Below are 72,089 nucleotides of genomic sequence, written 5' to 3' on the forward strand. Positions count from 1 at the left end.
GGTACCATATTTTCTAGTATGAATTTACCTTTCTCCAGAGGCCACACATGGCCTGGCTGCGGTCTGTTATTCTGGTATTTTTGCACCACAGCTTACCGGAGGGGCTTACAGCTACGGGAAAATAAGCATATTGTTCCTTAGCTGACCCTGCCACTAAAAATATGGGCCCTATTATTATCGGTATTATGGAACGTCCAATATTCAATAGTTTGTATCGGTGCCTAAACGTCTGTAGTTTGCAAATGGCTATTGTGAGTAGTGTGACAGAATTTCCTTGAAGACTAAACGAGCCATTTCCTCATCATTCAATCTCTGCCCATATGCGGAGGTGTCTATTTATCAGGTCTGTGCTAAGAGGGACTGTGTTTGTATGTTAATTGGGTCAGTAGCACCTTTTGTGCTGCATTTGTCTACAAGCTACTTCTGCTGTGTGTGTTAATTTACATAGACGCCACTGGCCAAAGTGTCAGTTCTTCTCTTTTAACAAATACTATAGGGAAGGGGGGATGAAGAGGGGTCTGGGAGGGAGAAATTCTTAATATTTTCTTAATATTTTTCTGACACAGACTTATCACCTTTGACTGGACAACCCCTTTAAGCCATTGTTCAAACAGCAACTAGGCCCATTGTGTAGATGGGAAAAGTAGATCCAGAGGAGCAGTCATCACAGGGAGTCACACATGCAGTCCCAGGTGATAAGTTCGGCCTGAGAAAAATACCTCCACTAATGCACACTTAGTTTTTAAGGGGCTAGTCCAGTGAAGGAGAATAAAAGCCACATGTTTAGTCAGCAGTTGTGTGGAATGTCGTCGAAGGGATAGGATCGAGACTGAGGTCTTCTAGCCCAGGGATGGATGGATGGTCTATGGAGTGTTGGAAATCAGAACCAACCGGGCTGGATAAATGTGCTACAGTTGTGGGGTCTGTCGTTTGGATTTAAGCTTTCGTAAAGGGCTGCTGCTACTTGATACCTGTGCTTCCATAATTTTATCTGTCGTCTGGAGGATCAGACTATACTGGCTGGAGATACAAAATCTGTGGACCAACCAAAAGTTGGGAGACAGTGAGTATCACCTGGTACAAAGGCCGTGGAACTGCAGTCCCGGGGAGGGGATCATGTGTACTGAGACAATTGTATTTTGGTCATTTACCTGGAGATGATGTAAAACCTTGATGTAAGGAATAAAATATTGTTGCATTGTGTAGCATCGGCATCTCTGCCCCCTGCCAGGCAGAGACGTCGTCCCCCTTACCACCGCGGTCCTGCTCTGGCGTCTTCCGGCCTCCCTGCTACTGCTGCTGGTGCACGCAGCTTCCCTGGCTCTGTGCTTAGGGCGCGCGCCCCCTCCCTCTTAAAGGGCCGTGCACGCCGTACTGAAAAGTCCCCGGCCAATGGCTAGAGGACTTTCCTCTATAAAAGGCACCTCCTCCAATATGGAGGTGCCCGTGCAAGGTTGTTTCTCTGTGATACTTACTTTGCTTCAGCCTTCAGGTCCTCTGCAAGTCAGCCCTGTCCGCCAGTCTGATCTTCGTTCCAGCCAGACAGTCTGTCTACAGTCCAGTCCGCCAGTCTGTCTATGTGCTCTGCCCGCCTGCTTACCTGGAAGCACCTGCCTGTTACCTGCCATGTCTGCCCGCCTGCTTACCTGGAAGCACCTGCCTGTTACCTGCCGTGTCTGCCCACCTGCTTACCTGGAAGCACCTGCCTGTTACCTGTTGTGCTCACCAGTCTGCTTACCTGAAGCACCTGCCTGTTACCTGCCGTGCCCGCCAGCCCACTTACCTGGAAGCACCTGCCTGTTACCTGCTGCGTCAGCCTGCCTGCTTACCTGGAAGCACATGCCTGTTACCTGTTGTGCTCACCAGCCTGCTTACCTGGAAGCACCTGCCTGTTACCTGCCGTGCCCGCCAGCCCGCTTACCTGGAAGCACCTGCCTGTTACCTGTTGTGCCCGCCTGCTTGTCTACCCGGACCACCCGTCAGCCTGCCGTGCTTATCCGCTGTATCGGTCAGTTCCTGCCTTCTGTCCCATGGGAGTCACCTGCTCTCATACAAGGTCGGTCCCAGAATGGCACCTGGTCCCTCTGCTCGGTTCCTCCCTGGTTCACGGAGTCGACTGAGCCGCCGTGCGACCTTGGTCGGGCCGAGTAGATAGTTAGTCATGCCCCTCTGGTCCCTCCTTGCACCGCAGCACAGAGGTTCCACCACCCGGATCCGTAACACATTGTTAACGTACCTAGGTGAATATTTACAACCTACAACCTCAGATCTTCGCTCCAACCAAAAACCACCAACACGGCTTCGATGACATCATCCTAATCACAGTTGCATCACCTACTTTTGGAAATGAGCTCTGTGTAAGGTATAGTTTTAGGATTTCTTAGCATATTGACATTGTGACGAAACAGCTTCTAATCTTAATCAGTCAGAGACATCTAGATTTGTTAAGCCCAGAGAAATGCACTATTGTGTTTGTGTTGACTTGTAAATGTACAGTACAGACCAAAAGTTTGGACACACCTTCTCATTTAAAGATTTTTCTGTATTTTCATGACTATGAAAATTGTACATTCACACTGAAGGCATCAAAACTATGAATTACCACATGTGGAATTATATACTTAACAAAAAAGTGTGAAACAACTGAAAATATGTCTTATATTCTAGGTTCTTCAAAGTAGCCACCTTTTGCTTTGATGACTGCTTTGCACACTCTTGGCATTCTCTTGATGAGCTTCAAGAGGTAGTCACCGGAAATGGTCTTCCAACAATCTTGAAAGAGTTCCCAGAGATGCTTAGCACTTGTTGGCCCTTTTGCCTTCACTCTGCGGTCCAGCTCACCCCAAACCATCTCGATTGGGTTCAGGTCTGGTGACTGTGGAGGCCAGGTGATCTGGCGTAGCACCCCATCACTCTCCGTCTTGGTCAAATAGCCCTTACACATCCTGAAGGCGTGTTTGGGGTCATTGTCCTGTTGAAAAATAATTGATGGTCCAACTTAACGCAAACCGGATGGAATAGCGTGCCGCTGCAAGATGCTGCGGTAGCCCTGCTGGTTCAGTATGCCTTCAATTATGAATAAATCCCCAACAGTGTCACCAGCAAAGCACCCCCACACCATCACACCTCCTCCTCCATGCTTCACGGTGGGAAGCAGGCATGTAGAGTCCATCCGTTCACCTTTTCTGCGTCGCAGAAAGACACGGTGCTTGGAACCAAAGATCTCAAATTTGTACTCATCAGACCGATTTCCACTGGTCTAATGTCCATTCCTTGTGTTCTTTAGCCCAAAGAAGTCTCTTCTGCTTGTTGCCTGTCCTTAGGAGTGGTTTTCTAGCTGCTATTTTACCATGAAGGCCTGCTGCACAAAGTCTCCTCTTAACAGTTGTTGAAGAGATGTGTCTTCTGCTAGAACTCTGTGTGGCATTGACCTGGTCTCTAATCTGAGCTGCTGTTAACCTGCGATTTCTGAGGCTGGTGACTCAGATAAACTTATCCTCAGAAGCAGAGGTGACTCTTGGTCTTCCTTTCCTGGGGCGGTCCTCATGTGAGCCAGTTTCTTTGTAGCGCTTGATGGTTTTTGCAACTGTACTTGGGGACACTTTCAAAGTTTTCCCAATTTTTCAGACTGACTGACCTTCATTTCTTAAAGTAATGATGGCCACTCGTTTTTCTTTACTTAGCTGCTTTTTTCTTGCCATAATACAAATTCTAACAGTCTATTCAGTAGGACTAACAGCTGCGTATCCACCTGACTTCTGCACAACACAACTGATGGTCCCAACCCCATTTATATGGCAAGAAATCCCACTTATTAAACCTGACAGGGCACACCTGTGAAGTGAAGACCATTTCCGGTGACTACCTCTTGAAGCTCATCAAGAGAATGTCAAGAGTGTGCAAAACAGTCATCAAAGCAAAAGGTGGCTACTTTGAAGAACCTAGAATATAAGACATATTTTCAGTTGTTTCACACTTTTTTGTTAAGTATATAATTCCACATGTGTTAATTCATAGTTTTGATGCCTTCAGTGTGAATGTACAATTTTCATAGTCAAGAAAATACAGAAAAATCTTTAAATGAGAAGGTGTGTCCAAACTTTTGGTCTGTACTGTATGTGTATTTCTGTGGCTGGTAAAGAAGAACAAACTATTTGTGTAACTCTGAGTGTTGTCTTCTCTTGGCTCTGAAACAATGCTATACAAAATATGTAAATCAATTAAAGGCTCATACAATGAGACCTGAGCCTTGTGGAATAATACCCCCAACCCTTGCCCTGTGGATGTGTACTTGAAAGAACAAATTAACTATTTAAGGAGCATATGCCTCTGTAGGAGGCTGATTTGAAACAGAGAATTGAAAGAGACTTTACAAGGAGAATCAAAGAGCAGACTCTCTTCAGACCCTCAGCTTGGTAGCATGGGTTTATCGAAAGAGACACAGATTTGTATTGTACATGATTCCAGCCTAAGGGTATATTGCCCTGACTGGAAAGATACGGATCTCCTCCATTGACCATCAGAGAGCCCATGGATACATTTGGGGAGACCAGGTTGGGACGATGAAGTCACCTGGCCCCATGGATATGTTGTTTGTGGTTATCAGGTGTGACCCTCCGGTTGCCTGGAACCCATGGAGACATTCGGAGAAGCCAGATTGGGACCAGCCGGTCATCTGGCCCCATGGAAACCCTTGGAGAGGCCAGGGTGGGACCCTCGGGTCTCCTGACCTTGTTCTTCAGTGGTCTGTCAGCTTCCTAAGCTTGCCGCTACCTCCTCTTGGTGAGGGACCACCAAAAACGGGGAGCCACTGGTTGAGGTAGTTAGCCCTGGAAGTCCCAAAGTCGCAGTTGTTCTATCCCAGGCGGGCGGAGCGTAAGGGTGAGACTGTTTAATATTGTACCATCTTCGGTATGTGTTGGGACTGTTCTATGTGTTTATTGTCCGCTTTGTGGTTCAATAAAGTATTGCCACACTGTTTTGCCCTCACCCTGTGTTGTCTGAGTAGTATTACGCCCATGGAAGACCCAGTGTCTTCACATTTTTCTGTAACTGTTAATAATTCGCAATAGTGTTTAGACAGGTTTTAGTTATTTGAATTATTGCAAAGTTTTTCATTGTTAGATTTGAATTAAAGAGGTAAAAATCATTGGGAAATGGCTCATTTCTTAACTGAACCTGACAACTTTTGAAAATATGTAGAACAGTGTATTCTGTAGAATGAAGTAATCTGAATAAAAAAAAATGCTACATACCATGACGTATGTATAATCGATTGCATTACTTGCCATGCTGGAAGTAATACCCGTTTTGACACGTTTTGAAGCTGCGTTTTATGTTCCTGAAGGCATTGACAAGCATATTGGGAGTATAGCAGTAATTTCACATTGGATATTTTCCTTCGAATCTTCCAAAGTGCAAGACTAGTTCTGATAAACTTTTCCTTTAAGCATACCCCCAAAGGAAGACGTCTGGTGGTGTTAGATCCAGCAACTGTGATTGTCAATTACCCTGTTGCCGAAAAAGGACTCAATTTCTGCCGTGTCCCTTGCCAATGGATGGAAGTCACAAATGGAGGTTAAATGTTGCAACTGCAGTCTACCTCAATGCATCCTGGCTTGTTCGAAGCTCCATATACTGAGGTGCACTTTGCACATTGTTTCGATCAGATTGCTTCGTCATAGTAAGAGTTGTTACAGAATATTCAGGGCCTCATTCAAGTGAATTTCCTTGTATTACACACTTTCCAGGAAGCTGCTGATGCCAATAGCTAACCAAGTTCATTGCATGAAGCCATTATTGTAGCATTATTGAAGCAGAAAAAGGATCCACTTCTACCTGATTCTTAAAAGCCAATATTTTTACTACCCACAGACATCAAAATATTGGCCAAGGTGTTGGCTCTGAGGTTGAGTAAATTTATTTTTACAGTAAGCCATGCTGATCAATCTGGGTTAATGCTTATGCTTATGAGGTCTACTGCTGTTAACATTTGTAGGTTCACTTGAATCTGTGGGCGGCTCAGTGGTTAGCACTGCAGCCTTGCAGCGCTGGGGTTCTGGGTTCAAATCCCACCAAGGACAACATCTGCAAGGAGTTTGTATGTTCTCCCCATGTTTTCCTGAGTTTCCTCCGGTTCTCTGGTCCTCCCACACTCCAAAGACATACTGATAGGGAATCTAGATTATGAGCCTCAATGAGGACAGTGATGATGATGTATGTAAAGCGCAGTGGAATACATTAGCGCTATATAAAAATAAAAATTATTATTGTAATCTTTAGATGCCACCTGACAATTCAGAAGACAGGGTCATCGGCTTGATGAATGCCACTAAGGCATTTAATAGAGTGGGTGTACCTCTGGTAGTGTTGGGAAGGTTCGGATTGGGACATAAATTGATCTCTTGGATTAAATTGCTGTACCTGTATCCAAGGGCAAGGTTAAGAATCAATGGATCTTCTCACAAAGTCTTTGGGCTGGGTCACGCGGAAGAGGTGTCTCTTGTTTCCCCTGCTCATTGTGATGGCCACAGAGCTACTGGCAGCAGATATTGAAGAGCATCCAGACATTGCTGATTTTCGTTTTTAAGATGTGGAGTTAATGGTTGCCCTTTAAGTTGATGACCCATTGTTATTTTTAGCACATGCTTCCTCTACGTTATTAGTGGTAATATCCGTAATTGAAAGATTTGGATATTTGTCTGATTTGACCATCGCCTGGTCTAAATCCGTTCTACTTCTCAGAGGGAAAATGTGTTGCTCTTTGATCGCTCCAGCTTCTGTTGCAGGTGGTTTCAGAGGTCCAATATTTCGGACTAAAGATAACGACCACAGTCATGGGTTACAAGACATCAATTATTACAAAATATAAAACAGAAGATAGAGGTTTGGTCCAGGTTCCCTCTGTCAGTAGTGGGACACACAAATCTTATTAAACTAGTATAGGTGCCGCAGCTATTATATATACTACACAATTATCCAGTGTAGATTCCACTATGGTATTTACCCCAAAATAACTCTAAGACATTTATATGGAATAAGCATCCGGCTCATAACTTAGAATCTCCAATGTGAAGAAAATATGATGGAGGTTTGTCAGTGCTGAATCTTTGGGTATATTTTTTGGCAGCACAGTTGGAGCATATCCGTGGTTGGGAGGAGGAAGGAAAGCTCAGTACTTACAGCTCCAATAACAATCTAGTCTCAATGAAGTTTTAGAGGCCTATAAATTTAGAATAAAGCTATATCAAATGCTCACCCTTACCTTGATCCATAGGGTTTAGTGGAAAGTTGAAACTTTTAGGGTATGTGGAGGATCTCGAAACTGAGGAGCAGGGAAAGTCTGTCTGCAGTGGAAGAATGGTTTACATGGTAATGAAGTTGTTAGCACAATATTGGATACAGGCGAAGGGTACGACTGTACAAGAATTTATTTCTAAGATAAACTGGCTTATAACTCTGGAGAAGGCAGTGTATACTAAATGAGATGTCATTGCAAAATTTGCGTGTGATATTAATACATCTGGAATGGCTTCCGTATAGTTAATCAGTTTCCATCTAGGTTTCTTGTAGCTTATTATCAGGGAGAGGTGAAACGTTAATAGAACAAGTTGATTTCTCAGTTGAGGTTTGGCAGATGGAAGGCAGTGCTTAATATCTAAAAAATTATGTAATGTCAAAATAGTAGATATGAGAGAATCGCTTTGCGCAACCCTGGTCCACGGTCCAAGTCCATGCTCTCTGGCCATGGACAGGAGCAATGTGAATTTCTTGAGCTTCCAGGTTCCCAGCCACAGCATTTGACTAACATCTAGCACCATCTGTGCGGCATGGTGCAAAGCTGATGATGCGCCAGCCCGGCAAAGAATAAGCTGAGCCTTAGATCCCAGAGGGTAAAGAAATTCTCGCAACTCCTGTCATCGGCTAGAGATCACTGACCTAATCCATGGACCAGGGTTGAGCGAAGCTATCTGCTCATTTCTACTAAATAGATAAAATTTCCAAATAACAAAATATATCCCAAGGACAAGAAATTACTTTTTAAAAGTTTTGTTGCTGACTTAATGTATTGTAGAAAATCTAACTGTTGCTAAGTAATTGCCCCCTTAGCTACAAATCAACCAGTTAACCAAATTCAGCTGTCACATGTTGACATGCCTAGCCATGATTACTATCAGACCAATGGAATCAAAACATAACTCAAGCAGAAGATTTCTAGCAATGTGAAGCAGAGTGGAAGGTCTCAAAAAAGCTGGATATGATGAAATACAGATTCTAAAGTCATTGAAATCTAGCCATCTGGAAAGGATTACAAAGCAACTGTTATGCTTCTGGGATTCTAGTGAATTAAAGTGAGAGTGAGATGGAAAAAAAATTTGGAACCATGTTGAATATTCCTTGGAGGATCCAACCTGCCAAAATTTCACCTACAACTTATCCAGGATGTCACAAAAGAACCAAGATGAATATCTAAAGAACTACAGGCCTCAATTCTCTCCTCAGTTAATGTCAATGTCCTTAATTTCACAATAAGAAAGATGATGGGAAGAAATTGCATGGGAGAGTTGCAAATTGTGGCTGACCAAAAAGAACATAAAGGTTTTGTGATGCTAGTCACTATTTATGGACAGACTGTGAGGCAGAGGAGTCAGACGTTGCGGGGTCAGTACCAAGAGAGAACATAGAAAACCAAGGGGATAGACAAAGACATAAGTCAGGTCACTGTTCTGGGTCAATATACCTGGAGATAGCGGATCAAGGCAAAAGGACAAGACGAAGGGATAGTCAGAACAAGGCCCAAAGGGTCAGGCAGCGGAAGATCAGAACTCAGCACAACAGAACCAGGCAAACACTCACCAGGAAGCACAAACTACATTTGGCAGGGATTAACGGCAGACAGCTCAGTTAAGTAGCTGGGCAATCTCCAGAACAGAGAACGCCTGGAGAAAGTTCCTTACCTCCCAGTCACAGATCGGACGGTAAAACTGTCAATCAAGGTACTGACAGCTCAGCACGCTCTTCACAAGATTGGATGACCGAGCTGTCAGTCAAAACAACAACAATTCAGCATGACCCATTTTCCATAGGGCAGCACAACAGTCACTCACTGAGTGGAGGAATCGTGACAGGCTTGACCCCCAGACTTTTATTATAATATTCTTTGAAATTATGATTCATAGGTGGAAATTTTTTTGAAGACATGGGTCCCATCATATCTGATTAACACAGAATTCCACCATAAGAACATCACACTAACAGACAAATGAGGTACTGTGATGGTGTGGAGCTGCTTCTACAAGAAGTGGCCGAGTTACCAGAATTGACAGAAACATGTATTCTGAACTTTAACACAAATTCACAGAAATAGGTGTTTCTCTCTGAATGACTAAAAAGAAACAAAACTAGGGTGTTGGAGTGGCTTAGTCAACGTCCTAACTTGAACTTCATTGAGATGCTGTGGCAAGACTTTCAACGAGTAGTTTATGCTTGAAAACCTTCCAATGTAGCCGAATAAAAACAATTCTGCAAAGACAAGTGGCCGAAATTCCTCCACAGTGATATAAAAAAACTCATCACAGGTTATTGCAAGTTAATGATTTGCAGCTGCTACTGTAGAGGATGGCACGACCAATTATTTGGTTTAGGGAAGCAATTATTCTTTGGTGGATTTATAGGGTTTGTATAAATCTTTGAACTTCAGTAAATGGAATGATCAATTAGGAGCTGCATTTTGTATTTACTTGTTTAAATTTTATTTTATGGTAAAAATAGTTGGATGATCACAAACATTTACATGTGACAAAAAAGGTAAAACTGAAAGAAACTACAAAAAGGCAAATACTTTTTTATATACATTTTTATAGGGGTTATCCCCTTTTAGAAAATCTTCGTCTCCAACTGAAGTTTGTTATAAAATAACCAACCACTCGTTACTCACCTTCCCAGGGTCTAGCGCTAAGTCTTTACCCATGCTCCTGGTGTCTGGTATTGGCTGCGGTGCTGACTCCACGTCGACAGCGCGGTGGCCAATCAGAGAACTCAACAACTCTGAATGGGGCAGGCTCAGTTAATATGGGTAGAGTCACTAAGCTCTCTGATTGGTTGCCACACTTTTGCCGTAAAGTCAACGCCGCATCCAATACTGGACACCTAAAGCAGCGCCAGAGACTCAGTGTTGGACCCGGAGAAAGTGAGTGAAGAGTGGTTGCTTATTTTATAACAAATGGCAGCAAGGGACGAGGATTTTTTGAAAGGACACAACCCCTTAATTTCTTGACCAATGTTTAGTGTTATAAATATCTTTTCCGATCTCATCAATGATTTATTTTGACTATAAATTGAATGTCTATTTTTAAGCTGATGTGATTTGTGTGTAAAACATTCAGAAATTGGAAATGTTTTTCCGGTGAAAGATTTCTGATGTGGAATTAGAGCTGGCTACGATTAAAACACTCTCCCAATACGGTACGTGAACATTTTTTCTGATATATTTGAGTTTTCAATAGTTAAGACTTGAGTTCCTGGTAAGATATTTCTGACATTATGGGCATGAAAATGGCTTCTCCCCTGTGTGAATTCTTTGATGTCTAACAACTTCTAACTTCTTACTAAAACATTTTCCACATTCTGAACATGAAAACGGCTTCACATCTTTGTGAACCCACTGATGTCTAACAAGACTTGATTTATTACTAAAACATTTCCCACATTCTGAACATGAATATGGCATTGATCCTGGATGAACATTTTGATGGTTAACAAGAGATGATTTATCGGTAAAAAATGCTCCACACTCTGAACATGAAAATGGCTTCACCCCCTGATGTCTTGCAAAATGTGTTTTATTATTATAAAGTTTTCCACATTCTGAACATGAGAATGGCTTCTCCCCTGTGTGAACCCACTGATGTCTCACAAGACTTGATTCATCACTATAGCATTTATCACATTCTGAACATGAATATGGCTTCTCCCCTGTGTGAATTCTCTCGTGGGTAACAAGACCCCATTTCTGTTTAAATAATTTTCCACATTGTGAGCATGAAAACGGCTTTGCATCTGTGTGGCTTCTCTGATGTCTAAAAAGAAAAGATCTTTCGCTAAAACATTTCTCACAATGTTCACAAGAAGATGGCTTCTCCCCTGTGTGACTTCTGTTATGTTGAATACATTTTGATTTCCTGTAAAAACATTTTCCACATTCCAAACATGTATATGACTTCTCTCCACTATTAGCACTTTGGTTCACGACATCTTTTCTGTTACGTTTATTTTCCTTAACATTCGGTAATGAATCAGAAGACAGGACCTGTTTGAACGGATCTGATGATAGACTGTTACCGGGAACAGCGACATATGGAATTAGGACATGTTCTTCATATGTATCGTGTGGGATACCACGATTATCAGCTTTACAATCTAAAGATATCTGATGTCCCTCAGAGATCCCGGGACAGTCATATGAAAAGAATAAAACTGGTTTTCTTATTTTTTAATAATAAAATGTCTAATGAAATTTTGTAACATTAATATGTAAAAATTTTCATCCAAACTACAAGGCATGCAGCAAAATTTTCTTTTTAAATAAAACAGTGATAAAAAAAATTCCGATCACAATCTAACAGTAGGCTTTAAAACATAAACCAGAAGATAACAAACACTAGGCCTCATGCTACTTTTTTGCAGTTTATTATTAATGAATCAAAAATATTTTCATAGGTTCATACAGTACAGACCAAAAGTTTGGACACACCTTCTCATTTGAAGATTTTTCTGTATTTTCATGACTATGAAAATTGTACATTCACACTGAAGGCATCAAAACTATGAATTAACACATGTGGAATTATATACTTAACAAAAAAAGTGTGAAACAACTGAAAATATGTCTAATATTCTAGGTTCTTCACAGTAGCCACCTTTTGCTTTGATGACTGCTTTGCACACTCTTGGCATTCTCTTGATGAGCTTCAAGAGGTAGTCACCAGAAATGGTTTTCACTTCACAGGTGTGCCCTGTCAGGTTTAATAAGTGGGATTTCTTGCCTTATAAATGGGGTTGGGACCATCAGTTGTGTTGTGCAGAAGTCTGGTGGCTACACAGCTGATAGTCCTACTGAATAGACTGTTAGAATTTCTATTATGGCAAGAATAAAGCAGCTAAGTAAAGAAAAATGAGTGGCCATCATTACTTTAAGAAATGAAGGTCAGTCAGTGCGAAAATTGGGAAAACTTTGAAAGTGTCCCTAAGTGCAGTTGCAAAAACCATCAAGCGCTACAAAGAAACTGGCTCACATGAGGACCGCCCCAGGAAAGGAAGACCAAGAGTCACCTCTGCTTCTGAGGATAAGTTTATCCGAGTCACCAGCCTCAGAAATCGCAGGTTAACAGCAGCTCAGATTAGAGACCAGGTCAATGCCACACAGAGTTCTACCAGCAGACACATCTCTACAACAACTGTTAAGAGGAGACTTTGTGCAGCAGGCCTTCATGGTAAAATAGCTGCTAGGAAACCACTGCTAAGGACAGGCAACAAGCAGAAGAGACTTGTTTGGGCTAAAGAACACAAGGAATGGACATTAGACCAGTGGAAACCTGTGCTTTGGTCTGATGAGTCCAAATTTGAGATGTTTGGTTCCAACCACCGTGTCTTTGTGCGACGCAGAAAAGGTGAACGGATGAACTCTACATGCCTGGTTCCCACCGTGAAGCATGGAGGAGGTGGTGTGATGGTGTGGGGGTGCTTTGCTGGTGACACTGTTGGGGATTTATTCAAAATTGAAGGCATACTGAACCAGCATGGCTACCACAGCATCTTGCAGTGGCATGCTATTCCATCTGGTTTGCGTTTAGTTGGACCATCATTTATTTTTCAACAGGACAATGACCCCAAACACACCTCCCGGCTGTGTAAGGGCTATTTGACCAAGAAGGAGAGTGATGGGGTGCTACGCCAGATGACCTGGCCTCCACAGTCACCAGACCTGAACCCAATCGAGATGGTTTGGGGTGAGCTGGACCACAGAGTGAAGGCAAAAGGGCCAACAAGTGCTAAGCATCTCTGGGAACTCCTTCAAGATTGTTGGAAGGCCATTTCCGGTGACTACCTCTTGAAGCTCATCAAGAGAATGCCAAGAGTGTGCAAAGCAGTCATCAAAGCAAAAGGTGGCTACTTTGAAGAACCTAGAATATAAGACATATTTTCAGTTGTTTCACACTTTTTTGTTAAGTATATAATTCCACATGTGGTAATTCATAGTTTTGATGCCTTCAGTGTGAATGTACAATTTTCATAGTCATGAAAATACAGAAAAATCTTTAAATGAGAAGGTGTGTCCAAACTTTTGGTCTGTACTGTATATCAGTGTTGCCCGTCATCAGTCTTTTCTAGTTAAATCCTCAGTGGAGAATTGTAAAGGGAATGTATAAAAAGTTAGGAGTGGATAAAAAGGGGACTTTTTTTTATAGTTTTCTTTTCTTTATAATCGACTCCTGGCTTTTAACAAAAAAAAATAATGGATAATTTGCAACATTCGGTGAGAGCTGAGGATTTTCTTTCCTAATGGAACTATTGAATAAACTGAACTGCTGCGCTAAGCGCCTCCTGTGCGCAGAGAGGTCACATTTGTCTTGTTGCTTTATAACACAAAGAGAGGAGGCAAACTAATTATATTCAGTCTAAATGAGCTTGGTGGGCTCATTCTGAAAGTAGTGGTCCATACTCGGAGGTTTCCCGGAATTTCTCCTCATACAGCAAAATGGAGAAGGGTTATGAAGGCCCTGCCCCAACGCTCTTGTCATATGGCTTAAATATTATAATGTACACAACATGAAGAGAGAATAATAAGAATTGGTCTGTGGTAATCAGTGCAAGACTGATAGTATGGACTTACAACCTTACTACACAAGGCCTCCTTGTATTTCCCGGTACACTCAGGAATACCTGTGGCCTGCACACAGCTGCATCTGCCTCATGCCCAGTTCCTCTATAATATAAATTTTGGATCTTTTCTTGCTGGATCAAAATAAAATATTCACTTATGCATCAAGATCTGCGTTCTCAATCATCATTTCCGTGATAAGGTTTTTTTGTCTACATGACTGGAGTACAAGTCATACGACTCTGAAAACTACTGTCTTAAAAAGATGGCTTCTAAGGTGAAATCAGACAGAAAATCAATCCACTGGTGAAAGGTTGCAGTTAATCAGAATCTCATAGCTCATGCCACAAGAACAGTATCCATGGAGGTTTTACACACACAAATAGAGTGCTACCTTACAGCCAACTTGTGTTTTTTATTGCTGAAGGTGGAATAATATCTCAGGATGCCATAGAGTAGGGAAAATATGTATTTGATCCACTGCCAATTTTTGCATGTTTTCCCACCTACAAAGAATGGTGAGGTCTGTAATTTTTATCATAGGTCACTTCACCTGTAAGAGACAGAATCTAAAAAAAAATCCAGAAAATCACATTGTATGATTTTTACATAATTAATTTGTATTTTAATGCATAAAATAAGTATTTGATACAATAGAAAAACAGAACTTAATATTTGGTACAGAAACATTTATTTGCAGTTACAGAGGACAGACGTTTCCTGTAGTTCTTGACCAGGTTTGCACACACTGCAGCAGGGATTTTGGCCCCCTCCTCCATACAGATCTTCTCCAGATCTTTCAGGTTTCGGGGCTGTCGCTGGGAAACATGGAGTTTAGGCTTCCCCCAAAGATTTTATATTGAGTTCAGGTCTGGAGACTGGCTAGGCCACTCAAGGACATTGAAATGTTTCTTACGGAGCCACTCCTTAGTGACCCTGGCTGTGTGTTTCAGATCAAGTCATGCTGGAAGACTCAGTCACGACCCATCTTCAATGCTCTTACTGAGGGAACGAGGTTGTTGGCTAAAATCTCACGATACATAACCCCATCTATCCTCCCTTCAATATGGTGCAGTAGTCCTGTCCCCTTTGCAGAAAAGAACCCCCAAAGTATGATGCTTCCTGGACATGTGCTGGCATGTGCAGGGGGACCTTGCGTGGCCTGCAGGATTTTAATCCATGACAGCGTAGTATGTTACTAACAGTAATGTGTGAGACTGTGGTCCCAGCTCTCTTCAGGTCATTGACTAGGTCCTCCCATGTAGTTCTGGACTGATTCCTGATCTTTCTCAAAAACATTCTTACCCCATGAGGCGAGATCTCGTATGGAGGCCCAAACCAAGGAAGATTGACAGTCATCTTGTGTTTCTTCCATTTTCTAATAATTGTGCCCACAGTTGTTGCCTTCTCACCAAGCTGCTTGCCTATTGTCCTCTAGCCCATCCCAGCCTTGTGCATGTCTACAGCTTTGTCCCTGGTGTCCTTAGACAGCTCTTTGGTCTTGGCCATGGGGTAGAGGTTGGAGTGTGATTGATTGAGTGTGTGGACAGGTGTCTTTTATACAGGTAATGAGTTCAAACAGCTGCAATAAATACAGGTAATGAGTACAGAGTAAGAGGGCTTCTTAAAGAAAAACTAACAGGTATGTGACAGCCAGAATTCTTGCTGGCTGGTAGGTGATCAAATACTTATTTCATGCAATAAAATGCAATTTAATTATTTAGAAATCATACAATGTGATTTTCTGTTTTTTTTATTTTTAGATTCTGTCTCTCACAGGTGAAGTGACCTACGATAAAAATTACAGACCTCTCCATTCTTTGTGGGTGGGAAAACTTGCAAAATCGGCCACGTATCAAATCCTTATTCTCCCCACTGTACATCTGTTTAAAGGCTTTCTGAGGCTGGAAAAACCAGAAGATATTTCCAGCATTTAATCTCTTTCGGATGAATACTTTGAACAGAATCAACAGAAGTAAATCTGCAACAGAAGGAAGATGAGCAGCGTTCTCGACACCCATTGCACTGATCTTCCATCCTCCTAAGAATCTACTGTTGTTTGGCTATATTATCACACAGTAATAATGTATTATCTGACATATTTACATAGTTAATACGAATGAAAAAAGACAAATGTTCACAAATTTTAATCGGATGGGAGAAAATAAACGTACAACCAAAATGCAAGTTCCGTTCCGACCCATGTTCCGATTATTGCTTCTGATCTCAACTGTCAATCCACGGGAAATTCAAGAAAGCACCTTACATATTTACATAATTATTTATGTTATTTGTTTTAAAATAAAAGCATCTAAGTCTAAAAAAACATCTATATGGTATAAAAACCCATCCAGACCGGGCTTGTCCGGTTCAAATAAAGGAGCTAAAAAGCCCTCACCCTCCAAGTAATTTTTCTTTTATCCTTTATCATTGTTGTTTTACAAAGAAATGTCAGCTTATATTTTATTGGATACAAATTGCTTTTGCTGTGGCGCATATACAGTATATATATTCCCAAGAATATCCCAAGAATCTGTGACTTCTCTGCATTTAGTGGTCACTACTCACCTGGGTGGTCATATGTAGGAATCTCCTCCTTACACCGCTCATCACCCCTCACATATGTCTCTGTAGTATTAATATGGGTCAGATCTTCACCCTGAAACAAATATTATAAAAGTCACAGACAGATGGAGAAGTCACATCTATGATCAGCTCTAATCCTGCCATCTCCACCGGTCTCATTACACAAGTATAAAACATATACAACCCTTGGTCCATGCCTCAGAGACTGCAAGCTGTTATTAAAGCCAGAGGTGGTGCAACAAAATACTAGTGATGTATTGGAGTGTTCTTTTGTGTGTTTGTTTTTCATGATTCCATAATTTTTTCCTCAGAATTGAGTGATTCCATAATTTTTTCCCTCTGCTTGGTCTGAAAAAAATTACCCTTACTGAGTACCACATTTTTAATCTTGATTTCTTTTAGTGTTTCTTAAAGCCCTAAAGTTGCCATTTGAAATGACTTTAGTTTTGTGCCATGTCTGTGATCGGCTTTTTTTCAACAACATTAAACAACGGAATGAACATCCTCCGAGCCCAGTGATTCCATAATTTTTGCCAGGGGTTGTAGTACTGGTGGAAAAAACAAGACTGAGCACAAGACCTTCAAAGCCATCTACACATCATAGTGGAGATCTCATGACACCTTCTCTCCATCTACCTGATGATCCTGAGGAACATTGGGATCTTGTTTACAGTCATGTCAGCGCTCACTAGAGGTCTTCACTACTGTGTAATCCTGGTTATGGAGAGACACACTATCTAATCTATCTCTATAGCCAATAGACAACTTCATCCAGCACCATGACAACCAGCACAGCAGAGTCCTGCATCCACTGAGGCCCCTGATCATGTGACCCCTGACTCCTCCCCTCCTGTGACCTCATCACAGCTCCTGTGTGCACACAATAGCCATATATGTGGTGGCGGCTCTGCAGGTGGAGGTATGTGGAGACCCCATTACTGGGCGCAGGGGGCATTAACCCCTTCAGCACGGAGACTCTTTGGGGGTCTTGTGTTGCCCCTTTATAAGAATCATAAGGTTTCTGTTCTGTTTCCTGTAATAGATACATACGACCCAACTATGGAGACAGGAAGGGAGGAAACGTATTGTTCTCATAGAACAGGACCCCCCACAGTGTAATGCCCCCATTGTGCCCCTTATGCAGGATGTATGATGCCCCCACACAGTGTAATGCCCCCATTATGCCCCTTATGCAGTATGTATGATGCCCCCACACAGTGTAATGCCCCCATTATGCCCCTTATACAGTATGTATGATGCCCCCACACAATGTAATGTCCCCATTATGTCCCTTATGCAGAATGTATGATGCCCCCACAGTGTAATGCCCCCATTATGCCCCTTATGCAGGATTTATGATGCCCCCACACAGTGTAATGCCCCCATTATACCCCTTATGCAGTATGTATGATGCCCCCACACAGTGTAATGCCCCCATTATGCCCCTTATGCAGGGTGTATGATGCCCCCACACAGTGTAATGCCCCCATTATACCCCTTATGCAGTATGTATGATGCCCCCCCACAGTGTAATTCCCCCATTATGTCCCTTATGTAGTATGTATGATGCCCCCACACAGTGTAATGCCCCCATTATGCCCCTTATGCAGGGTGTATGATGCCCCCACACAGTGTAATGCCCCCATTATGCCTCTTATACAGGATGTATGATGCCCCCACACAGTGTAATGCCCCCATTATGCCCCTTATGCAGTATGTATGATGCCCTCACACAGTGTAATGCCCCCATTATACCCCTTATGCAGGATGTATAATGCCCCCACACAGTGTAATGCCCCCATTATGCCCCTGTAATCATGTGACCGGATACAACACATAGACAAACACCAGGCTGAAGTAACCAATATAATTATTTATGTCCCTGATATGGGGGACTTGTGATAATTATAGCAACAAAATGCAGAACAGGGAGATTACAAGGTGAAATCTACAATATGAGATACTGTATACAATGAATTCTCCGGCTCACTCTAACTGTAATCGCAGCCTATCTACTGACAAGGATGATGGTCCGGACACATATAGGCCATTATGCTCTCTGGCGTGGAACACGTAACTACAGGCATGCGCAGTCTAGGGTACGAGTGGTGCAGCGTTAATCCGTTTACCGGCGTTTCAGTGTGAAGCGCGGCACTTCCGGGCATGCACACTAGGGGATGGACATTATCGGACCTTTAGCTCATGAGAAGTAGCGCAGTACATTATTGTAGACAGACTCCATTCTATATATCCTATGACAATTCACCTTTAGGAATGGGAATGGGTCTCCTAGTCTGGGGAGGGGTTTGGATGAAGTGAGATATTTATACATGGACACCTGGCTATTAGGCACACTATGCTGAACATCATGGATTATCATCCCTGTTTCAAGCCTCCTGATGAAGCTGTTGGGGATACGCATTGAGGCAGATTATTGAACCATTCTCTGATGAGTACCAAACCCTTTCTTTTATATATGCCTTGAGACATATCTGGTTCTATTTAATGTATCAGTGTACTTTTTAATATATATATCAGAATTAACTAGGGTTTCTGAGGGACACCCACCGGTGAGTGGCGGCACCATTGGCATTTCTCGGGGTGCCAACATCCGTGACTAGGCAGTATCAGCTTTGTTTAGGTACAGGATTGAGGAAAAGTAGTGACTGTATCAATTTTTCAGCAGCATGATTGTTTAGATCTGTTTATATACTTCTATGACAAGCCATTCAGCTTGTAATTTTGCTAGTTTTAAGTGTCACCATTTCCGGTGACTACCTCTTGAAGCTCATCAAGAGAATGCCAAGAGTGTGCAAAGCAGTCATCAAAGCAAAAGGTGGCTACTTTGAAGAACCTAGAATATAAGACTTATTTTCAGTTGTTTCATTCTTTTTTGTTAAGTATATAATTCCACATGTGGTAATTCATAGTTTTGATGCCTTCAGTGTGAATGTACAATTTTCAGTCACGAAAATACAGAAAAATCTTTAAATGAGAAGGTGTGTCCAAACTTTTGGTCTGTACTGTATATATCATTCATTTCCTAAGATCCACAAAAACATATTTCCACCACCACTCAGACCAATATTAGCGGGCATAGGTTCTATGGGAGAGAGACTGGGTGCATGGATAGATTTCTATCTACAACCACTAATGCAAGATATCCCCTCCCCAGCTACATTAGGGACTCTAAATTTTTGGCTACTGTATATGAAGATTTTTCTATAGCAAGAAAATTATCACCGGCTATCATGCGATGTTATAGCTCTATATCCATCCATACCACACAGTGTAGCATTAACTAGCCTGAGCTATCACTTGGATACCAATGCTACGCATACAGTAGGAATTAAAGATTTCATTATCATGTCAGTTAAATTTCTTCTGGATGATAATTATTTCTGCTTTGACAATCAGTTTTTTTTTTTTACAAAGGAGGGGAGTAAGTATGGGTAGCAAATTTTCACCGTCATTGGCTAATGTAATAATATCCAAATGGGAGGAGCAACACATTTACAATGAGAGCAATATTTACAGCCCCAAAATCATATGGTACGGTCGATTTATCGACTACCTCCTCCTCATGTGGGGAGGCACACAGGAGGAGGCGTTGAAATTTGCAGAAAATCTCAACAATGATTTCAATTTGAGATTCCCACATTAGTTTGATCCTAGAGAAATACATTATTTGGATCTTAAATTGAACGGTGATAAATATCTCAATACAGTAAAAATAATACCCTATAGAAAAGAGACTGCCAGTAATAGTATTCTGCAGGCCAATTCTTGCCACCCCCTGCATATCAAGCGCAATATTCCATATGGGGAATTAATTAGGGCGAAACAAAATTGTACGGATAATATTGCTTTTGATATGGAGGCCAGAGAAGTTTGTGACAGATTGGCAAAAAGAGGTTATCCTGATTGGAATCTTAAAAAAGCATACAAAATGGTATTGAGCCTAGAGCGTAAGGATCTTCTCAAAAATAAGGGACGAAAAAAATATTTGGGATGTGAAACTTCCAGTGTAACATTCTCTACAACTTATAGTCCGCCGTATAACAAAGTGGTGTCCATTATAGAGAAATACTAATGTTACACCAGGATATGGGGCTTAATAAAATTCTTACCAATGATATTTGATTTGTGGCTAAGAAAGCACCCACGCTGGGTACCATCCTGTCCCCCGGTCTTTTCCTGAAAAGTGAAAAGCATACTCTGAATCTACTACCTGGTTAAACCTTAGTGTTTTTTTCAAATGCGGAGCAAACCGCTGTAAAACCAGGGCTGTGGAGTCGGTAAACCAAACCTCCGACTCCTCAATTTGCATGTCTCCGACTCCCTCATACCCGCTCATGTTTAAGTGATAAATTTACTGTAGCACAGATTAATCTCAGCTAAAAGTCTAGAACCTTTGATCAGGAATAGGATAGACATTTATAGGACATTTCATTTCTTTCCCAAATGCTTATGAAAAAAATTCCCCACAAACTGCATTGAACTACTGCATTGAACTACTACTACGGTCCATTTTATACCGACTCCGACTCCACCAAAATGGGCTCCGACTCCACGACTCCGACTCCACAGCCCTGTGTAAAATGCAGTGAAAAGGATTTTTATCTCACTGCATAATAATCGTATGTACAAAATACATGACTTTATTAATTGCAGCACACCCTTGGTTATATACCTTGTTGAATGTATTACATGTAACATCCAATACATTGGTTGTACTACCGTCCCTTTAAAACTTCGGATTAGAAGACATACCTGATGCGGTTAATCCTTTGGCCACAAATATTTCAGCAGTGTCGAAACTTCCAAATGTTCCATAAAGGGGAAGATTCAGCACTGAAATTTCAAGGCATAGAAAAAGTATATAGACCTATCCAAGGAGGGAGACCATAGACGCAAACTGATAAATAGGGATCATATTGCATTTTTATGTTAGAAACCCGAGTACCCTTTAGATAGGATCTAATACTACAATATTAAAGACAGTTTTGTTTACAGCTTGGACATGGTATATCTCTAGTATTTATATTTATTCTATATTTGTATCACAAATATTTTTATTTTTTCTACATATCAATGATATTAATTTTAGAGGATAATAATATATGTGTGTCACTAACGTTTTTATTTAACTTTTGTCTATGCCAATCATACTGACCTCCGAGACTAGTGAGCACATGATAACTTTTCTTTAATTACAACCTACCTTTATATGCTCACTAGTAGTGTTGAGCGAACATGCTCGACACTGCTCCGTACTCGCCCGAGCATCACGCTACTCGGGATGTTCGGCGAGCACCGAGCACTTCCGGGTTACTCGGGCGGGAGCTCGGGTCTCTGCCCTGCATGTTTGGCGCTCTTTACAGAGCCAATGAACATGCAGGGACTGCCAGCCAGTCACTGTAATGCCGCAGTCATGTTGGTTGTGGGCATTACATTGATTGGCTGGCCGCACAGCGACACCTCGAGTATTTAAAACCGGGTGCCGCCATCTTGGACACGAACGGCTGGGATCAGACAGTGTAGGGACAGCGCTGCTGATTTAGGGAGAGATATATACTGCGAAATAGTTAGTGTAGGGTCTGTAAAGGCTGCCAGATCAAACAAACAGTCCTTCTCAGGACTAATATCCATCCCAGATATCAGGCAGGCAGGCAGGCTGTATAGGAGACGCAGTGGTTATACCAGCAAACGCTGTATTACAGTCCTGTGTGCTCCTGTTGCTGAAATTGCTGGACTTAACTCCAGGTCTCGGGGGCCAGGAAAAATCCATTTTTTTTCATCTAAGTCCTCTTTTTTTTTTCCTCCTTCACACTGTACAAATACCCGTCTTATTAACCTTTTGGTGTCCCCCCCCCCCCCCCAAAAAAAAAAATAAAATAAAAAAAGTGTGTCTCTGATTTTTCAGGCACAAATATATCTGTTGAAAATAGTCTGGTGTTGGCCAGAGAAACAGAAGTGTGGTTTTGCAGTTGCACGGTTCAAACCTCTGCATTATCCACTTTTGGGCCATTTGTATCTAAAAAAGAAACAGTTTGAGTGTGTCGCTCACTGTTCAACCGCAAATATATATATTTAAAAAAGTCTGGTATACACCAGTAAATTATAACTGTGGCTTTGCTGTTCCACGGTAAAAAATCTCTATTATCCTGCTTTTGGCATTTTTTGCCGTAAAAAAAACTAATAGTGTCTCCCTGATTTTTCAGACACAAATATATCTGTTGAAAATAGTCTGGTGTAGGCCAGAGAAACAGAAGTGTGGTTTTGCAGTTCCACGGTTCAAACCTCTGTATTATCCACTTTTGGGCCATTTGTATCTAAAAAAAAACAGTTTGAGTGTGTCGCTCACTGTTCAACCGCAAATATATATATTTAAAAAAGTCTGGTATACACCAGTAAATTATAACTGTGGTTTTGCTGTTCCACGGTAAAAAAATCTCTATTATCCTGCTTTTGGCATTTTATGCCGTAAAAAAAAAACTAATAGTGTCTCCCTGATTTTTCAGATTGTTTAAAAGAGTCGGGTGTAGGCTAGAGAAATAGAACTGTGGTTTTCCTCTTCCACGGTTCTAATCTACTTTTTATTACCCTTTTTCCATTGATAGTGCGAGTGTAAGCTATTTTACTTCCTTTACAATGGGCAAGGCACGTGGCAAGGGACGTGGAACTGGACGTTCTGGTGATGGTGCGTGCAGAGGATGGGGCTGTGGCCAAGGTGAAAATGTGCCACAACCAACAGCCACATCTTCTCGCTCCCACTTCTTGACCAAATTACTAGGGAAGCACAGAACAACACCAGTATTGCGAACTGATCAGTGTGAACAGGTTATTAATTGGATAGCAGATAATACTTCCAGTTACCTGGGCACCACCACCTTCGGTCTGTCTTCCACACGGTCAACTCTTAGTAGCCGTGAGTATCAACCGCATACTCCTCCTCACCGTGATGCTCCTTCCTCCCACCATGCCGAGTGTCATCACACAGCAACTGATCCCACACTTGGACACTCTGAAGAGCTGTTCACTGGTCCATTTCCAGATTTGTGCCACTTGCCTGCTCCGCTTGAAGTGGTGGAAGAGGAGATCCCATGTAGTGATGCCCAAATATTTGAACAGCCACGGCCACAGGAAGTCGACGCTGGCAATTTGTCACAAGAGGTGGACGATGACGAGACACAATTGCCAGGAAGTGAGGAGGAGGATCGTGGTGCGCAAGTGGAAAAGGAGGAGGTGGTGGATGATCTAGTAACTGACCCAACGTGTCAGGAGGACACGCAGAGCGAGGCCAGCAGCACACAGGGTGATGGAGCCAGAGTACCCCAACAGGCAGGAAGAAGCAGTGTGGTGGCCGCACACAGAAGGCAGGCAACAGTTCCCCGTAACAACAACACGATGGACGTTGCCAGTACAACCTGTAGGTCTTCCAGAGTCTGGAATTTTTTTAAAGACTCTGCTGATAACCCCAAAAAGGCCATTTGTACCACCTGGCAGGCCAGCATCAGCAGGGGTGACAAAACTACAAGCTTGACCACCACCAGCATGATCAGGCACATGGCAGCAAAGCACCTGACTATGTGGAGCGAACCCCAGGGTCCACGACCAGTGTCAGCGGGTGTCACCACTGCTTCTTCCGCTGTTGTGCGTGCAATAGAACCCCCTGTTGTGTGTGCAAGGCAATCCCCTGTCCATACTGCATGCAAAGATGCCCCCTCCTCTCAGTCTTCACTTGTTATGGCAGTTTCTCAAGAAACAGCATCAACGTCCACGTCCACGTCCCACCGCAGCATTCAATTGTCCATATCCCAGACCTTTGAACGAAAGCGGAAATTCGCAGCTAACGCCCCACAGGCCAGAGTCCTAAATTCGCACATTTCACGACTGCTTGCGTTGGAAATGCTGCCTTTTAGGCTGGTGGAGACGGAATCCTTCCGCAACCTTATGGCGGTGGCCGTCCCTCGGTACTCGGTCCCCAGCCGACACTATATTGCCCGGTGTGCCATCCCTTCACTACACAAGCACGTGTCCCAAAACATCTGCCGTGCCCTCAACAACGCAGTTACTGGGAGAGTCCACCTGACAACGGACACGTGGACAAGTGCTTGTGGCCAGGGACGGTACATCTCCCTGACGGCACACTGGGTAAACATAGTGGAAGCCGGGACCCAGTCGGACCTTGGGACAGAACACATCCTCCCTACACCGAGGATTGCGGGCCCTATGTCAGTCAGAGTTGCCCCCACAGTGTACAGCTCCTGCGCATCATCCTCCTCCTCCTCCTCATGTTTAGCCTCCATCTCAGATATCACCACATCAGTTACAAGCTGGAAGCACTGCAGTACTGCCTCCGCCAAGCGGCAACAGGCTGTGCTGAAACTCATAAGCTTAGGTGAGAAACCTCACACTGCTTGTGAGTTGTGGACAGCTGTGAAAGAGCAGGCAGATCTGTGGCTGACACCGCTGAACCTACATCCAGGCATGCTCGTGTGTGACAATGGCCGTAACCTGGTGGCGGCTCTGAGGCGAGGCGAGATCACACACGTACCATGCCTGGCTCATGTGCTCAACCTCGTGGTTCAGCGGTTTTTTAAATCGTACCCCGAGTTGCCAGATCTGCTCATCAAAGTACGCCGCCTGTCAGCTCATTTTCGCAAGTCGGCTACAGCTTCCGCCGCCCTTGCTGTGTTGCAGCAGCGTTTGCAGCTTCCGTCGCACCGACTGGTGTGTGATGTCCCCACACGTTGGAACTCTACCCTCCACATGTTGCAAAGGATTTGTGAGCAGAAGAGAGCAGTTGTGGAGTACCAGCTGCAACAAGGCCGTCGATATTCAGGTCAGACTCCACACATAAGACCTCAGGAGTGGACCTGGATGTCTGACTTATGTACCATCTTGACAAACTTTGAGGAGTCCACCAAGATGGTGAGTGGCGATGACGCCATCATTAGCGTCAGCATTCCACTTGTCTGTCTTGTGCAACGCTCTCTGCAGAGAATTAAAGAGAAGGCATTGCAGCCAGAGTGTGATGGGATGGATCAAGAAGCCATATCGGTCGAACTTTCACTCTCTTATTCCTGAGGTGGAGAGGTCTATAAAAATGGGGTAGTACCAGAAGGCCCCTGCTGCAGAACTGTTAAAAAAATTCCCATCTGAACACGCTAGCGGCAGAGGTCACAGTTCGTTGCCCAACCAAGGCGTACAAGCGAGAGAGAGGCAACTCCAATCCAGCAGAGGCAGGGGAACACTGTCAATGTTCTGGAACAGTTTTCTCAGACCCTCCCTTCGGACAGACCCTGAGGCGCGGGGTACTCTCACAAGGAGTGGAAAGTTTCAAAAGATGGTGAGGGAGTACCTTGCCGACCGTACCAGCGTCCCCTGTGATTCATCTGTGCCTTTTAATTATTGGGTATCCAAGCAGGACACTTGGAATGAACTCGCTCTGTATAGCTTGGAGGTCCTGGCCTGCCCTGCCGCTAGCGTGTTATCGGAGCGTGTTTTTAGTGCCTCTGGGGGAATTATAACTGATAAGTGAACTCGCCTGTCAACTGATAATGCTGACAAGCTGACCCTTATCAAAATGAACAAGGGCTGGATTGGGCCAGACTTCTCATCACCACCAAATGACAGCAGAGTAACATAAAGTCAAATCCACTGTGTTATTTCGGGAGGTGTATTCACATGCACCGCTTCATACCCACACATGGGTATACGCTTCCTCATTTCGGCTGTTTTATGTTCTTCTCCTTATCCTCAGCCTCCACCACCACTATACCACCAGGGTGACCGTGGTCTGTGTTGCCATTAGTGAAAATTCCTCCGTCTTCATTTTTGTCTTCTTTTGCTTGGAAGGCATAAGCAAAGACTGTGGGAGACCCACTCCCCAATAATGGGAATAATATTCTCGAGATGCTGTACTGTATGGCTCTTGTAAGGGGCATTAAAACCGTCTTGTTAAGCTACTGTGACCTCCACCACTTTTTCGAGGGGCATTAAAACCGTCTTATTAAGCTACTGTGACCTCCACGTCTCTTCCGAGGGGCATTAAAACCGTCTTGTTAAGCTACTGTGACCTCCACTACTTTTCCAAGGGGCATTAAAACCGTCTTGTTAAGCTACTGGGACCTCCACGTCTCTTCTGAGGGGCATTAAAAGCGCCTTGTTAAACCACTCTGAACTCCACGGCTCTTCCAAGGGGCATTGAAATGTTGTTTTTAATTACCTCTAACCTCCACGACTCTTCGAACGGGCATTGCATTTCCTCCTAATTTTTGGCAGCTTTTGCTTGGAAGGCATAAGCAAAGACTATGGGGGACCCACTCCCCAATAATGGGAATAATGTTTGTAATATGCTGTACTGCATGGCTCTTGTAAGGGGCATTGCAAGTTCGTCCGTCCTAATTTTTGGCAGCTTTTGCTTGGAAGGCTTAAGCAAAGACTATGGGAGACCCACTCCCCAATAATGGGAATAATGTTTTTAAGATGCTGTACTGTATGGCTCTTGTAAGGGGCATTAAAACCGTCTTGTTAAGCTACTGCGACCTCCACCACTTTTCCGAGGGGCATTAAAACCGTCTTGTTAAGCTACTGTGACCTCCACGTCTCTTTCGAGGGGCATTAAAACCGTCTTGTTAAGCTACTGCGACCTCCACCACTTTTCCAAGGGGCATTAAAACCATCTTGTTAAGCTACTGTGACCTCCACCACTTTTCCAAGGGGCATTAAAACCATTTTGTTAAGCTACTGTGACCTCCACGTCTCTTCCGAGGGGCATTAAAACCGTCTTGTTAGGCTACTGTGACCTCCACATCTCTTCCGAGGGGCATTAAAACCATCTTGTTAAGCTACTGTGACCTCCATGTCTCTTCAAATGGGCATTAAAAGCATCTTCTTAAGCCACTCTGAACTCCACAGCTCTTCCAAAGGGCATTGAAATGTTGTTTTTAATTACCTCTAACCTCCACGACTCTTCCAACGGGCATTGCATTTCCTCCTAATTTTAGTCAGCTTTTGCTTTTCAATGCAAAGGCGAAAACTAAGGGAGACCCACTCCCCAATAATGGGTAGAAGGTTTTTAGTATGCTGTAATCCACGTCTGTTTCAAGGGGCATTGCAGTTCCTCATAATTTTTGGAAAGCCTTCCATTCATTGCTTAGGCCAACAGTGTACAGGAGACCCAGTTGCTATAAATGGAAAAAACAGTTTAGTTAAGGCCCTCTGACCTCCATGTCATTTCCAAGGGGCATTTGAGTGCCTCGAAATTTTTGGTAGGCATTGCACTCACTGTATGCCCTATAACTGTGTAGCCGAACCGCTCCTTTTGTTACAGAAACATATCCTACAAGACATATGTGGTTGACTGGCCTGATATTGATGTGAATGGTCCCTGTTCCTCCTGCTCTTTCTCCTTTGCCACCACCTCATCCATCATTTATCACCTGAAGCTTTGTTTTAACGGGAGTCATAGAACTGGGATAGTAGCAGGAAAACATCTAGCAATCCTCGGAGGAGGTAGGATATGCGCCAAAACGCTGACCACCTCAGGCCTAGCCGCTACTACATACATGCGCTTGCATTCCAAGAAAACAAAGCAGATGCTAACTTCTATCATCATCATCATGCTTCTCACCATGGCACTCTCAACTCCCCTGATGGAGAAGCCAGGGCCCACCGGAGGAGTCTGGTTCTCTGGTGGGCTCATCCAATGCTGCCCTATAGCAGGCCAGGCTAAGAAAAGTGTGTGGGGGGAAGTTGACAGGAGAAATAGGGGCGGCTGGGGACCTTTTATGGACACCCGGCTGCCCCCAGGCGGCTGGGGACCGTGTGTGGACACCCGGACGAGGGGCGGCTGGGGACCGAGTATGGACACCCGGGCCCCCCCTGGTGGCTGGGGACTGAGTGTGGACATCCGGCCGCCGGGCGGCTGGAGACTGAGTATGGATACCAGGCCGCCAACGCAGCCATGACTTGGTGGCCAGATTCCGCCTCCACATGCCTAAAAGGCCTAATTTCAAGTGCAAGCATGCAGTATGGGGGTGGGTGGGTGGCAGGCTGCATACTTGCGCTTGCATTGCAAGGAATGGGAGAGGTACAATTGAACACTGTCCTGGGACAAGGACTTGAACGGGGATAGTTGCAAGTCTGCAACGACAGGTGAAGGGTGGGAGGCATCTTCGCATGTACCATGAACAGGGGTTTGGCATGCACACACTACAGCGGAATAGGCTGTCCTTCCCACTAAATGCCCTGGGGAGGGCACAGGTAATGTTTTGGTATGCGCGCTTAATCTTATGTATAAGGCACACCGGGACAAATAGGGGCGGCTGGGGACTGAGTATGGATACCTCGTTGCCGAAGCAGCCATGAGGTAGTGGCCAGCTTCGACCTCCTCCAAACTAAAAGGCCCCATTTCAAGTGCAAGCAAGCAGTATGGTATAACAGCCTGGGGGTGGGTGGGTGGCAGGCTGCACACTTACGCTTGCATTCCAAGAAAACAAAGCAGATGCTAACTTCTATCATCATCATCATGCTGGTTCTCTGGTGGGCTCGTCCAATGCTGCCCTAAAGCAGGCAAGGGTAAGAAAAGTGTGTGGGAAGGTGACAGGAGAAATAGGGGTGGCTGGGGATCGAGCATGGACACCCGGCCGCCGGGCGGCTGGGAACTGAGTATGGATACCTCGCTGCCGAAGCAGCCATGAGGTAGTGACCAGCCTCGGCCTCCTTCAAACTAAAAGGCCCCATTTCAAGTGCAAGCTAGCAGCATAGTATTTCAGCCTGCGGGTGGGTGGGTGGTTGGCTGCATATTTGCGCTTGCATTGCAAGGAATGGGGGAGGTACAATTGAACACTGCCCTGGGACAAGGACTTGCACGGGGATAGTTGCAAGTCTGCATCTTCTGATGCGGCAAGGATGACTTCTGATGGGCACACTTTTAGGCAGTGACCTGGGTTTCAGAGATGCTTCCAGGGGTCTTCCCCATGCTGTTCCCATGTCTTTTCAGCACTGTATGCATGTGTCACATAGCACATGGCCATATGAGGTTGTAAAATGTTAAAATGACATTTCCCTGTGAATGCATTTGTAACGGTTGAAAGCAATACAAAAGTGCAAAAACACATAAAAAATGCTACTTGTCAACATAGCCCAAGGTGTGGAGGAGTATTTTTTTGGGGTTATTTATTTTACCTTATACACAAGTCTTTACTCTGGAAAGGAACTTCCTTAACATATTTCACAGGAAAGCAGTTTCAGTTTCGTTTTTGAACATTTTATTGTGAGCCCTTAAAAGTGGCTTAATACCTCTGACCATGTTGTTGATAGCAGTGACCTGGGGGTCAGAAATGCTTCCTGGGGCGATCCGCATGCTGTCCCCATGTAATTTGAGCACTGTCACTATCGTTTTGGGCACTTGTTAGGCTTTTAAAAGACTGCCGGGGGTGCCGCCGCAAAAATGCTCGGGTCTCCCATAGACTAACATTGGGCTCGTTGCTCGGGTCGAGCACCCGAGTATCACGGCGAGCTCGGCCCGAGCTTCGAGCACCCGAGCATTTTAGTGCTCGCTCAACACTACTCACTAGTCCACAGTTCAAACAGACCATGATTAAGTCTGCACGTCGAAACACGCAGGTCGAGACAGCTGTGATCCTTCTGTGCACTAAGACTTATTATGGTGCTAGCAACATATTTTAATGGCTCAATAAAAGCTATGTTTTACTCAAGTTTATAGCCTCATACGCCGGATCATTCCTGCTATTTCTGATTTTAATATCTGCTTTTTTATGGAGTTTTTCTTGTCATATAGGAAATCCTAAGGCCAGAAATAAACCCCATAAAACACTGTACATGGAGACTTTGGTATCAAATAACTCCTATCTTGGTGTTCTTCCAAACAAGCTTTTATAAATGCCTCAAACTTTTGTGTGTCAATCAGACCTGAGATCTAACGTTATAGAAGTTGACAGTCTGGTGAAGACGGGAAACATATAGTGATGTAGTCAGTGGCCGACTCTGGCCAAATACGTTTATAGAGCCGTAGTTGAAGATGAAGATTTCGTCCTCAACATGAAGTAGTTATTTCTCATGTCACGTGTAATGAATATCTCCTGCAGTATCGCTAATGCCGATTCCAGTGTCGGTAAATTAGATAAGAATTAAAAATAAGGAAGATGAGTCTATGAGAAAGGTATTCACCTGCAGATTCTGTGGAAGAAACTGCTTGTTGTCTGTGGCCTAAAATATATAGGTTTTATTAGTAGATGTAAAGAAGAAAACTAGATACTGTAAAACATAAATCTCCTCAAATGTTTCCCTTATTATCTCCAGTAATTGTATTATTACACAGGATATTTATGACGTTACATCAGTTCAACTTCTCATTCAGGTCTCTACAATATCGGATCCTCTCAGTGAATATCTTCTATGTAAGAGAATTTTCCTGATTTACCCATCAAAGATGAATATGGACAGAGACAAAATGGCGGAGCAGATATTACACCTCACCCTATTACACCTCACCCTAGAGATCCTCTTCTGGTTTACTGGAGAGGTGAGAGATTCTGATGATGTCACATTACATCATTCTTATCTATAGGAATAACAGATGGACAGAACTGGAGAGGTGAGGACTCTGGAAATGTCTATAGTGAGATGTATTAATGTGTCTCTCTATAACCAGGATTACATAGTAGTGAAGAAGACCTCTAGTGAGCGCTGTCAGGACTTTTTGTCTGAGGGATGGGAAAGAACCCTGAGCCCAATCACGGAGCTTTCACCTCACCCCCTGATGCATGAGGACATCAATGACCAGAAGATCCTAGATCTCACCTACAAGATGATTGAGCTGCTGACTGGAGAGGTGACACTGCTAGGAATGCTGGGACATTTTACAGTAAAGCTATGAAGGGATCGGAGGGATAACTCTATCATTGTATGTGTCAGGTTCCTATAAGGTGTCAGGACGTCACCGTCTATTTCTCCATGGAGGAGTGGGAGTATTTAAAAGGACACAAAGATCTGTACAATGACATCATGATGGAGGTTCCCCAGCCCCTCACATCACCAGGTAATAGACAGGACTGAATACACACGGCCTATAATTATCCATATTTAAAGAATGAATTCAGTCCCTGTATGTGTTTTCTCCAGATCTATCCAGTAAGAGGACAACACCAGAGAGATGTCCACGTCCTCTTTTACAACAGGACTGTAAACAAGAAGATCCCAATATTCCTCAGGATCATCAGGTAGATGGAGAGAAGGTTTCATGAGATCTCCCCTATGATGTGTATACGGCTGTGAAGGTCTTGTGTTCGTTCTTGGTTTATCCACCAGTATTATATGGTTTATACTTGTGTAATGCGAACGGTGGATTAGAGCTGATCATAGGTGTGACTTCTCCATCTGTCTGTGACTTGTACAATATTTGTTTCAGGGTGAAGATCTGACCCATATTAATACTACAGAAACATATGTGAGGGGTGATGAGCGGTGTAAAGAGGAGATCCCTACAGATAGCAGTCCAGGTGAGTAGTAACCACTAAATGCAGAGAAGTCACAGATTCTTCTCAGTCACAGGCTCATTTACCGGTCATGTAGTCAGGCCATATCACAATCGTGTGATCACCATTTTGCATCTAGACCAATACATTGTCCTCCACCAAAAACTGTTCAAATGACTTTGGGCATTGAAACCCCTTTTCTATAGAACTTACAACCTGGAAGATCCACCTACCAACTGAAATGAGAAGATCCTGACTCTTATCTGCCCAGATCTGTAAATTACCAATCCAAATGACAGCATATGTAGAAAGTGCTAACAAGTTAGAAAATCACTTGAAGATATATATTATGATGTGCCTGTGAGAGAAAGCGGAGTGTAATGATGCTGTTGGCTTCCTAGAATCCTGATATCTTATTGGATGAATCTACCTTCTCTCCCTTCTGTGCCGCTGAATGTGCTCATATGGTCCCTACAAGACCAGGTCCAGTCTTTGTAACCAAACCTTGCTTTTGCGATTGACAACTTTAAACATGCAGTGAGGGCCAAGTGTGAATTTCTGTACAATAACAACAGAGTTTCCCTTTATCCTGACTTTTCAATTTAATTTTAAACCAAATAACTTCAAATAGAATCGCGATGAAGTATACAAAAAACATTACACCTGTACCATAATATATCTCTAAACTGTGCATGGCTGATGGCTGTAATATACATTTATTCATGCCTGTAGGAGATAATTTAGCATGAGTTGAGCCCTGGTTTCATGGATTCACTCCACGTCATAAATTATATTATCGATCCTAAAGAATTCAGATACAATCTATCCTGAAATGGGGAGCACTAATACTTTCTCTACTCTTCTGGTCAGGACTCATAGTAGCTCCAATGGTCCACCATAAATAAGTGCAACTCTGGTTTAGTGTTGGAGTTTTCCCCCCTAAACATACGTTCTTGTTGGGGATGTAACTGTTATGTTCTGCTACCAAAGCTAAGGAAAGAGAGGAGATCTGTCCCTACTATAGGACTCAGCTGAATCCCTACGATGTAACAGGGAACCTGATCCTGCGATCAGACCTGCTAAAGTCCTAATCTAGTCTGTACGGAGACCTATAGATGTGGGGAGGGAATCCCTACAAGTACTAAGGACTGGGAGGAATATGGGACACCTCCTAACAGAAATAGTAGCAGACAGACGAACAAACAAAATAGATAGAACATAGAGGTCCGTAGACCAAGCAAACTAACAGAGCTAGATACAGAGCACAGGCTAGCTAGAAAGTAGATATACAATGAAGTCCAGCAAAGCCAGAAGGGCGGAGCAGGATTAAATAGGTCAACAAGGTCATGTGACCAGCAAAGGAAAAAAAACCTAACAGCAAGGTTCTAACAGTACCCCCCCTTCTAAGAGGATCCTCCGGATCCCCTAGGACCAGGCTTATCAGGAAATCTCCTGTGAAACGCTCTGATAAGTCTGGACGCGGAAACATCATCTGACCTCACCCAAGAGTTATCCTCGGGTCCGAAACCTTTCCAGGCCACAAGATACTGCAAACTACCTCTATACCGTCTAGAGTCAAGGATGCGAGAAATTTCATATTCCCCGTCCTCCACCACCGGAGGAACAGAGGCAGAGGCGTCACCATCCGACACAACAGCTTTTTTTAACAGAGAGACATGAAAGACCGGATTAATTCTCCAGGAGGTAGGAACCTCCAACCTAACAGCAGATTGGTTGACAACCTGAAGCACCTTAAAGGGCCCTACAAACTTGGGACCCAATTTCTTAGAAGGAATCCTCAACCGCAGATTCCTAGAGGACAACCAAACCATGTCACCAACAGCGAACAAAACCTCCTGTCGTTTCCTATCAAAGTAGTCTTTAGATTTTCTGTTGGCCTCCTGAAGATTACCACGCACATCCGTCCAAACTCTTTCCAAATCACCGGAAAAATTCTCCTCCTCAGGCACGGCAGATCCCAACTTGGAGAACGACCCAAACGACGGATGTCTCCCAGAACAACAAAAAAAAGGCGAACAACCAGCAGAAGAAGATGTATGATTGTTCAGAGCAAATTCGGCAAGTGGCAGAAACTCAGACCACCCCTCTTGATTGTCTGCCACAAAACAACGCAAGAACTGCTCAACATCCTGGTTTTTCCTTTCTGTCTGGCCATTAGATTCAGGATGATATCCGGACGAAAACGACAAATGAATTCCCAACCTGTCACAAAAGGCACGCCAAAAACGAGCCACGAACTGAGGACCCCTATCAGAAACAATGTCAGTAGGAACGCCATGAAGTCTGACAATTTCCTTGACAAAGGCCTTAGCGAGAGTTTTAGCGCAGGGCAGTTTGACGAAGGGAACCAAGTGACACATCTTGCTAAAACGGTCCACGACCACCCAGATGACAGTAAAACCCTCAGAGGGGGGAAGGTCAGTTATAAAGTCCATAGCCAAATGTGTCCAAGGAGCACTGGGGACCTCCAAAGGACAAAGTAACCCCGCAGCAGGAGTATGTGAGGACTTAGATCTAGCACATATAGTACATTGGCGCACCCACTTAATGACTTCCTTCTGCCATCCAGGCCACCAAAAACTGCGACCCACCAGTCTCTTGGTCTCAGAGATTCCGGGATGACCTGCCAACCGAGATTCGTGACACTCAACAAACAAATCTCTCCTAAAGGTCCCAGGCACAAACAACCTCCCATGAGGAGTGTTAGATGGGGCATTCTCCTGAGCTTTAAGAATCTCATCTTCCAAAACGGAGTCTAAAGCAGCTATCACAACACCTTCTTGTAAAATGTTTTCCTCTTTCTCAGCACCGACTATGGGAGAAAAACTGCGAGACAAGGCATCCGCCTTAACATTCTTAGTACCAGGGATGTAAGTAACGGAGAAATTAAACCGCGAGAAAAACAGTGCCCACCTAGCCTGACGGGCATTCAGGCGCTTGGCAGCATCAAGATATATCAGATTTTTATGATCCGTAAGAACCTGAACGGGAAATTCCGCACCTTCCAAGAAGTGGCGCCAGTGTTCAAATGCGAGTTTAATAGCCAATAATTCCCGATTACCAATATCGTAATTCAATTCAGTCTCCGAAAATTTTTTTGAAAAAAAGGCACAGGGATGTAATCCATCCCCGTTATCCTGAGACAATACTGCGCCAACCCCCACAGAGGAAGCATCAACCTCAACCAAAAACGGCCTAGTAACATCAGGCTGCATAAGGATGGGAGCAGAGGTGAACCTCTCCTTGAGATACACAAAAGCTTCAATGGCCTCAGAAGACCACTGAACCGCATCAGCACCTTTCCTGGTGAGATCAGTCAGAGGTTTGACAATACTAGAAAAATTTTTTATGAATTTTCTATAGTAATTGGCGAAACCCAAAAACCTCTGTATCGATTTCAAACCAATAGGCCTAGGCCATTCCTGCACAGCCTGAACCTTAACCGGATCCATCTCAAAACCTTTGCTGGAGATAATGTAGCCCAAAAAACTAATTCTCTGTACAGCGAACTCACATTTCTCCAGTTTAGCAAAAAGCGAATTGTCCATTAATAACTGTAATACCTCACGCACGCTCCGCCAATGAGACTCCAGATCTGGCGAATAAATCAAAATGTCATCCAAATACACAACCACATTTTTACCGATCAAAGGTCTAAGGATGTCATTAATCAGATTCTGAAAAAATGCAGGAGCATTAGTAAGACCAAAAGGCATAACCAGATTCTCAAAATGACCCACAGGAGTGTTAAAAGCAGTCTTCCATTCATCACCCTCCTTCATGCGCAACAGATTGTATGCCCCCTTAAGGTCAATTTTAGAGAACCACTTGGCCCCCAATAACTGGTTAAACAGATCAGGAATCAATGGCAGTGGGTAAGGATTGCGTACCGTAATTTTGTTAATCTCACGAAAATCCAGAGAAGGGCGTAAACCGCCGTCCTTTTTTTTTACAAAAAAAAATCCAACCGCCACAGGAGACTTAGAGGGCCTAATGTGACCGGCGGCCAAACTTGTCTGTATGTATTCCTCCAAAGCCTTCCTCTCAGGAATAGTAAGGTTAAATAAACGACTTTTAGGAAGAATCGCTCCAGGGACAAATTCAATAGAACAATCATAGTCTCTATGGGGAGGCAAAACCTGCGATTCTTTCTCAGAAAAAACTCTCCAAAAATCCTGAATAGGAACAGGCAATTCTCCCCTATCCAAAGCTGCAATACGCCCGTTACAACACTTGTCATAACATTTATGGCTCCAGGATTTAATTTCACTGGTAGACCAATCCAGTACAGGATTGTGAAATTTTAACCAGGGCAAACCCAATATTACTGGAGAAGGCAAGTTATTCAACACTACCAAATCCAATTTCTCATGGTGAACACCATTAATAGTGAGAGGAAATTCACTGACCTTGAGAGTAATATTCTTCAAAGGGGAGCCATCCACAGAAACCACAGCAATGGGGGATGATAAAGGTTCAGGTTTTAAATTGAGTTTTTCCACGAATCCCCCATCAATTACATTCAGTGTAGACCCGCAATCAACAAACACCCGAAATTCCATTAATTTTTCCTGAGCAATCGTGGAAGCAGCTAAAAATATACCCTTGGAATTTAAACAGGCAATACGGGCGTGACTGACCATTTTTTTTTCTTTCTTCATACGAAGCTCACAGCCTTTAATCAAATGACCAGATTTTCCGCAATAGAAACACAAGCCTTCCGAAAAACGACGGTCTTTTTCTTGAGAGCGAGGTGCCACTGATCCAATCTCCATCGGTTCACCACTGTTAGTACACACATTCTCATAACCAGAAACTGACATAGCAGAGGATTTGCTCTCATTAACCCTAGCACGCAGTCTTCTATCCACCCGTATAGCTAATTGCATAGCCTGTTGCAAATCCTCAGGTGTAGGATAAGCAATTAGCAGGTCTTTAACCCTTTCACTGAGCCCAGCAAGAAATAGACTTTTCAGAGCAGAATCGTTCCACCCTGTTTGAGTGGACCAACGACGAAAATGAGTACAATATTTTTCCACATTACCTGATCCTTGTTTTAAACGTCTCAACTCAGTCTCAGCTGATGCCACACGGTCAGGATCATCATATAATAGCCCCAAAGCAGAAAAAAAACTATCCACTGATCTGAAGCATGTATCACTAGGTTGCAAAGAAAAGGCCCACTCCTGAGGCTCTTTGCGCAAAAGTGACATTATGAACCCTACGCGCTGGGATTCATCCCCAGAGGACTTGGGTCTCAAACGAAAATACAATAAGCAAGCATTTTTAAATGAAAAAAATTCTCGATGTTCACCAAAAAATAAATCCGGCAAACATACCTTAGGCTCCAAGAAATATGCTCCAGGACAGTTACTCACGTGCTGACGGAGCTTGGCCACTTCCAGAGAGAGTCCCTGCAGGTGTTTAGCCAAATCCTGAACCGACACCATGATGGAACAAAAAAAAAAAAAAAAAAACCTTTCCTTAGAGAATTTGCAGGCTGGACTTACTGTTATGTTCTGCTACCAAAGCTAAGGAAAGAGAGGAGATCTGTCCCTACTATAGGACTCAGCTGAATCCCTACGATGTAACAGGGAACCTGATCCTGCGATCAGACCTGCTAAAGTCCTAATCTAGTCTGTACGGAGACCTATAGATGTGGGGAGGGAATCCCTACAAGTACTAAGGACTGGGAGGAATATGGGACACCTCCTAACAGAAATAGTAGCAGACAGACGAACAAACAAAATAGATAGAACATAGAGGTCCGTAGACCAAGCAAACTAACAGAGCTAGATACAGAGCACAGGCTAGCTAGAAAGTAGATATACAATGAAGTCCAGCAAAGCCAGAAGGGCGGAGCAGGATTAAATAGGTCAACAAGGTCATGTGACCAGCAAAGGAAAAAAAACCTAACAGCAAGGTTCTAACAGTAACGTGTTTTTGTTTTTTTTTAATTCTGTCTTTTTTTTACAGGTTCATTCTCCATGGTAGTTTGATTATGGTCGGATAGGCCTGCCTCACTTATGTGAGTTTGTAACTCCCTGGTAGTCTTTAAAAAAAAAGGTCTCCATTGTCTCTTCCAAATGCCCAAGATCTAAATTTAAGACACCTCAGCTCTGCACTATTATAAAAAGTTCTCATTAAATGTATATTTCTTCTTGAAACTCATCTGATAGAAAATATTGGCCCTTACTATAGTTCAAAATGCCAGGAGCTACCAAGAAACATACTCTATTTACCCCAGAAAGGTTTCACCACTAGTTACTCTTTTTTTTTTTTTTTCATTAGATGTGTTATTATCTATAGTCAAAGTTTTGCCCATCACCCTTTAACCCCTCTACATGGATCTGTACTTGCACAAAGACCCCTAGGCTTTGGCTACAGTGTAGCCTGCTGTTTTGTGAGATGACAAGAAGTCTAGTCAGGTGGCCGGATCAGAACCAGGAGGGCAGAGAAAATACAAAATCTGAAGACACAATAGGAGTCAGTAAACAGGCTGGGATCACAAGAAGAAACTAAGAAGAAAATACACAACACGGGAGCTGCACAGAGAGAACTTAACCAGCAGAGAGCAAGGCTGTATCTGGCAGCTTCCGGCATTATGCATGAGCTTTAGTAGGGTGTAGTGCTTTACATTTGAGTTAAGTAGGAAGTATATTTGATTTTGGAAGAGCGGATTTTGCTGGATTGGTTTCTTGAAGCCATGTTGCTTTTCAAGAGCCTTTGAGCCACTAATGATGTGGAAACCTCTGTTTTTCCATTGACAGATGATGGACCTGAGTGGGAGCTTGTGTTTTTGTGAGAGGACTAGAAATTTTTATTGGCATCATTTTCGCATATTTCATATTTGGGAGGCAGAATGAATAAACAGTTGAGCACCGCTGTTTGTTCATTCACAGTTTAGACTGTGAACTGTCATTGTCTAGGTGAATAATTCAATATTTTTACATAACTTGCCATTTGTACCAACAGTTTATGTAGAAATATTCAAAAATATAAATTTCAAGAATATTTTATTCAAATATAATATTTTTTTTTACTTAGATGACTGTACCAGGAGATCAGAGGGACAGCTGACATCTTCAATTTTCAAATCAGATGAGCTTGAGATCCCACAGGATACAATTGAAGGAAATGCCATTACTCCAGATATACCATCATCCCTTCACAGCAAAGATGTGTCATCTGATCCTTTGAAACAGGTCCTGTCTTCTGATTCATTACCGACTACTAAAAAAAATCAAAGTCACAAAATAAGCATTAAAAAACTAACTGCTCCTAAAGCTAAGAAGCCATTTTCATGTTCAGAGTATGGAAATAGTTTTCCCCTCAAAAACTTTTTTCTTAAACATCAAAGAATTCACACAGCAAAGAATAGATTTTCTTGTTCCAAGTGTATGAAATGTTTTAACAAGAAATCAGATCTTGTTAAGCACCAGAGAACTCACACAGGTGAGAAGCCTTTTTCTTGTTCAGAATGTGGGAAATGTTTTAACCAGAAATCACATCTTGTTACACATCAGAGAATTCAAACAGGGGAGAAGCCTTTTTACTGTTCAGAATGTGGGAAATGTTTTAACCAGAAATTGAATCTTGTTACACATAAGAGAACTCATACAGGGGAGAAGCCTTTTTCCTGTTCAGAATGTGGGAAATGTTTTAACAAGAAATCAAATCTTCTTAGTCACCAGAGAACTCACACAGGGAAGATGCCTTTTTCCTGTTCAGAATGTGGTAAATGTTTTAACAAGAAATCAAATCTTCTTAGTCACCAGAGAACTCACACAGGGGAGAAGCCTTTTTCCTCTTCAGAATGTGGGAAATGTTTTAACCAGAAATCAGATGTTGTTAGACATAAGAGAATTCACACCGGGGAGAAACCTTTTTCCTGTTCAGAATGTGGGAAATGTTTTAACCAGAAATAAGGTCTTGTTATTCATCAGAGAAGTCACACAGGGGAGCAGCCTTTTTCCTGTTCAGAATGTGGGAAATGTTTTAAACAGAAATCAGCTGTTGTTAGACATCAGAGAAGTCACACAGGGGAGAAGCCTTTTTCCTGTTCAGAATGTGGTAAATGTTTTAACCAGAAATCAGCTGCTGTTAGACATCAGAGAAGTCACACAGGGGAGAAGCCTTTTTTATATCCTAATTTGGAAAATGTTTTACTTGAAAAGACACACTTTTAGCAAGAAAAAATATTGCTAATAAGTGAGTGTGTCCTATAGACTGGGGGTAGCTTCATGTGACCGAGAACAATGAGACAGTGTCCTTACTGATCAGTGAGAGAACTGCTCTCTCCTCCAGCTCTGCACTTATCTAACTGATTGGTGCAGAGCAGGAGAAGAAGGTACCGGGACCTGTACAGAGGCTGCACGTCCTGACTGAGCAGCTGAAGAACCTTCCACCCGACTAGCTCAAGGACCTTTCAGATCATGTAACACTGTTTTACATATTTTTAAAAGTCGTTAGGTTCTTTTATGAACTGAACCATTTCTTAATGAGTTTGACCTCCTGAATTCAAATTGGACAATGAGTTTTCCTTTTACTGCTACATATAATTAATGATAAAAGTTTCAGTACCTTGAGACATTATTCTTTTTGTAAATATACAGATGCAGAATATTTTGTTATGACAATTTTCTGATATTTATTTAGAGAAAACTTAGCAACAATTCAAATAACTAAAACCTGTCTAAACACTATTGCAAATTATAAACAGTTACAGAAATTGCACTACAAAACTTGGTCCTCGTTCAGTGACAACTGTTTTTTGCTTGTTTCTTGTATTGCTGCATTGGATCATCTCTTAAAATTATGCAACAGTAATCTGCAAGCATTTATGGATTCCATTTTCCTTGATATATTTTCTCCATAGCTTCAATATCTTGGTTACATCATCACCATCTTCATCTCACTACTCCGCAGTTTGATGGAAGAAAGTCTAGAATGTAAGAAATTAATCGTTAAGGACATGTTACTGCCAAGATCCTTATATGTTTTGAGGAGAAATAACACCAACTCTGCTCTTGAGTTTCCCAAAAAGTTAGTTACCACAAATGAAAATGTAAACCATACAGCCTTTTCCTTGCCCTGCAACAAACGAAGAAGATGGCCAGTCCCTTTTATTGTAGCAATATTCTCTTGCGCGACTACCCCACTCACACAGTAAGTTGGTGTCCAGTGTATCCACCCTGGAGACCAAATAAGAGGGCAACAACCGTAACGACATGTGTGAACAAGCACATGTAGGAGCTCCTGCTGAGCATCTAGCTATTTATCCGATATTGGACCTGATGACCATCCTGAAAATTGTCATACATCTACCAGATAACTTTCTGAGTGTGGAGGTGCTTTGCTCCAGGGGAAAAAATGACCAAGAAAAGCCACAGAGACTGTGGGAGAAGCAGGCTCTCAGCTCCAAGATGACACCACAGTCATCACACTGGAGACAGATTGAGCAGGGAAGATTAGCAGGAGGGAAGTGGTGGCGAGGCTGGAACAGTTTGCCTACACAGAAAGGCAGGTCTCAGCAGGTGACAGTGGCCATCTTATAACAGCTACCTTGCACCTGTGCATGGGCTCCAGAGTGGAGGAGTTGGGTGAGCAGGAGATGGGAGAGGCAGCCACGTTGAAGGGGGCAAAAAGACTACAAAATTACATGTGGCACAATACTTACTGCCCCACTGCCTAATCTGCACCAATGGGACATACAGGTACCTGAGGAACCTACTTTAAAAGACGTTTTCATTGCAGTGGTACATTGTAAATTCTCTTTCTGCTTTGAATGTACATTTTGGTGGTCTTAACCCCTTTAAAGCCTGGGGTGTATTAGTACGCCCCAGGCTATCACCCCTGGTTCAGTGAGGGCTCTGGCGGTGAGCCCGGACTAAACCGAGCACATGTCTGCTGAGTATTACAGCTGACGTGTGCCCACAACAGCCGCGGGTGGAATCATGATCCAACCGCAGCTGTTAACCAGTTAAATGCCACTGTCAATCTATGACAGCGGCATTTAACAGCGCCGCACTGGAAGCGCGTCACTTACCCCGTCCATCGGTAACCCGTCATGTGATTGCGGGTCACTGATAGGTGGGCATGACAACCCTGGGTCTGCAGCAGACCCCAGTGGTTGTCATGTAATGATCGCTATGAGCGCCAGCTAGTGGTTGGCAGTCATAGCACAGGAGCATTTCTGCTACATAAAGGTGATCTGTTCATCACCTCTATGTAGCAGAGGCGATCGGACAGTTGCTGCTTCTAGTCTCTTATGGAGACTATAAAAGGAAGCAAAAAGTGTAAAAAAAATGTTTTTAAAAAAATTTAAAAAATATAAACGTTTAAATCACCCCCCTTTTGCCCCATTCAAAATAAAATAATAAAAAAAAACAACCCACATACACATATTTGGTATCGCCGCGTTCAGAATTGCCCGATCTATCAATATAAAAAAAAGAATTAATCCGAACAGTAAACGGCGTAACAAGAAAAAAATTCTAAATGCCAGAATTACGTTTTTTGGTTGCTGCAACATTGCAATAAAATGCAATAAGGGGCGATCAAAACATCAGATCTACCCCAAAATGGGGCCCCAGATTCCTAAAAATGGAGATGCTACGGGTCTCGGAAAATGGTGCCATTTTTTTTTTTTTTTACCAAACTTTGGATTTTTTTTCACCACTTAAATAAAAAAGAACCTATACATGTTTGGTATCTACAAACTCGTAATGAGCTGGAGAATAAGAATGATGGCATGTCAGTTTTAGCATTCAGTGAACGTGGTAAAAAAAAACAAAAAACATCTGTGGTATTGCAATTTTTTTGCAATTTCACCGCACTTGGAAAATAAGCCCTCACACGGCCATATTGACCAAAAAATAAAAACGCTATGGCTCTGGGAACAAGGAGAGCAAAAAACGAAAATGCAAAAACAGAAAATCCCAGGGTCTTTAAGGGGTTAAAGATGAGATAGCAGGTATATGACACAAACTGCAGAAAATAGAGCAGGGGCAGTGGAAGTCAGAGTCAGCACCATTGATGATCAGATAGCCGATACAAGCAATGAGAGCTGGCTTGCAGCACAGCAAATATCAGCACTGCTGGCAGAAACAGATGATCTTGAAAATAGGTCAAGGCTCAATGATATACCACTTATTGGTGTGCCTGGAAAAATAGAAGGCTCCTTTCCTACTGAATTCTTTGAAAACTGGCTGAAATTAATAATCAGGCTTGAAACCTTAACCCCCTATAAGCTGTAGAACAAGCTCATAGGATGCCTACCCATCCTCTTCCTCCTGGGCTTCCACAAAGACCTGTGCTGGCTAAAGTTTTACCGGGACAGAGATATTATCCTGCGACAGGCAAGGGATCACCCAGATGTAACAATCAATGGATCCAAAATCTTGATCTTTCCAGATTATTCTATAGAAGTGCAGAGACAAAGAGCCAGATTCATTGATATCAAAAAACATCTGAGAGATCTGCATGTTCCATATTCAATTATTATATTTAATAAACCTTTCTGAATTGACGTCTTCAATAAACCAGCAGCACGGGAAGTATCCACAAATTTCTCCAGATCCTGATATTCATCAATTTTGACAAACCTATGGATCCGCAGCAACTGAACATCAAACTTAAAACACCAAAGAAAAGAATATGGATCAGGTTAGCACAATCTGATACAAATACTCTTAAATGTTTGTTGGATAAGACCCTATTTGCGCTACTTTCCTCTTTGTGTTTTTTCTTGGATACAGCAGCAATACCTTGGAACCGTCTCCCGGTCTGGCAATTGTCAAATGAGAGCCCGGCAGCAGAGGGAATTATCTATATATCTACATCATGGAATATTTTTACAATCGACTATCATCAAGGGAACGGCTCATGTTAGAAACTATTGGACAAACAGGTGGATTCATTATGGACATGGACAGTTCTACAAACTCATTTAGTGAGGAGGACACAAATGTTTTAAGAAACACTTTTTATCACTTCAAAGATGCATTAAAAGAGGAACTTCATTTTGGTCTGGATGCCCGGTTTTTAACTGTATGGATGAAAAAATATGTCTGAGGGGCCTCAGGTTGGTACATACCTCTCCATTTCCTAATGACAATACGTTTACACTTGAATGGGACCCTAATTTAAATAATTGTATGCACATTATGTTAACATGTTTCCCTAAAAAGAGAACACAATTGTGTGAAACTGAAACTGAAAAAGTTCTATCTTTAGCTAAGGACTGTGAAGACCCGGGGTCTTCCGTGGGCAAAGAGACCGGGATGATTATCGTATTATAAAAAAGAAAGAAACACAAAGTGTGCCCCGAGTGATAGAGCAAAAATCTAAAAATTCTCTACATATACAACTAAAGGACAAGGCTAATGAATGTATTGATACAAACAAAAAAAAATATTGAAAAAAATGAAAATAAGATTGAACCGAAGATAACAAATAACAAAATAATTGAGATAGTCCTACCACAAAGAATTGAACCTTTATCAATTGCAACAGTTAAATCTACAAAAAGTACAGTGAGCAAGAGCAGAAATTTGACAAACACTCCTCCTATACAAAATTCAAATATACTACTTCCATCTTCTGAATGGAAAACCTCTACCTTCATTTTGGTTTTTAATGCAAAAAAACATCTAGACAACATTAGACTACATATAAATAGAATCAATGAAGAAAGGAAAAGAGCTTGTCTAAGTAAAAATGAAAAACGGAGACAACTAGTGGCAATAAACTAAATAAAAGTCTAATTCCACCTAAGGAAATTGAATCTCTTGCTCTAATCAAATTCTCAGATCCCATTTCTACTCCACTACTGTACCTCTCGATATATGACACTACATCAGACATTGTTTCCTCTACTAAAATAACAAGCAATACTATTTGTGAAGACCCGGGGTCTTCCGTGGGTGTAACGCTACTCAGACAACACAGGGTGATGGTAAAACAGCGTGGCAATACTTTATTGAACCACAAAGTGGACAATAAACACACAGAACAGTCCCAGCATATACCCAAGATGGTACAACATTACACAGTCTCACCCTTCCTTCTCCGCCCGCTTGGGATTGAACAGCTCCCACTTTGGAGACTTCCAGGGCCGACTACCTCAACCAGTTGCCCCCCCCCCCCGCTTCTGGTGGGTCACCACAGAGAGGAGGTAGCGGCAAGCATAGAAAGCTAGCAGTCCATCGAGATACAGGACCAGGAGACCCAAGGGTCCCACCCTGGCCTCTCCGAGAGTTTCCATGGGCTCTAAGCGACCGGTGGGTCCCTCTTAGCAACCCCAAAACAACATATCCATGGGACCAAGTGACTTCTTCGTCCTCTCCCAGACTCCCCAAAAGTATCCATGGTCTCTAATGGTTAATGGAGCAGATCCAAATCTTTTCAGTCAGGGCCAGTACACTTAGGCCAGAATCATGTAGAATACAAATCTGTGTCTCTTTGGATAATGCCATGCAATCCATCTATTGTCCTGAAGGATGTCTCTCATTCTCCTTCTAAAGTCTTTCTGATGTTCCTTGATTCTCTGTCCCAAGACTCACTGCTACAAAAAACACATGTCCCTTCTGCTTCTCTTTGCTTCTGACTACAGACATCCCTGTTTATATTAATCTCTGTGTGAGGTCATCAGGCACAGGTAAGAGGTAATGGTGCAGGTCTCAGTTATTATTGAGCTAATCTATTTACATAGTTGGTATCACTGGGCTGTTGTAAAAAGCTGGCTTTTAGTACAATTAGCATATTAGCAAACAGCATTGTTTCCAAGAGGAGACCCCAATCAGGGTTAGACAAATACTAATCTGACCTTTAGAAATACACAAACATGTACAAGACAATTTAAACACAATAATGTACTGTAAACACAATAGTGTATTCTCTTGACTTAACAAATCTAATCTGGCTTATTAAGATTTTACTCTGTATCGTCACACTATTAGGCTGTGTGCCCACAATGCGTTTTTTAAGCGTTTCCGCAGCGGCAAAAACGCTTAAAAAATGCATGGTAGAAGGCCTGCCATGTTCCCCAATGATAATCCGCATGTGCTGTGCACATGCTGTGAAAATTTCCGCTGCGGATTATCATTGCGGAAAAAAACGCAGCACTACCAATTATTTTGCAGAAATGCTGTGTTTTTGCCGCCATTGACTTGCATTAGACCGCATGGATTACGCATCACTGCATAAGTAGATGCGCATTCCATGCGTTCTAATGTGTGGATGGTACCCAGGTCTAGAGAAGAGGAGACTCTCCTCCGGACGTGGGTACCATTGAAAACTGTAAAAAAAAGAATAAAATAAAAAATAATAATATATATACTTACCTTCTGGCGGCCCGCGGTGCGCTCCTCCTTGCTTGGCAGCAGTTCGCGATGGAATGAAGGACCCGCGCTAACGTCAGAGTCATGTGACGGGTCATGCGACGCTGACGTCGGCAGGTCCTTCAGTGTACCGCAGCCGGGACGGTGAAGCAAGCCAGCGCGGGCCATCGGAGGGTAAGTATAGATTTATTTTTTTATTTTTTGACATTCTCTCGGGTCACAGTATATAAATCCATGCTGTTTGTATGGATTTATATAGCGTGACCAAGTTGACAAGCACTTTCCAAGTGATGCTGATCGCTTGGAAAGCGCTTGTCAACCCGCAAGCGGAAATGCAAGTGAAGAACGCTTCACATCCGCATGTCCCTGGCAGGAAAACGCATGTACAATCCGCATGCACAATCCGCATGCACAATCCGCATGTACAATCCGCATGTACAATCTGCATGTACAATCCACATGCACAATCCACATGTACAATCCGCATGCATTTTTTTCTGCCAGGGAGATGCAGAAACGCTCAGGAAAAAATCCTGAGCATTTCTGCATCGTGGGCACATAGCCTTATAGTGGAAAATACCACAACTGGTACTAAAGGTCTGGTATCTTTTTTACCCCGGGCTATATCTCCCAAGAAAGGGCAATTAGCCAATACTTCTCCCGCAAACCAGGGAAAAGAAAAAAAACTACTAGAAGAACGTGAGGAGGAAGAAGAAAAAAAAAGAAAAGAGGGAAAATAAACCTACCCCAAGCCCCAAACAATAATACCCACAAATGTTTTAATCTGTCGACTACCTTTTATCAAATGATGAGAAATTAATATTATCAAAAGAACTTTCCTTTTGTCCCACAAACAAACCCAAAGACTTTGATCTTTTTTTTAAATCTTTAGGTATTTACGAGGAAAATTACACTGAGAAGACATTTTACAATAAAAGTGCGAGAACAGCCTGTTGTTTCTTTATCACAAACTGTTTTCCAATTTCATGTGAATGTAAAAACAAAATCCAATTGTTATCCAATAGAGAGTGAGGGACATCACATTAGCACCTTCCATGATATAGTTCTTGATAAATTAAAAGAACTTACAATTAAAGGAGGTCCACCACAAAAAAATAAAAATAATCTTTCAATATCTGAGAAGAAAGCCCTACAATCCTTATGTAATAATGACAACTTAGTCATTAGAGCTGCTGATAAAGGGGGTATAGTAATACAAAACTGCACAGATTATTGCAAAGAAGTATGCAGAATAATATCAGAAGTATAATACTATCGGAAAATTCCTTCAGACCCATTACCTAAAGTGATAGTAATATATAATAATTTGATCAACAGAGCAATGGAGGAAAATATATTAAATCTAAAAGAAAAAAAGTTTCTCAATCAAAAATCCCACTACTCCCTTCTTTTATCACCTTCCAAAAATCCATAAGAGTCTTACCAGTCCCCCTGGGAGACCTATAGTATAAGGCATTGGATCTCTGACTAGCAATCTGTCAGAATATATTGACAAAATAATGCAGGATCATGTGTCAAAATTACCTAGCCATCTAAAAGATTCTACACATCTAACTCCACTTCTACAAGTGATACAATGGGAACCGAATTATGCTTTTCTCACTTTAGATGTATTATCTTTATATTCAAATATATCATATCAGATTGACATGTTTCAAAAAAAAATTGACGGATGTCAGATTGTCCAGTAGACAAAAATAATTCATCTATACAGGGCTAGCCTTTATTTTAAAAAAATAATTATTTTACATTTGAAGGTGAACATTACCATTAGACACGAGGCACTGCGATGGGTTCAAAGGTCGCACCAACCTACGCAAATCTATTCATGGGGGTATTTGAGGAGATGTTTATTAAAAAAAAAAAATTGAAAAAGTATATAACTTTATATAAAAAATAGCAAAAGGCAATGGTACTTACCAGCCAAGATTTCAATAAAAATGCACACCAGCCGGCCCCCTTTTGTTAGAAGTAGGTAGCACAGGTGCGGAATGCTGATGAACAATCACTCTCATCCCCTCTCACTGGAGGAGCAACTGCCTAGCACTAAAACTGCACACAGATGAAACTTGGAGTAGGGTGCAATTCACACACATGCGGCACCGTGCCTAGTCAGCATCCTATTACAAGCCCCTGCTATTCGATTAGGCGGGATGCCCGGCACCCTATCCGTGCATCGCAGAGGTGCAAAGCCCCAACTCACAAGGTCACCATTAATGGGCCTGGCTGCGCCCTGGCAGATAAAAAAAGTGCATTCTACTCTGTGGAGGCCAATGGGGAGTGCATTCTACTCTGTGGAGGTCGAAGGGGAGTGCATTCTACTCTGGAGGCCGATGGGGAGTGCATTCTACTCTGTGGGGGCCGATAGGGAGTGTCGCGCATGATGATGGAATTGGATACATCGGTCTGGGGAACAACGCACATGATGGGATGAGGTACACCGGTCTGGGGAACATCGCACATGATGATGGGATTAGATACACTGGTCTGTGGAGTATCGTGCATGATGATGTGATTAGATACACGGGTCTGGGGAGTATAACACATTCAGGGATTAGATAGTTTTTCACTTTATGCTGTATTTCTTACTTGAAGTTGTGATAATCTGATCTCTACTATACATAGCAAAATACACATGCGCTCATACACACAGGAAAACAGAAAAATTCTCACACACAGGAAAATACGCAGGCTCACACACACCAAAAAATGCACACGCACGCTTGCACACAGAAAAATACACATGCACTCTCATACACACAGGAAAAAACACATGCACGCTCATACACACAGAAAAATACACATGTGGTGTAATACATGACCCCGCTCCGTCCACTTCTATAGGTGCAGGGGTGTAATAAGATAGAATAGATAAATGTCCTGTAAATATATAATTTCACATGCCCCTACATATAATAAACTTACCTTTCATGTGGCACTAAAAGGTGTTTACCCTAATAAATGAAAAAAAACAGCGCCTATTTTTGGTAACCAGCCAAGGTAAAGCAGACAGCTGTGGGTTTATATTATCAGGCTGGAAAGGTACCTGGTTATTGGGCCCTACCCAACCTAAAAATAACAGCCCGCAGTCGCACCAGAAGTGTCGCATCACATTAGATGCGAGAATTCTGGCGCTTTGTCCGCCTCTTCCTGATTGCCATGGTGTGGTGGCAATCAGGGTAATGGTAGTTGGGGTTGATGACAGCTGTGATTTGTCAAAAATCATAGCTGCCATCAACACCAGTAACGGAGAGGCATCTATCAGACACTCCGACTACTAACCCACTAATGGAAAAAAAAACAGAAAGATAAATGTTATTTGAATAAAGACTCCCCGATACTTACCCTGGTTCACCAATTTATTTTTGAAAAAAAAAAAAATCCCAAGCAGGTCCGACATAGTCCATAGTGTTCCCATGACGATCCCTGAATCCGACGTCAAAAGGCTATGGAGCCTTTTTCAGAGAACGAGGGTTTATAGGCCGTAGCAGCAGCCCATCCGAGGCCCACTGCACTCCACAAGACCCGACGGCTGTGATGAGCAGTGGCGTCAGTAACTACACCGCTCATCAGAGTCGCAGAGCCCTTTGCATAATGGTCCCATATAGTGCCCCACAGTATAATGGCCCCTTACAGTGCCCCACAGTCTAATGGCACCATATAGTCCTCCATACAGTATAATGGCCCCATATAGTGCCCTACATAATAATGGCGCCATATAGTGACCTACACTATAATGGCCCCATATAGTGCACTACAGTATAATGGCCCCATATAGTGCACCATACTATAATGTGCCTCACATATTGCTCCACAGTGTAATGTTGTCATATAGTGCCCCACAGTAGAATGTGCCCCATAAAGTGCATCCTGGTGTATATGGCCCCCATCATCTTTCTCCCAGCATGTGTGGCCCCCATCATCCACCTCCCTGCGTGTATGGCCCCCACCATCCACCTCCCGGCATGTATGGCCCCCATCATCCTCCTCCCTGCGTGTATGGCCTCCATCCTCCTCCTCCCTGCGTGTATGGCCCCCATCCTCCTCTTCCCTGCGTGTATGGCCTCCATCCTCCTCCTCCCTGCGTGTATGGCCTCCATTTTCCACCCAGCATGTATGGCCACCATCCTCTTCCTCCGGGCGTGCATGGCCTCCATCATCATCCTCCCGGCGTCCATGGCCCCAATCATCCTCCTCTGTGTCTTCCTAAACTTAATCTCCCAATGCAGTACAGACCCACAGGGAAATTAAAACCCTTTTGGTTGCAGGTTATAGATCTTAAGGGGAAAATTGAAGGGGAACTAAAGGAGTATCTTGTGATTAATAAAAATACAATTTATTTTTTATATGTATGGGAAGCCATGAAGGCCGACCTTAGAGGAATATTTATAAAAGAAATCTCAGCAGCTAAATCCCGGACTAAGCAGCAGGATCAGTTGGTGTTTCAGGAATTGGGAGCTGCAGAGAGTGCGATGATTACAGATCCAACGCCGGCTGCGCAAAACAGAAAGCAGCTCAGGACCTGCTGAATCAGGGAACATTGCAGCTGCAGGAAGGAAGAAGCTGTTTCACAAGGTGCAATAATGTGAAGAGGGGGAAAAGCAGGTTAATTATATCTGTGATAGCTGCTGCCCAGAGGGACTCGGCCTTTATATCCAGTCTGGAGACTAGGGAGGATAATGTGTACAGTCCACAGTGGACATACTGAAAGTGTTGGAGGAATACTATGCAAAGTTGTATACTTCTCAGGCTCAACTCTCAGAAGAACAGACCCTGACCTTCCTAGATAAAGCTCAGCTCCCGCTCCTTTCCTTAGACTCTCAGAATTTATTAGATGAACTACTTGATATAGAAGAGTTAGAATGGGCACTGAGCTCAATGGCCAACGATAAAGCACCGGGAATGGACAGTCTTCCAGTGGAAGTATATAAGAGATATAAGGAAGTATTACTACCAGTATTATTGGAGGTATACAATTCGAAGGAGGATCATTGCCACATCCATGCATGAAGCCATAATTACAGTGTTACCTAAATAAGGCAAGGCCCCAGCATGCCGGCATCCTATAGACTCATCTCTCTTTTAACAGTAGACGTCAAACTTCTTGCTAACAGACTCTCAAAAGTAATCTCAATAATACACCCCGATCAGTCTGGGTTTATGCCTGATATGTCCACCACGATCAATCTCAGAAGGCTTTATATTAATATACAAGCAAGGGCTGATAATATTGGTCAAAGGGGGATCCTGTCTTTGGACGCAGCTAAGGCCTTAGACAGTGTAGAATGGCAATATTTGTGAGCTACATTGCGGCAGATGGACAAATTTATATGATGGGTGCAACTGCTTTATTCGGACTCAAAGGCCAAAATACGGGCGAATGGCTCTATGGCTAATCGATTTTTTGTTGCACAGAAGTAAAAGACAAGGGTGCCCCCTGTCTCTCATTGTTTTCAATAGCAACTGAACCTCTTGCGGCAGAAATTAGTAAAATGTCTGAGATAAATGGATTTAAATATGGGACCAAGGAAGAGAAGGTGGCATTGTTTGCCGATGATTTACGATTATTCCTTGGGGATGCTCGGAGGTCTCTGGAGAGCATGATGGCAACTATCTCTAGCTGACTTATTCCTTCCAAAGACCATACTAAGGACTAGGGAGCAATTAATACGGGTGGAGAAATGGCCATTCGGGCAAACAGGAAAGAGAAAGGAAAATTCAAAAAAATGGGGATGATCACGATAATTACAATAAAATGGCGAAGTTCCAGCAGACTGACTGATACGACTGTTAGGCCACAACTCCACTGTCAGTATTTGGTCAGTATTTTTCCTCGGGAGTGGAAGCCAAAACCAGGTGAAGAACAATCAGAGTAAAGGTATAATAGAAAAAAGTCACCAATTCTACATTTATCACCCCCTCCCGGTTTTGGCTACCACTCCTGAGAAAAAATACTGGCCAAATACTAATAGTGGGGCGGTGGCCTTAAAGGCAAACTCAGCAAGAAGTAAGAATGAAGTCACAACAAAACACTGAGCTGCAACAAAACACCTTAAAATTTGTTACAGAGATTGATTAGTCCTTTCTGTCTGACCATTGGTTTCAGGGTGGTAGGCACAGGAAAATAAATGAATTCCCAGTTTATTACAAAAATCTCTGCAGAATTTGGAGACAAATTGAACTCCCCTATCAAACACAGTGTTAAGAGGGATCCCATGTACCCTTACTGTATGAGAAATAAAAAACCTGGAGAACGTCTCTGCATTAGGTAATCCTCTGACAAAGGAATAAAATGAGCCTGTTTAATGAATCAGTCAACGACCACCCAAAGACAGTCTTCCCACCAGACAGAGGCAAATCTGTGATGAAATCCATGGACAGATGAGTCCACTGTCTTTCTGGAATTGCAATGGAGCCAATACTCCAACCGGACTGCTATGACAGACTTTAGCGCGTGTGCAAACTTCCCAAGCTGATACAAAATTTTTAATATAATTATAATTATACATAGATGGCCACCAAAAAAGGCTAGTACTAGCTTTCTGCATAGCTGTGAACCGCAGATGACCACTCATGATTAAATCATGAAACTCCTGCAACAGACGCAATCTTAGGTACACAGCTACAAATAATTTGGACCTAGGCATGGCGAAAAGAGCAAACAATAGTGTTCTGCCTTCCTCCACGTATGATGCTGTGGGGGATTTAGCTTAACCTTCATTCATACTCAATTAAATAGACTGTAGCGTTCTGCAATCTTGATTTAATGGTGATGGTATGAACTTGATAGTGTGGTAAAAACTATAACACAATACAAAATGATGACAGTCAGTACTGGGTACATTAAAGAAACTAGCACTAACATAGTGATAATACAGGTTACAGTAAACAGGAATAAATGAGGTAAAGATCACAGCCACAGGCTCTATTCTATACAGAATGCATCAACCTGAGTACAGTGCAAGAGGCATTAACTAAATGGTGTATCTCAGAGCACAATACACTTCACTTTACAGTATTTTACACAAAACATGAAACTGTATTTGCTCTTACCGGAATCATCTGACAAGGGAAAAGTTGTAGAGAGTGTAGAGCCAGTCACATGTCTTATCTGCTTCCCTGAAAGCCTGGGAAAACTGATTACAGGAACTCTTTCTACCTGAGGAAGGAGGGGGGCGGTCCCTCAGCACACATTATTCTTAAAGGGGACAGACTCTTGTGACTATAAGAGTATTACTAGATGATGTGCAGCTTCTAAACAACATAAACAGACAACTGGTGACCTCTACAGGTCGCAACTAGAATAACTCTATGAACATTCCCTTAGCTGCTCATGAGTAGACAGAACACTCCCAGCTTGGCATCAATGGATGCCACCATTTGACTCTTTCGGGGAAAGCAGCAGCACGAGTTCAGTAACTGGCCTGAGGAACAGTTAGTTCTCTCCAAGCTTACCCACTCTAACCTCCACTTTGCATACTTTCCCATCCCATCAAAGGATTTGGTGACTAGGCCGAGTGGCCACTCGTTTCGATGCGATTGACTGTTTTTCACGAATACAACATCGCCGGGTTTGATGTTAGGATGGTCTTTCTGCCACTTCTTCCTGGTTTGTAGAGTGGAGAGATACTGTTTTCTCCATCTGTCCCAAAAGGCATTAGACATGCTTTGTACTTGCCTCCATTGTCTTCTGTAGAGGTCTTTGTCATTGAACTCTCCAAGTGGAGCACTTGGGACACAGGTTTCCTGTGTGAGCAATACTGCAGGAGTAAGGACTATCGGGTCTCCGGAATCGCTGGAAAGTGCTGTCAGCGGCCTGGCATTTATGATATCTGAGACTTCAGCCAAGAATGTAATCAAACTTTCATGTGTGAGTCTCGTGTTCACTTGCAAGAAGATAGCACGCAAAATACTAGACTATCCCTATCATCCTTTCCAAGGCACCTCCCATGTGCGAAGAATGTGGTAGGTTGAAAGTCCAAGTGCATCCTTGCTCACCTAAGTACATTTCTACATTAGTAACGTCTAGATTGGAAGGGATTTGGAGTTGTCTGGCTGCTCCAACGAAGTTCGTGCCTCTGTCAGAGCGAATATGCTTCGCAGGGCCTCTGATCGCGATGAAGCTTCGAAGTGCATTTATGAAGCTCGATGTGTCCATAGATTCGATTACTTCAATATGGACAGCTCTGATGGACAGACATGTGAATAGAACTGCCCAACACTTTGCTTCGGCATGGACTTTCCTAGTGCGTCATGTAGCTACGGACCAAGGGCCGAAAACGTCTAGTCTGACGTTGGTGAACGGGGGTTCAGTACTAAGTCTGTCGGGTGGAAGATTGGCCATCTTCTGCTTTTGAAACATGGAGTTTCAATGCCATGCCATGAAGTGTGCGGCACGTAACACAGTTAAAGATGAGTTTGCTTACTCTTCTCTTCGCTCCAATTATCCATAGTCCGGTAGGTAGGTTCACTTCGGTAAACAAACATCCTTGGTGTCTCACTAGGACATGATGATGTTGTATGAGAAGGGTTGTGACATGATGACGTCCCGGAACTATTACCGGGTGTTTCTCTGAAACTTCTATCTTGGCTTCTTGAAGGCAGCCACTTATTCTCAACAGTCCGTTTTGGTCGACTATCGGGTCGAGCTTCTTCAGCACGCTGTCTCTAAAAACAGGTTGTCCCTTGTTGAGGTTGTCTATTTCTTTGTCCTAGACTTCCCTTTGTACTACATGAAGTATTGTAATCTTGGCCTTTTCTAGGCTGGGGGCGGTGAATGCATGTTTGCAGTGATGTTAACCTTTACAAGGTCTCTGACTCGTAGGTATTGCAGACTTGTAGGACTGAGCCACGTGAAGTAGGCAAGTGATGGATTGAATGAGTAACTTCCAGGTTGAGAACCTGCTGAACCGATGAGATTCAAGGCGATGACCTGAAATCACTGTATGTAGGGCAGACACTTGAGAACGAAGCTCTTTGTCGGCATCCGGATCCACTAGTTCGATTGTATCAGGCTTGCTGCGATGGGGCATCGAATAGTACAAGGAGGAAAGGCCTGTGAACCACGTAGTGTCCTTAAGATGACTGGGTGCGACGGATCTAGTTGCATAGTCTGCAGGATTGTGGTGAGTAGACACGTAGTGCTACTGATTAGGGCAAATGGATCTTCTTATCCTCAGTACCCGATTGCTAACGTAGACGTAGAAGCATCGCGTCTCGTTGCAGATGTATCCCAGTACCACCTTGCTATCCGTGTAGAATTTGGAATTTTTGATCTGCATATTCAACCCATACGAGATAAGTTTGGCCACCTCAACTGCAAGGATGGCAGCACAGAATTCCAGTCTGGGTATCGTGTGTTCACGGAGTGGCGCCAGCTTTGTCTGACTCAAGACGAACCCGATATGGCTTTGTTCGTTCACGTCTGTGGTCTTTAGATACCCTACTGCTGCGATCGCTTTGACTGATGCGTCACAGAAGATACAAAGTCTTTGAGTCTTGACTTCTGAGGATGGCACGAGAGCATAGGGCCGTTTCACACGAAGGTCGGTCAAGGCTTCAAGAGACTTCCTCCACTCTGTCCACAAGTCTGCCTTTTCTGCTGGGAGTGGATCATCCCAATCAAACTTCCCTTGGGTGAAGTCTCTCAGCATCATTTTGCCTTGGATAGTTACTGGAGTTACGAACCCCAAGGGGTCGTACAGGCTATTCACGAAGGAAAGAACTCCTCTGCGCATGAAGGGTTTCTTGTCTTTGTTGATCTGAAAGGCGAAGGCATCAGTCTTCAAATCCCAAAGCAATCCTAGGCTCCGCTGCATGGGAAGGGAGTTGATGCTTAGGTCTAAGTCCTTCAGATCACTGGAATAGTCTTGAAAAGGAAAGGCTTCCATCAATTCTCTGCTGTTGGAAGCGATGTTATGTAACCTCAGGTTAGACAGAGCGAGCATTTCTTGAGCCCTCTTCAGGAGGCTGATTGCAACCTCGTTTGTTGGTGTGGACTTCAGACAGTCGTCAACGTAGACGTCATTTTCTACTAAGGATCTGACATCTGATCCGTACCTTTCTTCACCCTCTTTGGCAGAATTTCGAAGGCTGTAGATATCGACTGCTGGGGAGGGACTGTTTCCGAAGATGTGGACCCTCATCCGGTACTCTGTGATGTCCTTATCGGGGTCGTTATCATGGTACCAGAAGAACCTCAAGTAGTTTCTGTGGTCCTCCTTGACGAGGAAACAGTGGAACATCTGTTATATGTCAGCCATAAATGCCATCGTATCTCTGCAGAAACAGAGTAGCACCTCTAGGAGCCTGCTGTTGAGGTCTGAGCCTGACAGTAGGACATCTTTAGACGAGAAGTCTTCTCATTTTGTGCTTTAGTCGAATACCACTCTTATCTGACCTGGCTTCTTAGGATGGTATGCTCCGAAGATGGGTAAGTACCAACACTCCTCTGAATGCCGAAGTGCAGGTGCAATCTCCGCGTGGTTGTTCTGGAATATCTTCCCCATGAAGGTAAAGAAATGTTCCTTCGTCTCAGGCGACTTCTGAAGCTTGTGTCCGAGGGAGATGAATCGACTGTAGGGCAGTTCCCTGTTGTTGGGTAGACGTCTTCTCCGGGGTAAGAATAGTAGAGGTGCGACCCAACTGTTTGACTTGTCTTTGACTATCTCTCGATCCATTATATCCAATAACATCCTGTCTTCTATGGACACCGCTGTCTTGTTGTCTTCCTTTGTCCTGTGGAAAACTGCACATCCTATGTGGTCTTGTTCACCTTCTCAGGCGTGGTCTTCGTTGGAAGGAGATGAGAAAGGGCAAGGCAGGTGAGTGCTGCTTGGTAACTCCTTTACCAGCAGACTATTTGGACATGGCTGGAAGAGAGATGGATGTCCATTTTCTAGCTCGCTGGTGAGCATACTGTTGACTGAGGTCAGCTTGTGTGCTCCTCCTAGACAGACGTCTCCTATTATGACCCAACCAAGGTCAAGCCTCTGTGCGTACAGAGCGTTCTGGAAGCCATTGATAGACTCTAGACTTGTGGACTCTTAGTATATCTCTTCCCAATAGTAAAGCTATTTGAGCTTCTGGGTCCAACTCAGGTATCAGGTGAGCTATACATTTCAGATGGGGGTGATGTATCGCCACCTCCGGTGAAGGTGTCTCAGACCTGTTGTCGGGAATTTGGTTGCACTCCAGGATGGTCGGTAGCGATAGGCAGGTCTGGCCATCTATACACTCCACTTTGTATCCGGTAGCTTTCCTCCCCGCCGTTTCAACGTTACCTAAAAACATGTTTTCAGGGTGTAGGGAGAACCGGGGCCTACAACGCTGAAATTGTCAAAGAAGATGGACTTGGCTAAAGACCTGTTACTTTGGTCATCCAGGATTGCGTATATCTTGATCGCTTTGTCCCTGTGGCCTGCTGGGTAGATTCGGACAAGGCAGATTTTTGAACAGGATCTTCCTCCCACGAGCCCTCCGCAGATCTCTGCACATTTAGAGGTGACCTCGGGGGTGCCTTCGTCAGTGTTGTTCTGTCTCCCATCGTGCTCTTCTGGCTGCGACAGCACTCGAGAGGGTTGTCCAGGGTGCAAGGCTGTATTGTGATCCGTGCTGCTGCATTCTGCACATTTCACGCTGGCTTCACAGTTCCTGGCAAGGTGAGAGGTTGTGGCACAACATTTGAAGCAGATGTTATTTTCCTTAAGGAAACCTTTGCGCTCCTCTAAAGACTTCTTACTGAAGGCTCTGCATTTTGGGAGACGATGTGGTTTCCTGTGTAGAAGACACTTCTTACTGACATCTTGAGGTTTATTCTCTTCTGGAGGGGACCTATTCGCCTTGTGAGGAGGACCTGTGGAAGCAATGTTAGTTTTGTGGACTGCCACTGGTGTTCTACTAGCTTTGACACCGGGGGCAGTGGGACATGACAAAGTGAAGTCGAAGCTAGGGTCGTTTCTGATTTTAGCTTGTTGGGCGACAAAATCGACAAACACTGTAAAAGGGGGGAACGGTACATTATGAGTCTGTTTATAACGCGAACCATATGTGACTCACTTATCTTGTAGGTTGTCAGGAAGTTTTTGAACAATCGGATTGACAGCCCTGGTGGTGTCCAGGAATGCCAATCCAGGTAAATCTCCTTCTGCTTGAGCCACCTGTAGCTCTGCTAAAAAATCGCTTAGTTCCCTGAGCTTTTGGTAACCCTTAGACACTATTTTGGGAAAATCATCAATTCTCTTATATAAAGCATTTTCTGTTTCTTCTATTGACCAATAACACTCATCAAGTCTTTCCCACACCTTACGTAGACCTGTGTGTGGATGCTTTATATTAATGTCTCTGATTCTTTTGGCATGTTCAGCGGACTCGCTTCCAAGCCACTTTACTAGTAAGTCTAACTCCTCGCTGTAAGAAAGTTCCAAACCTCTGATGGCATTCTGGAATGAGGCTCGCCATGACCTATAGTTCTCAGCTCGATCGGTGAACTTTACAAGTCCCTGTTTAATCTGCTCCCGGCGAGCAAGGAGCTTTACAAAGTCCATGGTGGCTTGGTTATCACTGATACGAGCTGGTGTGTTATAGTGATGTCTAGTGTGTGGTGTATCACCATACCTGTCGGACGTTTCTGGCTTCGGATAGTCTGTATGATACCTCTCTGGAGAGGAAGGTGTCTCTTTGAGGCGGGATGGGGACTGTACCTTCTGCTCGGCAGAACTGTGGTTGTGGCCGAAATTTCCGTGCTGGACGTCTTCTCGCTTGTAGTAGCAAAGTTCGGGGTTGGATCGCTGGTAATCGGCGTAGGCTGGTCGATGTAATGCGTGAGGGCTGTCATCTCTTCCGTGATGTCGGTTGACGTACTCTGAAACGCGCTGTACTGGATCCTGCTGATCTAGATCTGGTCCCAGAACATTGCTGTGTTTCTCATAATCAGTAGAGTTGAGCCACCCCCATAGTGTTTGGGTTCGGTTCATCGAACACCGGTATGTTCGCCGAACTGTTCGTCGAACTGTTCGTCGAACACCGTTAAAACCAGTGGTAGGCAAACAAAAACACTTACAAACACCTTCAAAAGGTGTCCAAAAGCTGACAAACTGCTCAGAGGACACAACTAACACATGGAAAAGTGACAAGTACATATAGTCATGCGAAAAGAAAAGAGGTGGAGGAGTAAAAGGAGGGGGAGACACAGATATAGGCATGTCATGCCCTTCTAAAATCAAGAAAGACTGGAGTAAAAATCTAAAATAAGCCTAACAACACCCAGACGCCGTGACAAGAAAATTAAAAAAAGAAATATCTTTAGGTAGAATGGCGGTTCCATTCAGAACACTTTCCTTACAAGACGTAGTGGTATCCCCGTTGTGAGTTGTGCCAAAAACGGAACCCAATACATTCGGACTAATCCACCATTTGTCATATCCAAGGGGAAGGTCAGTAAACAACAACATCGACGCGGAACCAAGTACAGTAGTATATACTGTACCTCCTTTGACAAGGCAATCAGGCGGGTCAAGAAGTTGGGAAGGGGCACCCTAATGGCCAAAACAGACATTGAAGGGGCGCCTATTGGGCTGCTTCTGGGAAGGAGCATACTATATAGATCGCTGTTTGCCCATGGGGTGGTCCAGATCCTGCTCACTATTTGAGGTGTTTAGTTGCTTCCTCGAATGGGTTGTAATGGACGTTTCTAAGGGAGCACATATTATCCATTACCTCGACAACTTCTTATGCCTGGGCCCAAAAGATTCGCCACAGTGTGAATACACGCGGTAGTCCACATGTGAGAAGGAGAGAGCTGCAGGGAGAGCGGACACCACAGATCCGAGGGGCTAGATGGAGAACGGAAGAAGGAAAGAGGGCGAGGGAGGTAAGGGAGTACGGTGAAAGGCTGACCTGAGCTCCCCCATGTTCCTGCTGGGCGGGGAACAGCCCTGGGAAGAAAAGCTGCTTGCGCATCCCTTTGAGGTTACGGGCGTGAGCGGGCAGAGGGACTACGCTGGAGTGCGAAGCCGACGTGGCCAGTCTGTTCCTGCCCGTGCGACCTCCGTGTCACCGGGTTTGTGCCAGAGCCGTGGTGGACCCTGATGGCGAGCCCCCCTCTCCCAATACTGGTGCCTGTCCGCTGGTGGGTCGAGCCCCCCTGTGGCGGGGGGGGGGGGAGTAACATCTGCAGAAGAAAGACCATCTTCCAGCCAAACTAAGATGTCTACTTCTTTTCGTGGACAATGTGATACGATCCCTTTCTTACGGACATGCCCATCGTTACAAACTCCAGATGAGGCACAAAAACAGCAGGTGCTTCAACGGATATTAAGTGCTCTTTCAAGTGGGCTCTCCTCCACCTCAACTTCAACATCACAAATACTCCAGTCCTCAGAGGTGTCACCCCAATCGCACTTGCTTCCTCACAGCTGCCAAGTAGTGTTGAGCCACCCCCATAGTGTTCGGGTTCGGTTCGGTTCGTCGAACACCGGGATGTTCGAGGAACTGTTCGTCGAACTGTTCGTCGAACACCTTAGAACACCGTCGAACACCGTTAAAACCAATGGCAGGCAAACAAAAACACATAGAAACACATAGAAAACACCTGCAAAGGTGTCCAAAAGCTGACAAACTGCTCAGAAGACACTCTCTTTAAAAAAGCCGGCCGGCAAATTCAGCAGCGGCATACACCGGTACCCGACAATTTAGACAAGAAGGAATAGAGCATCACACATAGATTAGATAGATAGAAACATGTCAGTCACACATATAAGAAGCACAGTGACAGTGTTGGTTACTGTACTTGCCATTTAGTGTAAAGGATTTATTAAAAAAAATAATAGTGTTTTCATGCACTGTCTCTTTAAAAAAGCCGGCCGGCAATTCAGCAGCGGTACCGGACAATTTAGAATGGAAGGATTAGAGTTTCACACATAGATTAGATAGATAGAAACATGTCAGTCACATTTATAATAAGTACAGCGACAGTGTTGGTTACTGTACTTGTCATTTAGTGTTAAAATAAAGGATTTATTTAAAATAAAAATTGGCGTGGGGTTCCCTGTAATTTTAGTCTCTAGCGGAGGTTAAGCAGACGGCTGGGGCAGATGTTTGAAGCCTGGGAAGGGGGTAATACCCACGGAGCTTCCCAGGCTACTAATATCAGCCCCCAGCTGAATACCTAGCCTTTACTAGCTATTAAAATGGGGGACCCCCCCAAAAAAAATGACGTGGGGTCCCCCCTATGTTAATAGCTAGCAAAGGCTAGGCAGACAGCTGGGGGCTGATATTAATAGCTCAGGAAGGGTGCCATGAATATTGGCCCCCTCCCAGGCTAGAAACACCAGAAATGGCGCATCCATAGGATGCGCCAATTTTGGCACTTAGCCTCGCTCTTCCCACTGCCCTGTAGCGGTGGCAGTGGGGTAATAGGGTTGGGGTTGATGTCAGCTTATAATGCCAGCTGACATCAAGCCCAGGTTAGTAATGGAGAGGCGTCTATAAGACACCCCCATTACTAACCCCATAGTCAAAGTTAAAAGAAAACACAAACACCCAGAATAAAGTCCTTTAATTGAAATAAAGACACAATCCTTTATTGTTCTAAATTAAACCATACTTACCGTCACGCCCATTCCAGCTGAAGCCAACGATCTCCTGTAATAAAAATAAAATAATAAACCAACATCATCCTTACCTTTCGATGGTTCCCAGGACAGCTTCAGCTCTGCTACATCGAGATGACAGGCTGGACCGCAGGAGAAAGCTGCCATCCAGCCTGTCATCCCGCGGACACTGAGAAGCGCAGGCATGCTTGCGCTCCTCAGTGTCTCGCTGTGACGGCATCCAGATGAGCCGAGGTCATGTCCAAGCCTGTCATCTCGATGTAGCAGAGCTGGAGCCGTCCTGGGAACCATCAAAAGGTAAGGATGATGTTGGTTTATTATTTTTCTTTTATTGCAGGAGATCGTTGGCTTCAGCTGGAATGGGTGTGATGGTAAGTATGGTTTAATTTAGAACAATAAAGAATTGTGTGTTTATTTCAATTAAAGGACTTTATTCTGGGTGTTGTGTTTTTTTTAAATACTTTACTAGAAATTCATGGCGGTCATGTCTAATACTGGCGTGACCCCATGAATTTTGGGCTTAGGGCCAGCTGATAATACCAAGCTGGCCCTAACCCCTTTATTACCCAGTGAGCCACCGCACCAGGGCCCTGGATGAGTTGGGTACAGCGCCAGAAGATGGCGCTTCTATGAACGCGCCATTTTCTGGAGCGGCTGCAGACTGCAATTTGCAGCGGGGGTGGCCCAGAAAGCTTGGGTCTCCCTGCGCTGCAGATTCCAGCCCCCAGCTGCCTAGTTGTACCTGGCTGGACACAAAAATAGGGCGAAGCCCCACGTATTTTTTTTTTTAATTATTTCATGAAATTCATGAAATAATTAAGAAAGAAAGGGCTTCCCTATATTGTTGTGTCCGGCCAGGTACAAATAGGCAGCTGGTGGTTGGGGGCAGCCCGTTCCTGCCTGCTGTACCTGGCTGGACACAAATATAGTGCGAAGCCCCACTTCAATTTTTTTTTATTATTTCATGAAATTCATGAAATAATTAAGAAAAAAAGGCCTTCCCTATATTGTTGTGTCCGGCCAGGTACAAATAGGCAGCTGGTGGTTGGGGGCAGCCCGTTCCTGCCTGCTGTACCTGGCTGGACACAAATATAGTGCGAAGCCCCACATCAATTTTTTTAAATTATTTCAGGAAATTCATGAAATAATTAAAAAAAAATTGACGTGGGGCTTCGCACTATATTTGTGTCCAGTCAGGTGCAGCAGGCAGGAACGGGCTGCCCCCAACCACCAGCTGCCTATTTGTACCTGGCCGGACACAACAATATAGGGAAGCCCTTTTTTTCTTAATTATTTCATGAAATAATTTAAAGAAAATTGACGTGGGGCTTCGCCCTATTTTTGTGTCCAGCCAGGTACAACTAGGCAGCTGGGGGCTGGAATCCGCAGCGCAGGGAGGCCCAAGCTTTCTGGGCCACCCCCGCTGCAAATTGCAGTCCGCAGCCACCCTGGAAAATGGCGCGTTCATAGAAGCGCCATCTTCTGGCGCTGTACCCAACTCATCCAGGGCCCTGATGTGGTGGCTCACTGGGTAATAAAGGGGTTAGGGCCAGCTTGGCATTATCAGCTGGCCCTAAGCCCGAAATTCATGGGGTCACGCCAATATTAGACATGACCGCCATGAATTTCTAGTAAAGTGTTTAAAAAAAACACAACACCCAGAATAAAGTCCTTTAATTGAAATAAAGACACAATTCTTTATTGTTCTAAATTAAACCATACTTACCGTCACGCCCATTCCAGCTGAAGCCAACGATCTCCTGAAATAAAAGAAAAATAATAAAGCAACATCATCCTTACCTTTCCATGGTTCCCAGGACGGCTCCAGCTCTGCTACATCGAGATGACAGGCTGGACCTGCAGAACGCTGCCATCCAGCCTGTCATCCCGCAGACACTGAGAAGCGCAGGCATGCTTGCGCTCCACAGTGTCTCTCTGTGAGGGCATCCAGATGAGCCGAGTTAATGTCCAATGAACTCGGCTCACCTCATGCACGTCACTGACAGCGTGGGAAAATTCTCCTGCACTCAGCGCTTCAGCGTGGGAGAATTCTCACGCTGAAGCGCTGAGTGCAGGAGAATTTTCCCACGCTGTCAGTGACGTGCATGAGGTGAGCTGAGTTCATTGGACATGAGCTCACCTTATGCACGTCACTGACAGCGTGGGAGAATTCTCTTGCACTCAGCGCTTCAGCGTGAGAATTTTCCCACGCTGTCAGTGACGTGCATGAGGTGAGCCGAGTTCATTGGACATGACCTCGGCTCATCTGGATGCCGTCACAGAGAGACGCTGAGGAGCGCAAGCATGCCTGCTCTTCTCAGTGTCCGCGGGATGACAGGCTGGATGGCAGCGTTCTGCTGCGGTCCAGCCTGTCATCTCGATGTAGCAGAGCTGAAGCTGTCGTGGGAACCATGGAAAGGTAAGGATGATGTTGCTTTATTATTTTTCTTTTATTGCAGGGGATCGTTGGCTTCAGCTGGAATTGGCGTGACGGTAAGTATGGTTTAATTTAGAACAATAAAGAATTGTGTCTTTATTTCAATTAAAGGACTTTATTCTGGGTGTTTGTGTTTTTTTTTAACTTTGACTATGGGGTTAGTAATGGGGGTGTCTTATAGACGCCTCTCCATTACTAACCTGGGCTTGATGTCAGCTGGCATTATAAGCTGACATCAACCCCAGCCCTATTACCCCACTGCCACCGCTACAGGGCAGTGGGAAGAGCGAGGTTAAGTGCCAGAATTGGCGCATCCTATGGATGCGCCATTTCTGGGGCGGCTGACGGCTGGTGTTTCTAGCCTGGGAGGGGGCCAATATTCATGGCACCCTTCCTGGGCTATTAATATCAGCCCCCAGCTATCTGCCTAGCCTTTGCTAGCTATTAAAATAGGGGGGACCCCACGTCAATTTTTTGGGGGGTCCCCCATTTTAATAGCTAGTAAAGGCTAGGCATTCAGCTGGGGGCTGATATTAGTAGCCTGGGAAGCTCCATGGGTATTACCTCCTTCCCAGGCTTCAAACATCTGCCCCAGCCGTCTGCTTAACCTCCGCTAGAGCCTAAAATTAAGGGGAACCCCACGCTAATTTTTTTTTAAATAAATCCTTTATTTTAACACTAAATGACAAGTACAGTAATCAACACTGTCACTGTACTTCATATATATGTGACTGACATGTTTCTATCTATCTAATCTATGTGTGATGCTCTATTCCTTCCATTCTAAATTGTCGGGTACCGCTGCTGAATTGCCGGCCGGCTTTTTTAAAGAGACAGTGCATGAAAACACTATTATTTTTTTTAATAAATCCTTTACACTAAATGGCAAGTACAGTAATCAACACTGTCACTGTACTTCTTATATATGTGACTGACATGTTTCTATCTATCTAATTTATGTGTGATTCTCTATTCCTTCTATTCTAAATTGTCGGGTACCGCTGCTGAATTGCCGGCCGGCTTTTTTAAAGAGACGGTGCATGAAAACACTATTATTTTTTTTTATAAATCCTTTACACTAAATGACAAGTACAGTAATCAACACTGTCACTGTACTTCTTATATATGTGACTGACATGTTTCTATCTATCTAATCTATGTGTGATGCTCTATTCTTTCGGTTCTAAATTGTCGGGTACCTGTGTACGCCGCTGCTGAATTGCCGGCTTTTCATGTTTCACTGTGAGCACTGTTCCCATCGATTTGGGCAATCACTCTAATGCCACAACTACCATGGCTGTGGCATTACAGTGAGTGGCAGACAATCCCTGCATGATTGGTGCTCTAAATAGCGCCAGACATGCAGGACACGCTTTTGGTGCACGAACAGTTATCGAACATAACCTCGAACAGCCGAATTTTTTGCAAATCGTTCGGGTTCGTCGAACAACTCGAACACCGCCCAAAACAGCTCGAATTTGAGATTGGCGAACAGTTCTAGTCGAACACCGCTCATCTCTACTCCCAAGTCTCCAGCTGCCCGTCTGAGTATGGGGTAACACAGATGGTTGAGTCTGCAGAGCTGTTTACTCATACTATAGCCTGGGAATCAGAGGTCTGCTCCAGAGCTTCTGTGAATCCAAACGAAATTATCTGCACTGAGGCCCAGAATGTTTATGAGTTGGATCCAGGCCCAGATGAAGAATGTTCTGAGCATAATGTAGACCCTCGTTCCAAAACTGTAACTCCTGTTGGTGGAGACAATGAGGAGAACGATGATGAGACTCAGATACCTGATTGGAGCGACAACTTGACATTTCAGTCAGGGCAGGAAGAGGTTGGCTCTGAGGACGACGGGTGTGAGAACACACAGGGTGATGATGATGAGGTTGGAGATCCCACTTACTGTCAACCCACAGTCAGCCAGTCGATGAGGTCAGCTTAGGAGGTGGAGGAGGATGCTATTGACGACGAGGTTAGGTTGCACCTTCCTGGACAGAGACGGAGTAATGGAAGCACGTCAACAATTGCATCCTCAACCACAACTCTGCCTCTGACCACAAGTCGTGGTGGCTCTTCAGGTCACATGGGTTCTAAGCCTTGCATAGCCTGGGCATTTTTGGAGATCGATAAGGATGACCCAACTCATGTTATCTGTAACATTTGTCAACAAAACCTAAGTAGAGGCCAAAAAATACATAGTTTGAGTACTTCATGCATGAACCGTCACATGGATATGAAGCATAAGTTGCAGTGGGAAGCTCACTGTGCTACAATGCGGCCTAGTGGGACGGGCCAACCACCATCTTCCCCATCTGGTGCATCCGCGGCCTCTTCATCCTCTGTGACTGGGGGGACAGCAGTCACACATGTTTTTGGACGCAGACCTGCCACCTCTTTATCAGCAACAGTCAGTGTGATTGGGAGGTCGTCAGTTCATTTGGAAGTGGAAACACCTGCTGGTGTTGAGCGCTCTCCGACATCGAGAGCACCACCTTTGGATCAAGGCAACATAACATGTCCGCCTGCATCTTCCTCACAGACTGGCAGTTTGCCGGGGACACCCTACTCAACCCCATCTAAGCACAACAGCCAGCCCTCGGTCCCTCAGATGTGGACAAGTAAAAGACCATTTCCTCCTAGCCATGACAAAGCTAAGAGGTTGAATTTCACCATCTGCAAGCTGTTGGCTACAGAAATGCTGCCTTTCCACCTGGTGGACACAGAGGATTTTCGAGACCTTATGTCCGTCGCAGTGCCCCAGTACCAGATGCCCAGTCGGCACTACTTCTCAAAGAAATCTGTGCCTGCGCTACACCAGCATCTCGCACACAACATCACCGCTTCTTTGAGAAACTCTGTGTGTGACAGGGTGCATTTCACCACAGACACTTGGACGAGTAGGCATGGACAGGGGCGTTACATGTCGCTGACTGGGCACTGGGTAACTATGGTGACAGCAGGACAAGGGGCTGCTGTCCAAGTCTTGCCGTCCCCACGAGTTGTGCGTCAATCCTCTTTATCTAGAAGTTCCTCCACTGCTTCTGCCTCCTCAACCTCCTCTCGGTCCTCCACCTGCAGCCATAGCCTGTCTGGTAATACCACCCGCTTTCTAACTGCGCAGAAGGAATCCTGCACACCTCCTTACTATGCTGGCAGCAGGGCTCAACGTCATCAGGCGGTTTTTACTTTGAAATGTCTGGGAAATGTGAGTCACACAGCTGAGGAGTTGTGGTCAGCTCTGGAGACCCAGTTTCATGAATGGTTGTCTCCACTGGACCTGCAACCAGGGAAGGCCGTGTGCGACAATGCTGCAAACCTGGGTGCGGCCCTTTGCCGGGGCAATGTCACACACGTGCCTTGTATGGCTCACGTGTTGAACCTGGTTGTCTAGCAATTTTTAGCCCAGTATCCCGGACTAGATGGCCTTCTGCAGAGGGCACAGTCGCTGTGTGCTCACTTCCGCCATTCGCATCCCGCAGCTCAACGACTTACATCTCTACAGAAGTCGTTGGGCCTGCTAGTTCACCGGCTGAAATGCGATGTGCCGACACGGTGAAATTCAACTCTGCACATGTTGCAGCGACTGTGGCAGCACCGACAAGCCCTGGTGCAATACGTTCTGACGTATAGCCTGGGCCAACGAGATCCAGAGGTGGGGCAAATCACGCTGCAGGAGTGGTCTCAGATCAGGGACCTATGCACCCTTCTACACAGTTTTGAAATGGCGACGAAGATGTTTAGTGCTGACGATGCCATTATCAGCATGACTATTCCCGTGATTTACATGCTGGAGCACATGTTAAACAGAATTCGGAGTCAGGTGGTGGGACAAGAGGAGGTGGAGGAAGTAGAGGAGGAGTCGTATGCGGAAGGGATAACATCTCCAAGGTCCAGACGGTTGGCAGCACCAAGGTGGCAGGCATGGGAGGGTGGGGGAGAGGGATTAACCAGGGCGCATGGTAGCAGCCAAACTGTTGAGGAAGGTGCAGGAGCCGAGGAAGAAATGTAGGACGAACTGGCGATGGGCATGGAAGACTCATCAGATGAGGGAGACCTTGATCACATTTCTGTTGTGCGAGGTTGGGGGGAGAGGGCAGAGGAAGGAAGCATGATTCTTACCTCGCCGCCAACACAACAAGGACTTGGTCCTCCTGGATGCGCAAGACACATGAGTGCCTTCTTGCTGCACTACCTGCAACATGACCCTCGGATTGTCAGAATTCGAAGTAATCCCGACTACTGGGTTGCCACACTCTTAGATCCCCGGTACAAAAGTAAATTTGCCAAAATAATTCCTGCCATAGAAAGGGATTCACGCATGCAGGAGTATCAGTAGAGGCTGTTGCAGAATCTTACATCTGCTTTTCCACAAAACACCAGTGGTGCACGTAGTGAATCTCACAGTTCTAACTTGCCAACCGTGGGACTGTCGAGTCTTCATCACTCAAACCTTAACAGTAACACTGTATCTGCTGGTAACAGCAATTTTGTGGAATCGTTTCACCAATTTTTTAGACCATCCTTTGCAAGGCCACAGGAGACAAGAAGTCTGACACATAGTCAACGCCTAGAGAGGATGGTACAGGAGTATCTCCAAGTGAACATCGAAGCCATGACTGTGTCACTGGACCCTTGCTCATTTTGGGCTTCCTATCTGGAAAAATAGCCGGAGCTCGCCACTCACACCTTGGAGATCTTGTCATGCCCTGCAGCCAGCGTTCTCTCTGCACGTGTATTCAGCGCTGCTGGTGGTGTGCTGACAGATAAGCGCACATGGCTGTCCACTGAGAATGTAGTCAGACTCACGTTCATAAAGATGAACAAATCATGGATCCGCAAGGACTTTTCTACCCCTGTGTCATCCTGGGGAGACTAAAAGCTTGAGGATTTGGTAAAATCACCTCACCAACCGTTTTAAGCAACTCTGGGGCAATTGATGCCACTTAAGTGGTGTCTGTGCCACAATTTTTGGAAAAAATGGAGACTCTGTTTGGAGTCCCCTTGCTGTGTTTTACTTGACGTTGGCATCGTCAATTCCAGGTGGGTTGGGTCGCTCCTCCCCCCTTTTAACCGTAAGAAACTACATACACTACACTGTGTGCCGAATTATTAGGCAAGTTGTATTTTAGAGGATTATTTTTATTATTGATCAACAACTATGTTCTCAATCAACCCAAAAGACTCATAAATATCCAAGCTTAATATTTTTGGAAGTTGGAGTGGTTTTTTTTTTAGATTTGGCTATCTTAGGAGGATATCTGTTTGTGCAGGTAACTATTACTGTGCCAAATTATTAGGCAACTTAATAAAAACCAAATATAATCCCATCTTAGTTGTTTATTTTCACCAGGTAAACCAATATCAGTGCACCAAATTTAGAATTAAACATTTCTGACATGCAAAAACAAAAACCAAAATAATTAGTGATCAATATAGCCACCTTTCTTTATGATGACACTCAACAGCCTTCCATCCATAGATTCTGTCAGTTGCTTGATCAGTTTTCCATCAACATTGCGTGCAGCAGCCACCACAGCCTCCCAGACACTGTTCCGAGAGGTGTACTGTTTTCCCTCCCTGTAGATCTCACGTTTTATGATTGACCACAGGTTCTCTATGGGGTTCAGATCAGGTGAACAAGGGGGCAATGTCATTATTTTTTCTTCTTTTAGACCTTTACTGGCCAGCCACGCTGTGGAGCAGTTGGATGCATGTGATGGAGCATTGTCCTGCATGAAAATCATGTTTTTCTTGAACAATACCGACTTCTTCCTGGACCACTGCTTGAAGAAGTTGTCTTCCAGAAGCTGTCAGTATGTCTGGGAGTTGAGCTTCACTCCATCCTCAACCCAAAAAGGTCCCACAAGTTCATCTTTGATGATACCAGCCCATACCAGTACCCCACCCCCACCTTGTTGGCATCTGAGTTGGAGTGGAGCTCTCTGCCCTTTACTGATCCAACCTCTGGCCCATCCATCTGGCCCATCAAGAGTCACTCTCATTTCATCAGTCCATAGAACCTTTGAAAAATCAGTCTTAAGATATTTCTTGGCCCATTCTTGACGTTTTATCCTTTGTTTCTTGTTCAAAGGTGGTCGTTTTTCAGCCTTCCTTACCTTGGCCATGTCACTGAGTATCACACACCTTGCGCTTTTTGATACTCCAGTAACGTTGCAGCACTGAAATATGGCAAAACTGGTGGCGAATGGCATCTTGGCAGCTTCACGCTTGATTTTCCTCAATTCATGAGGAGTTATTTTGCGCCTTTTTTGGCCAACACTCTTCTTGTGACCCTGTTGGCTATTTGCCATGAAACGCTTGATTGTTCGGTGATCACGCTTCAAAAGTTTGGGAATTTCAAGACTGCTGCTTCCCTCTGCAAGACATCTCACAATTTTGGACTTTTCAGAGCCCATCAAATCTCTCTTCTGACCTATTTTGCCAAAGGAAAGGAAGTTGCTTAATAATTAGGCACACCTTATATAGGGTGTTGATGTCATTAGTCAACACCCCTCCTCATTACAGAGATGCACATCACCAGATTTACTTAATTGGTAGTTGGCTCTCAAGCCTATGCAGCTTGGAGTAGGACAACATGTATAAAAAGTATCATGTGATCAAAATACTCATTTGCATAATAATTCGGCACACAGTATATGGCTTGGGGTAACAAAGATGGTTGAGTCTGAAGAGCTGTTTACTCAGAGGGCTGCTCCAAAGCTTCAGTGTCTGCTAGTCAGGGTAGTAGCCCAGCTCTGAAGCAAGCTACACCGCCTGTGTATCTAATAAGAATTTTTAACTGCATCTAGCCTAGGCAGACTGTGGGGACCCCAACCAAACCCAGACGCTCAGCCCCCCTACCGCCCCCCTTTCCTTGACAATACAATAATGTAACTCTTACAACTGGATGGGTGAGGATCGGTCACAGCTTTATTAACTCTTTATACTCATTCCATTAGAAAGGCATTTTATTTCTAAAATATTTCAGCTTGTTGCAGCATGCCCTGTGTCTCCACACTGGCAAGTTGGCAGACAAGTGTAACTCTCCAACATGTCCTTTCTATTTCCAGGCCACGGAGGATCCTGCGTACTCGTATGCAGGACTCTGACCCCCATCCATCACTCTTAACGGTTGTTCCACTCCGTCCTGGAGTCCTGACAGGAATGTGTCCTGTCCAATATCCATTAAGTGAACACAGGCGGGCCGTATGAGGCCTGCTTTATCTCCTTCCAGTTGTCGGTGTCGTATCACTACACCGCCTCTGTCTCTTCTAAATTTTGCCATCCGAATGTTTATTACCTGCCTTGTCCGTTCGATGGCCGGGTACACACGCGGCTCGGCTCCGTACACCTCGTACACACACGGCTCCGCTCACCTCGTACACACACGGCTCTGCTCCGTACGCCTCGTACACACTTGGCTCCGCTCCATACACCTCGTACACACGCGGCTCCACTCCGTACACCTTGCACACATACGGCTCCGCTCCATACGCCTCGTACACACACGGCTTTGCTCCGTACGCCTTGTACATGCGCGGCTCCGTACGCCTCGTACACACGCGGCTCGGCTCCGTACACCTCGTACACACGCGGCTCGGCTCCGTACACCTCGTACACATGCGGCTCCGCTCGCCTCGTACACGTGCGGCTCCGTACACCTCGTACACATGCGGTTCC

The 72,089-nt window shown here is 44.1% G+C and overlaps 1 protein-coding gene across 1 annotated transcript; it reads left to right on the forward strand.

Moving 5' to 3' along the window:
• Positions 1-17,323: 17,323 nt before the first annotated feature.
• Positions 17,324-40,841, forward strand: LOC141191458 (uncharacterized). Its single transcript, XM_073661350.1, has 7 exons — positions 17,324-17,384; positions 30,858-31,022; positions 31,152-31,331; positions 31,415-31,538; positions 31,622-31,719; positions 31,908-31,998; positions 39,043-40,841. Exons 2-7 carry the CDS (start codon positions 30,930-30,932, stop codon positions 39,921-39,923), a joined length of 1,467 nt encoding a protein of 488 aa, XP_073517451.1. The 5' UTR covers positions 17,324-17,384; positions 30,858-30,929; the 3' UTR covers positions 39,924-40,841.
• The last annotated feature ends 31,248 nt before the right edge of the window (positions 40,842-72,089 follow it).

Source organism: Phyllobates terribilis, unplaced genomic scaffold, assembly GCF_046119375.1.
Source record: "Phyllobates terribilis strain yellow unplaced genomic scaffold, ASM4611937v1 Scaffold_46__1_contigs__length_10046794, whole genome shotgun sequence".
NCBI lineage: Eukaryota > Metazoa > Chordata > Amphibia > Anura > Dendrobatidae > Phyllobates > Phyllobates terribilis.

Excerpts from the sequence above, each read along its gene's own strand:
- LOC141191458 (XM_073661350.1), top strand. The coding sequence starts at position 30,930 with ATGAATATGGACAGAGACAAAATGGCGGAGCAGATATTACACCTCACC. Across the intron at positions 31,332-31,414 it reads TTGAGCTGCTGACTGGAGAG|GTTCCTATAAGGTGTCAGGA; the intron begins GTGACACTGCTA and ends TGTATGTGTCAG. Across the intron at positions 31,539-31,621 it reads CCAGCCCCTCACATCACCAG|ATCTATCCAGTAAGAGGACA; the intron begins GTAATAGACAGG and ends TGTTTTCTCCAG.